Raw genomic sequence first — 67289 nt, 5'->3', positions numbered from 1 at the left:
AGAACAGTTAATGATGAATATACTACTGATGTGCTGAAGTTGATAAGAGAGGTTCAGTTGTTCAGACTTTACAGTGCCTCCTGGTCATCACTACCTAATGATCAAAATTACTGTGTCCAGGAAATACAAGATTTTTTGCATGCACAGGATTTTTTATTGAATGGGATGACAAATGTCGTGATAATAATGTTTCTACTATTCTGACGTCTGCGAGCTTGGTTAGAAATTCTGATGTCTGTGAGCTTGGTTAGAAATTCTGATCCTTTCGATGGTGAAAACAAGGTTATCGACAGCTTGAAGGTTGGTGCTCCTAATTATTTTGTGATCGTTGATTCTTACAAGGTGCTGATTGATTCTCACTGTATCATTTGCAGATTAAAGTGAAACCTTCAAAAGGGCCACTGCTAGAGGGGTCACTAATACATTATAATCTAGATTATAATGTTGCTCTAGTCAGTGTCAAGAATTATAGTGCCTGGCTGCCTGCCCTCTTGCAATTTGTAAACGCAATTTGATATATGAGTCTTCTAAGGTAGTGGCTGTAGGGTGTTGCTTTAAAACGGGCGAATTAATGGCTTCAAGTGGGAAACTGGTTGCCTGGTCGGGCTCGCTTGATTGCGAATTGCTTCTCTACTCCACATGTAAACTCACCAAGGTATCACTGCTGTTATTTTCCCCTACCTTTATATGACTGCATGGTTTTTGTGGCGTTGTGGCTTCCTTCTCCCCTCAGCTCCTGGGCAACGCATAGGCGTTGTGGCGTAACTAAAACCCTGTGGCGACCCACCCCCCTCACAACGCCTAGGCATACTGTAATTTTAATTCGAATCAGAGTATGAGGTTAACTTCTATTTGGCATTATGAATGATAACTCTCAATGTAACCTTCTTAGGCTGGGATTGGAGGGCCTCTTGTTGATCTTGATGTGGAATTTTATTGGCATTAACTTCTATGACCCGAAATTGGGCACCCCGGCTGTGTCTTGTGATAATATTGTTACTATTGTTGATATCCTGGTTTCAATTTGCACTGAAGCTGTCAGATTTGTATGTACTTCTAAGAATCTTGTGGAAGGCTCAGTCGAGCATAATTGTCTATTGAATCAGTTCTTTTGTGTGTTCAATTGATAGGAATGGTGGAGTTGACAGTTTGTCTAATCCAAACGGTGTGGGTGGAGTTGTTCAAGGAGATTGCAGTGTTTGTCTGAACTGGTATGCTGATTATCTTCACTGATAATTACATTTTTTTGCATAAACTTGCTGATAACAGTGTAATATGTGGAAACTAATGACAGGTGGCCAGTGCCTCGGCGATATTGGCGCCAGCCAGATGAACCCGAGAAGTCTTATTTGGATGAATATGAACGTAGGGTCCTAGACAGCGGCTGCCAGTTCGAGTACATCGGTGGATACATACACATTCTGAAGTAGTCGTTTTTTGAGCTGGCTTGTCTGAGATGCTTTTCATATAACATTTGAAGAGATATTGTAAATTACTTACGATATCTCGCTTTTGTATTGTTCCTGGTAAATTAGTCGTGTACCGAATTGGGCTTGAAGCAATCTAAACTTCTTTTCATGTGGATCTGTGACAATGCAGCAGTTTCATTAGCTAGCATCTACAGTATTATACAAAGATGCAAGTCCGTGGAACAAGTGATCATCGCAATTATTAGGATATTGTAGTCTCCGGTGGAACTTCCATGGCAGCATTACGAAATTTTGGTACAGCTTTGTTAAATTTTGATAAAGCTTCTCGCTCGATTCATAACTGACCTAAAATTAAAACTTTTATCGAAATCAGTCAATCAGGCTATCCAAGGGATGATAAGATCTCAAATATCCCAATACGAACTATGAACGCAACAAGATCACATGAAGTTATATTCCATGAAAAGGTGGGTGTGGTTACGACAAACCCAACTAGCTACCCAAATACTGTACTTCAAAAAGGCTAACGTGTCCATTAAAGTGGTCACTAGGTTGCAATGGAAACTTAGCTTTCCACTAATGTCATATTTGCACTGGCAGTACATTTCAATCTGTAGATACTTAACATTTTCTGCAACATCTTATTCATAAAGTATAGCATAACAAATTAGATGTCAGAAAGTGAACTGAAAATCCCTGCAAGTGATCTGTAGATACCCAAATACTGTACCTGAAAATGCTCGCTTCCTAGCATCGGACTTCCAGAGCGCAGAGACGTAAAGGATCATGGATGGAGTCAATGCATTCTAGGGCTGCTTCCTAGCTAAGTACTTGACCAAAAACAAGCACTACAAAAGCTAAAGATCTGAGAGGGACTCTGGCCTCTCTATTATATATTGGATTATTCGCGATCTCCTTATTGTTCAAGTCTTTCACAATTTCCAAAGTCTTGTTGAACGCCAATTTAACAGGAAGATCCTAACTATGCAAAGTGATTGGGGAGGAGAGTATGTGAAGCTAAACTCCTTCCAACAGATTGGTATTGCCCATCATGTATCCTGCCCACACGCTCACTAACAAAATGGCTCAGCTGAAAGGAAGCATCGTCACATCGTAGAAGTAGGCCTTGCTCTCTTAGCCAATGCCTCCATGCCCCCTAAAATTCTTTGACAAGGCTTTCCTAACTCCCACCTATCTCATAAATCGCCTACCAAGAAAGATCATTGACTACAATATGCCCCTAGAGCGTCTCTTCAAGGAACAACCCGATTACACCTCCTTGCGCATCTTTGGCTGCGCATCTGGTCAAACCTTAGACCCTTCAATCAAAGAAAACTTTCTTTTAGATCCATTTGATGTGCCTTCCTCGGTTACAATCCTATGCACAAAGGATTCAAGTGCTTGGATATCTCTAGTGGACGTGTGTACATCTCAAGGGACGTTGTATTTGACGAATCTATGTTTCCCTTTGCCAATCTTCATCCAAATGCTGGATCTCGGTTGAGATAGGAAATTCTTTTACTTCCTGACCATTTGCAAAATCATGGGGATGTAAATAGTGTTGTTCCAGATGTTATCGATAATTGCCCTAGGGCTAGTGGTGTTTGTGATGTGCAGGACACTAATCAACAAGTCCTAGTTGTGTTGGAGCCAAGCAGAAATTTCACCTCTGTGTTGCACAATGAAGAAATTCATCCAACGGATCAGAAGGCACAAAAGATCACAGCGCGGCAACCGATGTTGATTTCCTTGGAGGATCCGGCTCCGATCTCGAAGCAGATACATCGGCTGCTGGCTACCTTGACTCCGCCCCTGCCGGACCCAGTGGGCGCTGGCCGCGTGGGTTGTCGCATCCCGCGTCGATAGAAGCACCAGCATCTCCCGCCGCGTCCAGTCCAGACAGGCCACATGCCGGCGCTGCACCTACCACACCAATGCACCGCGTGGGAAATCTACTGATCGGCTCAGGCGGATCCTCTACGCTGGGTGGATCACCTGCTCCTCCAGTTGCTTCGCCGCCACCTCCAGTACCTGAAGCTGAAATTTTGCCTACTCCTTCATCCAGACCAAGAACTAGGTTGCAAAGTGGTATAGTAAAATCGAAAAAATTGTCCGTTTTGGGAACTTGTGTGTCACAGGTGAGCCACAAACATTGCAAGAAGCCTTGGTTGACTCAAAGTGGAAAGGAACTATGAAGGAGGAATTTGATGCATTGATCAAGAATTAGACATGGCATCTAGTTTCTGCTAAGAAAGGTATAAATTTAATTGATTGCAAATGGGTTTACAAAATCAAGAAAAAGGCAGATGGGTCGATAGATAGATATAAAGCTAGATTAGTTGCTAAAGGTTTTAAACAACTTTTTGGTATAGACTATGAGGACACCTTCAGTTGTCAGTGGCTGTGTCAAAGGGTTGGTGTTTAAGACAATTAAATGTGCAGAACGCGTTTTTGCATGATGTTCTGGAAGAAGAAGTCTTTATGACACAACCTCTGGGTTTTGAGGATAGTAAGTTGCCTTATCATGTGTGCAAATTAGACAAAGTCATTTATGGTCTAAAGCAAGCTCCACGAGCTTGGTACTCGAGATTGAGTTTGAAATTGATTGATCTTGGGTTTCTTGCCTTCAAGTGAGATATGTCTCTGTTCATCTGTAGGAAAGGCAAGGTTGAGACTTTTATACTTATTTACATTGATGATATAATTATCACTAGATCTTCTCAAGAAGCAATTACAACCCTGCTACAGGATCTAAAAGTGGACTTTGCACTAAAGGATCTTGAAGATTTGCATTACTTCTTAGGGATTCAGGTTGAGAAGGGAAGGGATGGTATTCTGCTGTCCCAATAAAAGTATGCGTTGGAAATTCTTGATAGAGTTGGAATGAAAAGTTGCAAGCCAACTATAACACCACTGTCGTCTAGGGAGAAGCTCTCAAGATATGAAGGAGTAACTTTGATTTCTGATTAAGTACACGGTACATGAGTGTGGTGGGAGCTCTCCAATATCTTACATTAACCCGACGTGATTTTGCTGTTCAGTTAACAAGGTATGTCAATTTTTACATACTCCTACAAGCCTTCACTGGATGGCTGTTAAGTGGATACTCAGATATGTTAAGTTTACTGTTGATGTTGGGTTGAAAATTAGAGCAACTAACTCAATTTTCTAAGTGCATTCTCTGATGCGGATTAGGTTGGAAGTGTTGACGATCGTAGATCCATTGGTGGTTTTGCTGTGTTTTTTGGACCAAACTTAATCTCTTGGAGCGCTAGGAAACAGGCAACAGTTTCATGGTCTAATACCGAAGCTGAATATAAGTCGATGGCAAATGCTACTGCAGAGTTAATATGGATGGAGTCACTGCTTGTAGAACTTGGTATTCGACGGCTTCAACAAGTTCCTTTATTATGGTGTGATAATTTAGGAGCTAACCCTATTTTTTCATGCTCGAGCTAAACACATTGAAATTGATTTCCATTTTATCTGAGAACGAGTGGCAGCAAAAAAACTACATGTCAGGCTCATTCCTTCACAAGATTAGGTAGCAGACGGTTTCACCGAAGCATTGCCCACTTTCAAGTTTGAAGAATTCAAGCACAATCTAAACCTATAGAAGAAGACGAGCTTAGATTGAGGGAGGGTATTAGAAATAGAATTTTACCTTGGTATATCTCGGTTTGTAACATATCTTACTGAGAATCTATAATCGGAAGAATCTATAATCAGTTGAGATAGAGTTTGAGATAGATAAGGTAGGTAGTTTACTTAATCTTCAAGATGTATTCAAACCAAACCTTTTAATCTATTTCTAGACTATTGGCCTGTATATTAACACGTAACCATGGTAAGTCAAGATAGGCAAGCACGTTCTCTCATTTTACATGTCTGACGTCGACACATCTAACAATGTCGCTTGAGTGAGACAAGGGTCTTAAAGATTCCGATGAGCACGCTGGTGACGGACGCTGGTGACGGACAGGAAGGCGGCGATCAACCTGTAGTTGTTGTAAACGAACCAGTACACCGTGATCCTCAGCGACCTGTGGCGCTTGTACGAGTCGATCTCCTCCAGGGCGGCAAAGTAGCGGCCGCCGAAGCGCAGGTTCTGGCCGAGGCCCTTGAAGAAGCCCAGCGCCTTCTTGTTGCTCAGGGCGCCGTGCAGGAGGCGGCGCCGCCGGAGCTCGTGCACGTCCTCCTTCCGGTCCATGAGCCTCGCCAGCACCGACAGGTACGAGCTCACCACGAAGCCGTTGGACTCCCTCCTCGCGCCGGCGGTGGACGCCTCCAGCGCCGCCATGTTGACGAGCCAGCACGCGGTCACCTCGCTCAGGAACACCGGCGACAGCAGCAGCTCGCTGGCGAGGCGGCACCGCCGGACGCGCATGTCCCCGAACCATGCACGGCTCCGTGCTCGGCGTCAGCACGACGCCGATCTCCACCAGCTCCACGGCGCTGCTCGACAGCGACAGCGGGAAGGCCGTGTAGTTTAAAATGTGTTCCGGCATGCCGCCCACCTGAGTGTTCCGCCGCGGCTTTAACCGCTGGGTGGCGCCGGCGCCGGGATGCATGCTGATCCCCATCGCATCCGCCACCGGCCGTTCTTGGGCTTCGCTTTCCCGGGGAGGAACTTGGCTCCCATGTCGTCGACGAACCGGCTCACGTCGACGGCCATGAACTCCGTGAGGGCGTCGAGCACCAGCCATGGGATCTGGTTCTCGAGCAGGAAGATGTCCTTCTGGATGCTGGACCCCGTGGACAGCGTCATCCGGTTCCGCAGCACCGGCGGCGCGGTGTCGGTGTCGTCCACCATGTACTGCAGCAGGAAGCAGCCGTCGAGGAACATCATGGCGGCGAACTCCCCGTCGCCGAGGCCCGCCACCGACGGGTCGGCGGCGTCGTATGTAGCAGGCGCGGGCGGCGCCCGCGACGGAGCGCACCCTCTCGTACACCTCCACCGTGGAGTGTCCGGAGCTCCTGCAGAGGTAGTAGGCCGCCGCGAGCTTGATCTCCTCCATCTTCTGCAGGTGCGGCAAGCCATGGTGGTAGGGGCTGATGTCCACCACGCTCGGCGCGATGTAGCGGCCGCGGGCGCCGTCGCCGCCGATCCCCCGGAGGACGCGCGGGAACCGGTGGATCCTGGTCTCCACATGGAGAAATCTGCCTCGAGCTTCTCCGTCGTCTTGGCCATCTTCTCGTCGATGGCCAGTACCTCTTGCATCGGCACGGCGTCGTCGTCGTCGTTGGGGTATACTGCTCGTCCTGGGACGCCATCGATGAGTATTGTTCTTGTGTGTCACTGTCAGCGTCCATGGCACTAACACAAATTCTCACAGAGAAACAGACCGAGTGGCAACAGTCGCTTCGACGTTGAACCTGTCATGTCTAAAAATCATGATGCCCAGTTGCACACACACCTTTACGGTAAGGCTCCAACGTACAGCTGTCAGATACTCAGAGTGAAGGCAGAAGCATGCGCTGTTCTTTTTTATCCGGATCCCTTGCCCAAACAGTTGCCAATGTCTGGCTCCAAGCTTCACTGTGAGCCCTTGCACGGAATCAGCATATGCCCGAATGGTCTTTTTCTAACAAACACCCATGCCATGGACACGCTGCTTCTTCCATCAACAACAAGACAGGCTTGGTCCCATTCAATAGACGATGCATCTCGAACAGAGGTGGCAAGCTGGCAATGCTTCCTAGTTAAACACATTTGAAGACTGAAGCTGTCCATACGTCAAGTTGCGGAATACGGTGACATACGGTCCAAAATGGCACTTACGAAATTTTTACCGCATCGTAGACTTTGGATGCTGTACGTTTGGATCCTCTCAAAATGCCATGGCATTCTACATAGTAGTATCAGCGCACAGATACTTTAGCGACAATATAATGAAAATGGAATTTATGCTACAGTTTTTGTTTTGTTTTGCCGGTGCACGTTACAATTTGAACTTGGATTTCGTGTTTTTGTCCCTCGCCTTCTTCTGGAAAGCGCTTAGATCCTTCTAAATGTCCTCGTCAATGTGCCTTGTCTGCGGAATAGGCACTGTTGCGTATAGTGGATTGTATATGCATGCAATAGACAATTTAGTATACGTTGGACCAAAGTGAAACAGTAGCCCTGTTTGGTACAGCGGTGGGAGAAAGTGGAGAAAGTGCTTTTCAAATAAGTTGCACAGAAATGAAAACATGCTTCCTTGCAAAGTAGGTTTGACCCAGCTCCTGCGTTTTAGTACAAATAGGAGCGGTGGGGAGAAGCGCGGCCACAAAAAGCTGCAAAAAAAAAGACGTGTCGTTTGGCTACTAGTTTCAAACTATTTTGGCCATAAGCAGGATCTATGCTGTTTGAAACCGTAGATTTACGACAAATCCGTGTACAGATAGAGCTGCAGATACAGTCGACTTGATTTTTTTATTGGTGCATGCCGTGATCCTCACGGTATATGAACAAAGATGAAGGAGACGGAGAGAGAGAGAGAGGGGACGCAGCTTTCTTTGAAGCTGTCTACTTTTACCAAGCATTGTCTGCTCCAGAGAAAAGTCTGTGCCAGATGAGCTAAAGTTCAGAGTGAAGTGGAAATAAACACCCCAGTTACACAAAACACCACCGCAGCTGGCACACAAGCTACGGCTTGTTTTTGCCGTGGCCTCAAGCTACTTTTTCCCAGATAACTAACAAATTAAACGTGCTTTAATCTGGCAGTAAGATGCTCGGGCTAACGGCGGAAGCATATTCTTTACCTGAACGTGGCGACAAAACTGATCTTTTATTCAGATTCCTTGCCTAGAACCCTTGCTGATGGTTGTTCCTTCAGCCTAATTGCCTCGAGTGTGAATAGATAATCAGTTAATCACATCTTTGCGTACATGGCCCTACACACAGCCTTATTCAACAACAAACAATTCGCAACAATTAAGGATTAGTTTGTAGAAGCCTAAATGTCACCTTAAAACTAGACACAACCATAACTAAGAAAATTACACGATGCATGGCTATCTCTAGCTATGGTTTCTTGAGCGCCTTAACTATGCCGACGAGCACACTGGCGATGGACAGGACGGCGACGATGGTCCTGTAGTTGTTGTAGATGAACCTGTGGACGGCGATCCTCACGGGTCTCCGGCGCATGTACTCGTCGATCTCTTCCATGGCGGCGTAGTAGTTGTAGCCCAGGCGAAGGTACTGGACGAGCTCCTTGAAGAAGGCCAGCGTCTGGTTGTTGCTGAAGTTGCTGCACAGCACGCCCCTCACCCGGAGCTGGTGCACGTCCTCCTCGCTGTCCATGAGCATCGCTAGCACCGACAGGTACGAGCTCACCACGAAGCCGTCCGACTCCGAGCTCGAGGCGCTCGTCGCCTCGGTCACCTCCAGCGCCGCCAGGTTGACGAGGCAGCAGGCGGCGACGTGGTTCAGGAACAGCGGGGACAGGGAGAGCTCGCCGAAGATGGGTTTCTTCTGGCAGTTGACGTCGGCGAACCATGGGGTCCTGCTGGCGGTCAGCTTGACGCCGATCTGCGCGAGATCCACGGCGCTGCAGGACAGCCGCGGGAAGCTGCGGTTGCTGAGCTCGCTCCTCCTCTTCTGTGAGGGCATCCCGCGTGTCATGCCGAACCTGAGGAGACCGAGGAGATGCTTCGGATTGGGGTGGTCTCCATGGCTGAAGCTCCTTCCCATTCCAACAGGATCCTTGGCGCATCGGCATTTCGTCAGGAGATTCTGGAAACACAGCCTAGCCTTGTCTTCCTTTCTTGATCTGTCAAGAAAAAAGTACCCTTTCATATGATCAACAATAAAGTTGAGCACCAAGTCCGCGATGACAAGGCCGTCGTCCATGGGCACATATTTGGCGAGGGCCTCGAGCACCAGCCATGGGATCTGGTTCTCGAGCAGGAAGATGTCCTTGAGGATGCTAGGCCCGGACGACAGGAAGCGTCCCACGATCGGCGGCTCGTTGCCTTTGAACATGAACTGCAGCAGGAAGCAGCCGTCCACGAACATCATTTCCGCGAACTCGGCATCTTCGAGTGCCGCGATCTGCAAGTCGCCGGTGGCGGCGTAGCATCTGCGAGCATCACCGGCTATGGAGAAGATCTTATCGCGCACTACCTGGACGCCCGAGTCCGCGCAGAAGCGGTGGGCCGCCATGAGCTTGACCTCCTCCATCTCGTGCAGGTGAGCACGGCCATGGTGGAACGGGCCGATGGCCACCACGCTCGGCACCACGTAGCGGCGGTTACCCTCGCCGCCGCCGATCCCTCTCAAGCTCTGGGGGAACCTTTGGATTCTTGTCTGCGTCATTGAGACGACGTGGCTCTCGGTTGCCCTGTTCATCCTCTCCTCCAAATTATTCACGGGGTCTGAGTGTGTTCAGTCGGCTCCCTGGAACGTTGCATGTGCATTTATATACTGGAAGAACCACGCACACGCCTCTTGTTCGCCCACTGGAAGTCTAGCTGGCACATGCTTGGATCAGTGGTCGAAGCATCTATTGATCTTTTGCCTCTTATTTGATCGTCAGATCAAGCAAAATCTTCATCATTGCATGATGATTGCACCGCCAAAACCTTTATCTGGCTTCAAGACCATATAGTCTACACCGCCATGGCTTCATCATTGGTCTTTTTAATTTCAGTTGCTTTGCTATAGGATATCATTGGGAAAGAATATCAAGTGTTTTTGTGGCGGAACGCCCAATTTAACCTGGCTAAAATGCACTTAAGTCGCCTGACACGCGATCATGCACTTTAAGCAAGTCAACTCGGTTGTCCGTCGGATTTCATCCGATAAACCACTTACACAGGATCGAGAAGCATTGCTCACACGAAGATGAGTGGCACAGAGATTACAACATTCCCATCACATTAATATAGTTCAACAATTTATTACATCAGAGTTTTTAAAATTCAAACAAGTTTGCAAGGTTCAACAAAGATGAAGTAAAACAAGTGGAAGCTAAACGTCGATACACGATATCACGACGAAGCCGATCATGACATCAATGATCCATGCCCTCGCCATCCGAGGAGGGATCTCACTCGACTGTCCAGCCCGGAGGGAGCTGGGTAGGCCAAGTGGTGCCAGCAACCATACTATCGACATTACCTGAAAAGTTAAGCCACAACAAGGCTGAGCAACTAATACTCAGCAAGACTGACCCGACAAGTGATAGGTACTGTCACCAACTTCTAGACATGCAAGGCTTTTTGGCTTTGGGTTTGCTTTGCTAAAAGCGTCTATAGTTGGTCCTTACTTTCAATATTTTAGCTCAAGTTCCACGTTCATTAACCAGTCTAGATTAGAAACTTACACTAAGCAAGCATAGTTTTCCAAGCAGTTAACGAACAAACATCAAGATTAATATCCTTATGTTCCATCTTTACTCAGTGCAGAATAGCGATCAAGTAGTCCCAAACTGTGAGAGGCAGACGAATCAATTCGAATTTATTAACCATGCATGGCGAACCTAATCTCACAACATCCGCGTACCACGAAGGGTCGCTTCATTTGTCAGCCATCCCCATCGATCCCCAGGCACGTGTTAGGGCCAAACTTCCCTTGGCATGCAATGCTTCACAGTCCCAGCCTCTTGCCGTACTGTGACCACACTTGCACCCACATGATGCACCATGGGAACTTCGTTCCAGGGACAGCAGGAGTATAAGCCATACCCTAGTTCAATCAGGTACTAGGCTTCCCCATCACATACTAAGTATGAGATTAGTACTTTCAAACACTTGATAATGAACGCCTACACGTTTCGACCTTAGTCCATTTCATATAGACAGACGGGGCAAACCACCAAGTATAGAACATAAGTCCGTGTTGGGATACGAGGTAGGCTACACTAGCGTAATTCAAAAAATTCTACCGCGTATAACCAGGAAGAACTGCCGTATAAGGATCACGGGATTACCACTCGACGCACTACTGGTGCGGAAGATGTAGATATGCGTCGATGCAGTGAAGATGATCACGTAGTCGTACGTAGTCGATCAACGTAGTCGTACGTAGTCGATCACGTCCAGCAGCTCCTCAGCAGCTCGTCCACGTGCAGCAAGGTCACCTCCGGTACCGCGGCTCGTCGTTGGCTCGTCGTGGCTCGTCGGCGGCTCGTCGGCGGCTCGTCCAAGTGCTGCAGGTGCAACACCTCCAAGGTATCCACACGTGCAGGGAGGAAGCGTCGCAAGCCGGACTGCTAGATCCGCGAGTTGCAACAGGCGAGGGCGTGGGAGGCGCGGCAGGTGTGTTTCGCCAAAAAGGTGTAAACCCTAGGGCGCCCCCACCCCTCTATTTATAGAGGTTCCTGACGGGCCTCTGGATCCGAGGCCCATTAGTACTTCTAAACCTAATCCAACTCGGATCTGATCCGAATTGGGCTTCCAGCCCCTTAAGTGTGTGACCCTATGGGTTCGGATACGTATAGACATGGCCCGAGTACTCCTACTCGGCCCAATAGTCGGTAGCGGCCTCTAGCAAGACGTGCCAACTCCTATACGCACACGAAGATCATATCAGACGAACCATCACAACATAATATACATACTATTCCCTTTGCCTCACGATATTTGGTCTAGCTTCAAGCCGACCGCTCTTTCTCGATCCTGTGATTCGGAATCCCTTTGTAGGTTAACTCTTAACCGTACGTAGCATGGCCATGCATTTTCGGATCCGATCACTCGAGGGGCCCAGAGATATCACTCTCAATCAGAGAGGGGCAAATCCCATCTTGATTGACCATGTCTCATAGCATGCTTCTTGACAAACCCGAAAGCTACCTTTATAACTACCCTGTTACGGCGTAGCGTTTGATAGCCCCTAAGTAGGTCGATCCACATCTAGAATACATGCGACAATCTCAGGTCTAAGGACAAAGCGTATATGTGGTTTAAAGAGAGAACTACTTCTCGTGTTGGGTCAGTCCTAGCACATGTCTCCACATGTGTCCACATTATTAGTTCAACATCTCCATGTCTATGACTTGTGAAACATAGTCATCAACTAATACATGTGCTAGTCTAATATTCATGTGTGTCCTCACATAAACTCCGACTAGGGACAACTTTAGAATAACCATACAAGTAAAGAGTTTCACATACAATTCACATAATTGCAAATCAATTCAAGTAGCCTTCAATGGATATTCAATGAACACAACATACAAATCATGGATACAAATGGAATATCATCATCTCTATGATTGCCTCTAGGGCATACCTCCAACAGTCCGACCCCGTCCATCGTCCTTATAGCTGCAACCTAAGTAAAGCACTCAACTCCTATAACTCGCGAGTGACAGGAAATCACTCGACTTTTACCGAGACCTATTAAGCATTGTAGCTACTCGACCTTAGCAACTAGTATTCAGATCAAGGTACTAAGTTCATGCATCTACAGTTTCAATCAACTCCTACAAACGTAAATGCACAATCATAAGCATCAATAACTTGCATAAATTTTAAACAGGGAATTCATGCACCAGGGCTTGCCTTCAGGAAAAGTTAGCGGTTCCTTGGGGACTTGATCTAGCTCGGGCTCGACTTCCAAGTGATGAAGCTCCGCAGCAGGTTCTTCCTCCGGCGTAGGGTGGAGCTCGTAGGTCCCGTTAGCGAGATTAGCTTCTACACGACATGCACATGCAGGACTTTAGTTTTATCCAAGCGCGTACACCAACGATGCAAGGCATGGTTTACTGGTAGAAAGAAAGTTGCATATAGGCCACATTCACCTAAATAGGGTTTTAACTTTCTTTAACTTCATAAAGTAAGGTGGTCAGTTTAAACTTGAGGTTGACTTTGATGGCGATTGTGTACATATATAGATTCTCACAACTTAGAGTTGCATAAAGAAGGTGCGGGGGGTCATGTTTGGGGTGGTTCAAGTGCATTTGGAGAGTTATTCACTTTTGAATGTTTTTTTTGTATCTCTTCCAAAATTACTTATTTAGCTTATTAGGATTTATATTACTTTTTGTTCCTTTAAGTCAATTATTTAGCCAAAAAAAATGGTTCCACAAGCAAATAGCAACATAAGGCACTGAGAAAATTACAGCACCTTACTTAAGTCATTGATAAGTTACTGTAAAATTTTGGGAGCCATTGGATTACCACAAAAAGAATTAAACGCATATTATCACCAAGGGTAGCATGTGCTTAACTATTTTTATCTCAAAACTTACAGTGATTCTGAGAGTGAAATTTTATCAGTATGTTGAAGGTGTGTTACAGAAGCTTTGGTGAATTGTTCATGATTTTTGGAGAAGGATAACTATTTCCCCTATTTATCTCCTATTGAAACATGCTTTACAAGGAAGGTGGGTTTCTTTCTGATTCTAACCACAACCCATATTTTTCCTGTAAACTACCTCTCAAAACTGAGCTACTCCAAGTGGTTTCATATTTTTCTCAGCTCTGGATTAAAACTTATGCAAAAAGGGAGATTTAACCCTAGATTTCAAATATAAGGTTAAAACAGTAACTTTAAGTTCTACTCCAGGGCACTAAGTATTTTTCTGAACTTCTACTCATTGAAACATACACCACAGAGTTGGATTTACCTTTTTCTCATTTTTCTTCTATTTACTATGATTTAAAAGGCCTAAGCAAGGAATAAAACTATAGGATATTATTTACAATAGTAACATGGGCAAACTTATTTTTGTAAGAAACTAGATAGAACAAGGATTCCAACAAAAGTGATTTGGCATTTTTCTGATTTTTCTACGATTTACTGGGCATTTACAAAGTTCAAACCTTTTTCTGCTGATTTAAAACAAATAACCGAGGCAAACTTGCACTCTACCCCTCACGTCTACGGTTTCTTCATGCAGAGGTCCCTAGGTTTTGCGCCTAGGCCCCTGGAAAGATCAGGGAAGATGCAATGTCATCCCCGGGGGTGCGCATGGTGGCGGTGGTGAAATCCCCGGCGATTCACCGGCGGGGGTCGGGCAACATGTGGCCGGGGACGCGCAGGGGCTCACCTGAGCTCGACTTGGCGGAGTTGGGGTGACGGAGATGGCCAGCAAGGGTCGGAACGCGGCGGCGGCGACTTGGCTTGGCGGGTGGCGGTGCGGGCGGCGTTCCGGCACACCGGTGGCGTCGGGAGGGCAACAAGCAGCTCGGGGACGTGCGCGGAGGGGTGGCGAAGCGGGCGAAGAGGTCGTCAGAGCGCAGGGCGGCACGGAGGTGGGAGCTCCACAGGAGCCTTAGCGGCATCGCAGAGGAAAAACAGGGGCGCGATGTGCGGGAGGTGGCGAAGGGTGGCGTTGATGGCGGGCTTGGCCCTTTTATGGGGCAGAGGTGGAGTAGAGGGTCGAGGCGGGGCTCCGGGTGCGGGAAGATAAGGCCGGGGAGAGCGGGTGCGCGGGCGAGGTGGGCATTGGCCGGAGGCGCCATTGGCCCTGGGAAGCGGAGCTCCGGGCGAAATCTCACCGTGGTTGGCCACGGGCGATATGTAGCGTGGGCATCCAGTTTGTCGGGCGGGCGAGGCAGAGCGCCAAGGCTCTGGTTGGGTGAGCGGGCGGAGGCGGGGGACGACGGCGGCATGTGGCGGCTTTTCCGGCAAGCGGGCAAAGCTCCAGTTGGCGAGCGTGGATGCGCGGTAGGGGCAAGGGATGTGCTCAGCCGATGATAGGGCAGCGGGGAGCTTCGTCGGGTCTTGTTGCAGTGCTGGTTGGGCGTTGGGGCTCCCATCCTGTCGCTTCCCTGCCGGGGATAGGGCGCCGGCGAGCGGCCGGTGGACGGCGGCCACGCGGCGGGTGGCGCGCGGGCGTCGAGACGAAGCCGGGCAACAAACAAGACCGACTTTGGGGGCCCTCCACTCAAGATTTTCAAACTAAATATTCGAATATCCCTTAAGCAAACTTATAGTCCTATACTCGGAGTTCAAACTTTACTAAAGGTGTTTGCTCAGATTTTGAACGGATTTGGAGATAACTCGAGCCAAAGTTTGCCAAACACTAGAGATTTCGGACTTACAACATTTCAGCCGATTTGGAGGAATTTTAGGAGTTTGGCTATCTTTGACTTAAATTTTGGACAGTTTCTGAGTTGAATTAGACCAGGGTGCTATTGAAGGAGTTGCTCTTCGGTCTTAGCAATTCAACTCTTATTAAGGGTTTTTCTTGAGTTTAGTTCAAAAATTTGGAGAAACACACTCGCCAAGAGGCGCACTCTGGATGGTTTCCAAACTTAGAGCTGGAATGCTCGGCTGGCTGAGTTGACTGTTTTACCCGACTTTGACCAAGATTTTGAGTAGGTTCGGTTACGATTTGAACCTGGTTCAGTGAAACAAAGTTGGAACACACTCAAGGGACTACAACTTTTATTAAAGGTATGACTTGAGGTTAGATATGAAATTGTGAAATAACAGGTTGCAAAGTTGAAGAAAAACTTGAATTCTAGGACTTCGGTTGTTTGTCCTGGTTTGATTCTTAACCTTCTCCCACTCCGAAATAGCCAAAGTGTTTTTAACAAAAGTTGTTTAAAATTAAAAGTTTTACAACTTTTATTTGGGCAAAATTTCAAGTTTGTATATAAAAACTCAAGTTTTATATTTAACTCCAAAAAGAGTTTTTTAGGGTCAAAAAGGACATTTCACCTCTTTTGCTTAGTGACTAATGACTTGTTTAGGTTTAAATACACCTAATTAAGGCAGCTAATTAAGGCAGAGTTGTTACAGTTTTTAAGCGCTAACATATGATTTGTGAGCATTTCTCTTTATTATGTTTTACGGAGTTGCTTTAGCTTTTTTTTTTTCTATAATGACGTGTGGCCGTGTGGGTAATTTAGATATTCATAATGGCAGCATAAAAAAGATCCAAAGGTTATAACTATAATGATTATTCTATCGAAATTGATCATTCAATGCTTCTGATTTTTATAAGAATTTCAATATTTTATCTATTTTATTAGCATGTCTTGAAGGCTCTAAATGAGCCCCCAATTAATAATAGTAGTGAGATGGAGGTTAGCTTTAAAGCTTCCACGGGCCTACCACGAGTCCACGAAACTCTGCTCACTAGAACCTAGCCTTTCATCATCGATTACAAAACTTGGATCATGTGTTGATGGCGTCGCCCCAAGTGGAAGAAACCTTGGACAGTGCCCGGTTCCAGTTCCAGGCTTCCATCAGGTGTATATACTGTCCGTGCTTCCTGCAACACAGACACACAGGAGAGTGTGTAAGTTACAAACCAAAAAAAAAAAGACTAGTGGGGGCATGTAGATGCCACGGGTTAACATGAAGCTTGAAACCAGATGTTGGGAACGATTTGGGCAAGGGATCTTCTGGATAAAGGCTAGGTCCATCAATTTTGCCGATCGATGTCATGGAGAAAAGAAAGTGCTTCTCGGCCATCACTCCAAGTATCTGACGCTTGGTGTTTTTTCAAAGTTGATCTAGCCAAGCAGTGAACCATAGCCCAAGTATATACACAAGAACTACATGCATGTAGGGGTGGTAAAGTACCCTCTAATTTAGCCTAGCAAATTTAAGGATCGGGTTCACTAAGGACCGGGCTATAATATTATATGATTTTATCTAAAAATAGATAGGGTTGAGTTAGATTGCAAAGGAGGTACGAGGACCATAATCCATTACCACCCTACGTGCACGGCATTTGAAACTTGAAAACGACCATTGCGAGACGCTCGTCTCTCTGAATAGTGTTCCCGCCATGAACGCTGGTAGGAACGTAGGCACAAGCAGGGCCGGCCCTGGGGGGGGGGCAGGGGGGCGGCTGCCCTGGGCCCCCAAATCCCAGGGGCCCCACCCCTAGGCAGTCAGCACCCCTAGGCAGTCAGCACCCCTAGGCAGGCGCAGTCCCAACGGAGGCCCAGGCAGGAAAAGATAAGTCACGATACAACTCTGGTTCTAGAATTCTAATTAAAGGCAGGCGCACAGGTGGTTCCTAGAATCCTAATTAAAGGCAGGCGCACAGGTGGTTCCTAGAATCCTAATTAAAGGCAGGCGCACAGCGGCACAGGTGACAGGCCCAATCGGCCATCGCAAATTCGCACACGCAGGCCTGCGCGCACGCCCCGTCGTCCCTAGGCCCTAGCGCCGCCCGCCGCCGAAAGTTCTGCAACCTGCTGCCGTGCTAGCTTGCTGCGCGCCTACTGCCGTGCATCGCGCATGCGTGGCGGTCGCACTCCCGCGCGTGGCCGTGATCCCCTCCAGAGCTGTCAGCTGTGTCTCGTGAGGGTTTTGTTCCGGTTCTGTACTTCTGTTTAACCTCGCTCGACGAGAAACGAGATCAGGCGACAGCAACTAGGTAGGCTGCTTGATTATCAATTTTTCAATTCTCCATACCATTAATTATTAATTCACTATCACAAGTTATTTAATATTAACCAATTTATAACTATTGTGTATTTATAATAATTTCAGCACTGTGGGATATCATGTCGTCTAGAAAATATGAATCAGGCTGCGAGAAAAGGAAAAGGAAAAGACGTGTGGATGAGTTGATAGAATCACAGAGAGGAGCTATAGATAAATTTTGCAAGAGTTATCATGACCCTAAGAGTAATACGGGCGCCTCGACGAACCCAGATGAGTTGGCAATAGTTGTTGCGGATGAACCAACTAATGGGAATCAAGAAGAAAATGTTAACATCAACGTCGATGATAACAATGTAAGTGACTCTCAGACCACAATAAATGCATCAGGTGCACATGCACAGTCTGCTAGTGTTGATGAGGAACCAATTTACACTTCAGATATTTATGATCCAAGAAATTGGGATAATCTTGATAATAACGCAAGAGACATATTAGTCGAGAAAGGGCCTATAAGAGAAGAAAATATCAAATTTCCTCTAGATGCTGCCTCAAGACATTTTTCATATGCTCATTATTCTAGAAAATTAAGCAATGGAGAGGTACATGATAGAAAATGGTTAGTTTATTCAAAGCATGTTGACAAAGTTTTTTGTTTCTGCTGTAAAATCTTCAAGTCTAGCACTAGCAAGAGTCCTAGTTCCTTAGCAGGTGATGGGTTAAGAAATTGGAAGCATATCAGTGAGAAGCTTAAAGAACATGAAAATAGTGTTGAGCATATTAGTAACATGAATAGTTGGAATGAATTAAGAGCTAGACTGCGGAAAAAGGAAACAATTGACAAAGAATTGCAGCAGCAAATCACAAAGGAGAAAGAACGGTTGAGGCAAGTTTTGTTAAGAATAATAGCCATTGTGAAATTTCTTGGTAAACGCAATTTGGCTTTCAGAGGAAGCAGTGAGCAGCTTTATAATGATAGTAATGGTAATTTCTTAGCTTGTGTTGAGATGATTGTAGAATTTGACTTGGTAATGCAAGACCACCTTAGACGTATTCAGAACAAAGAAATTCATTATCATTATCTTAGTCACAAAATTCAGAATGAGTTGATCTCTCTTTTGGCTTCTGATATCACAAGTTATATCATAAAGGTTGTTAAAGAGGCCAAGTATTTCTCTGTTATCCTAGATTGTACCCCTGATGTCAGTCATCAAGAACAAATGACTTTATTAGTTCGATGTGTTAATTTGTCTGATGGCAAGATAAAAATTGAGGAGTACTTTTTGGGGTTCTTGAAGGTGGATGACACATCTGGTATGGGGCTTTTTAATGTATTGCTTGAATCTATGGAGTCATTTGGCCTAAATATTAGTGACATAAGGGGTCAAGGATATGACAATGGTTCTAATATGAAAGGAAAATACAAAGGGGTAAAAACACGGTTACTTGATATCAATCCAAGAGCATTGTATATGCAAGGTGCGTGCCATAGTCTAAATCTTACTCTTTGTGATATGGCAAAATCTAGTAGGAAAGCTGTTTCATTTTTTGGAATTGTTCAACGCATATATGTGTTATTTGCTGGTTCTACGAAAAGATGGAATGTTTTGCTTAAACATGTTCCTAGTCTAACTGTGAAATCATTATCCAATACTCGTTGGGAGAGTCGAATCAAAAGTGTTACAGCAATAAGATATCAAGCTACTGAGTTAAGATCTGCTTTGTCTGAGTTACATCATGATTCTGACGTTGAACCTAAGGATAGAAGTGATGCAAAAAATTTATTTGATGCACTTGGCAGCTTTGAGTTTCTAATTGGTATGGTTATCTGGCATGATATTTTATTTGCTGTAAATAAAGTGAGCAAGAAGTTGCAATCACCAGCCATGTGCATTGACTCTACTTTGAAGCAAATACAAGGTATAATGCAATACTTTGAGAATTATAGAAATGAGGGGTTTTCTTCTAGTCTGATCATCGCCAAAGGTATTGCAACAGATATGGGTGTGGAGGCATCATTTTTAGAAAAACGTCGTGCTACGAGGAAGAAACAATTTGATGAAAGTAACTGCCAAGAAGAAATTTTTGAAGCTGAGAAGGCTTTTGAAGTTGAATATTTTTTTGTTTTGGTTGATATGGCAATCGCTTCTTTGAAGAACAGATTTGAAGAACTCATGGTGTTTAAAGATATATTTGGATTTTTGATGAGCTCAAGCACTTTGAAGTCATTAAATGATAATGAACTTGAAGAATGTTGCATTAAATTTGCAGAAACCTTTTCTTTTGATGGTTCATCTGATGTTGAGGTATATGATCTTATTTCTGAATTGAAGATTATGAAATTCACTTTGCCAGATGACGTAATGTCTGCTATGGAGATTTTTGAGCATGTCAGAGATGTGGATTGTTATCCTAATGTCTCCATTGCTTACCGACTCTTATTTACTGTGCCTGTGACTGTCGCATCGGCTGAAAGAAGCTTTTCAAAGTTGAAGTTATTGAGGAACTATTTGAGGTCAACAATGACTCAGGAGAGGTTAAATGATTTGGCAACATTATGCATCGAGAAGAAATTGTTGGATGAGATTGACATAAACTCTATCATAAGTGACTTTGCATCGAGGAATGTTAGAAGAAACTTTTAAGGTAATATGTATAAATAATTTGATATGAATATTGCTTTTAGATACATTTAATTATGTATTGGTACTATTATATATATATATTTGTATAATGTTTATATTAAAAGGCCCCAAATTTTACTTTCGCCCCGGGCCTCCCAAATCTTAGGACCGGCCCTGGGCACAAGAAGTATAATTTTGCATCCATGATAGTACTAGACATCGACGAGAGGACGCCGAGTTCGCCGCCATGATGTTCCTCGACGGCTGCTTCCTGCTGCAGTACGTTATCGACGGCAGCGACACCGCGCCGCCGGTGCTGAGGAACCGGATGACGCTGTCCACGGGGACCAGCATCCAAAAGGACATCTTCCTGCTCGAGAACCAGATCCCATAGCTGGTCCTCGACGCCCTCACGGAGTTCATGTCCGTCGACGTGCGCTGGTTCGTTAACGACATGGGAGCCAAGTTCCTCCCCTTGAAAGCGAAGCCCAAGAACGGCCGGCGGTGGATGCGGTGGGGATCAGGATGCATCCCGGCGACGGCGCCGGCGCCGCCGAGCGGTAAAAGCCGCGGCGGCGGCGGCATTTAGCACTACAAGCCGCCGCATCTCCTTGGCCTCCTCCGGTTCACCCAGGTGGGCGGTATGCCGGAACACATGGCGAACTACACGGCCTACCCGATGTCGCCGAGCAGCGCCGTGGAGCTCGCGGAGATCGGCGTCGTGCTGACGCCGAGCACGGAGCCGTGGTTCGGCGACATGCGCGTCCGGCGGTGCCGCCTGGCCGGCGAGCTCCTGCTGTCGCCGGTGTTCCTGAGAGAGGTTACCGCGTGCTGGCTCGTCAACATGGCGGCGCTGGAGGCGTCCACCGCCGCCCGCCGGCGCGAGCAGGGAGTCCGACGGCTTCGTGGTGAGCTCGTACCTATCGGTGCTGGCGATGCTCATGGACCGGAAGGAGACGTGCACGAGCTCCGGCGGCGCCGCCTCCTGCACGGCGCCCCGAACAATAAGCAGGCGCTGGGATTCTTCAAGGGCCTCGGCCAGAACCTCCGCTTCGGTGACCGCTACTTTGTCGCCCTGGAGGAGATTGACTCCTACAAGCGCCACAGGTCGGTCAGGATCACCGCGTACAAGTTCGTCTACAACAACTACAGGTTCATCGCTGCGTTCCTGTCAGTCACTGGCGTGCTCATCGGCATCTTCAAGACCCTTGTCTCACTGAAACAACATTGCTAGATTATTTGTCATGATTTCCTTCTTTTTTCATCAAGATCGCACTGTACACGCGATGCATATGTTTATATGTTTACAGTATTCATGTAGCGGAAGTTCCATTCTAATCTTGTGAACATCACCATTTTTATATCATATAGGAGTTACATTGAGGATGGGCCTGTGCCTCTGCCTAAAGCATGATTGGATTGAAATTTAAGCAAAATTTGTAATGTTCGTGCAATTCAAGCTTGTGTGGGGTTAAAGTATTCAACAAATTCATTGATGCCGACCACGGATGGCGGTGACAGAAGGGAGGAAATCGGGGTGCGGTTATACGTCGTTGGAGACGAATCGCAGTAGCACGTGGTAATGGACCGCTTTTCATTCCAGCAAGCACCATAACCAGTGTATGCATGTAACAGATGATGCAATTCCATGAGCAAAGAAAGTTTCAATCTAAAAGAATCTATAGATCTTAGCATCTAAATTAAATTCTGATTCCACCAATAGGTTTCTTTTAACAAGATCTTCAAAATAAAACCCCCACTTGACTATATTTGGATAATCTTTTTATTAACCTTTTTTAATTAATGTTTAAGATTATCTGGGATATATATTTTGAGCAAATTCTACGAACATTAATTTGTAAGATTATCTGTAGATAAAATATAGAGGGATGGTAGTGCCGTTGAAGTTTGAACACTATCCTGCTGCACATTTCAGATCCATTGTGGTGGGCTTGGCTTCATGGGCTAAAAAACTACGAAAGCACGTACTTTCCTTTTCCTCTTGTTTGCTTGTCCCGTATTTGAGATCCATGAAGATCTTCAGATCCTCCCTCAGGCCCATCAGGCCCACCAACCGGGGGCTTCTACAAACTCTGTCTAGGGGAAGTTGATTCGTCTTCGCCGGCGGGCACCATAACCACCATGGCCGCCGCCGCCGCCACCTCCGCGGCCGCAGCCGTCTCCTCGTCGCGCTCGTCTGCCCTCCTCCAACCTAACCCGACACCAACCTCCGTTTCCTTCCCGCGGCGGCCGCTTCCCCCCGCCGCCACCCTCGCCCTCTCCGCCCCATCCCAGTCCCAGCCGTCCGCGCGGGGCTCGGCGCTGGTGCCGGCGGCCAACCCCAAGTACCACAACGCGAAGGCGGACGCGGGCGACGAGGACGTGGGCGGGGAGGAGCTCCTGCGTCGGTTCACGTGGCAGGTGTCCCGCGCGGGCGTCATGGAGGAGATCAGGCGGCGGCGGAGGCATGAGGACGCGCGGGACAAGCGCAAGCGCAAGGCACGGTCAGCGGCATGGAGGTTCCGCCGGAGGTGCGTCCGCTCGCTTGATCTCGTGATCTCGCGATGAGTGAGCTTGATCGATATATCTTGTCGCTTTGTGCTTATGTTTGCTAGGATAGTTGGATGATGTGATCTCTGATCCTATTGCTCTGTCTTCTACAATTTTGGTTACCATAATCAAATGATTACTGATTTTTGACTCTTTTTGTTCAATTATAGGCTAGTTCTGAAATTTTAAGTTTGCTGTGCGTTAGTTAGCAATGAGAGTTCTAGGTTGCTATGTGATCAGATATATCTGATAACAACAATGTATCTGCCAAATTCGTTAGACAATAGCATTCAAACCGGCCTACTGCCAACAGTCAAGATCCTGAAGGTGTGGCAACTATGTCAGGACAGATAAGATCTCAATGCAAATAATTGCGCATTTGAAATGATCATTTCAAAGTTCCTAATTTTTGTTCTTGCTATTTAAGCTGTCTCCTAGACCATCGTTTTCATATTTGAGGAGATTGTATTATCACCATTCATGATCATTGTTTCTGGAGAATAGGTCCTGAATGCATGAGTGTCCATCCCCGGTATGTGCAAGTTTAAGGAAATGCATGATCAAAAACCCATTATCGAATCTTGCAGCAAACTTTATAACTTCTACTGAATTTTGCCATGTGTAAGATGAGGGGCATCTAGCATCTCTACTTTTTCTGAAGTCTGAACACATGATTGCACTTTGCCATTTTCTGAATACGTCGATTTCATTTCAATTGTAGCAACTCCTGACTCGTAGCTGGTCCCGATCATCCCATTGCAGGCGCTTCAAGGGTCCATATCCATTCGGTGCTGAGCAAGGGACGAAGGAGCAGGGCACCGATGATGAGGAGAATGACAACTGGGAGCTCCCTGGAGGAGAGTTGCCATCTTACAGATAGAGTCTCGACACTTGAACTTGAGTCCTTTTTGGTTAGCTAGAGGAAATGGAGTAGGTGTTAGTGTGTTACCGAATCATTTCTACCTGATTAGTGACCACGGCCCGGTTGGCGACTGATGTAAAGCCTTGTTCTGAATGTTATGTCTCAAGTGCAGAGCCTCTTGACTGTGCTGCAAATACTTGAACCCTCTTGTGCTCTTTGTGTATGGATGTACTGGCTAGGGAAAGAGACCAATGACTGGTGTGTTCCCAGAAGAATTATTACGTTGCTACTGTTTTCTTGTTGGGTATAAAAGAAAGGAGGAATTCTGATGCAATAGAGACTTGACTAGGTGATCTGTTACTCAGAGCACAGAGGACATTCTGACACAGCTGCTTTAAAAAAAACAAAAACAAAAACAAAATCTCTGATGCAGAAGCTGTAAGTCTGTAACTCATGCAAAATCGCCATGGTTGTCCTCAGAGTCAAATCATGTTGCAAATCCTGTTTCGGATACGTTACGTTGAAGAAATACTCCTGCTGTAACACCTGCCAGAAGTGTCCAAAAACGACGTGAGAAGAAAACGAAGAGGCGACGAAGACCCCAGCGAGGAGAGGAGAGCTCGTGGCGCCCACCTGTTCGCGTGCCCATTTGCCAATTGCCACGCCACGTCATATTCCTTCCGGTGTTGTTCGGCGCATGATTGGGGCTCGTCGTTCCGTCCTCGTCATCGTCTTGAATCTTTGATTGAGTTGGCAATTATCATAGTCTTGGTTGGACACAAGTCGAGGTGCAGAAAAGCTCCAAAGCTCCACACGCCACAGCAACGGAAACTGGGTGCCTACCTCTGGACCCACATGGGTCCACCGGGTTTTCTTCTCTTTTGTATTTGCTTTCTGCCACTCAGTCACTGTGCCACCCTATTTCAGTCTAATATAGTAGCACCTATATTTTTTTTAAACGATTTTTTTCTCTTTTCTTAGGTAACATCTAGTTTCTTTAAAAAAACAACGTGAATATCACCCTTTTTTTTATTAAGTACAAGATCTATGGTTACACTGAATTTGGTTGGTGGTCAGCAGAGCAGGTCAGAAGTCTGAAGTCTCTTGGGTCCAACACGAAGCCTACAAGCCGGCTGCCCCCAATGGAGATACGATTTCAACGTGTGCCTCGGGCCTCGTCACGAGGTTGCAAGCCATGCCATCGGCGTGCCTGGTCAGCTGGTCGTCGACGGCGACCCAACAACCCACACCGACACCCGCAGGCGAAGAACGCAATTTGCGGTTTCGACTTTCGATGCTCAATAGTAATTTCCAAGCTTTTATTTGGTCAAAGCATTCGTGCAGCCAGTAAAGTTTTTTTTTTAAAAAAAAAACTATCAGTTTCATATGATTCAGGCCATGAAGCTGCCAGGCAGCGACGCGCAGGCGGCAATGGATGGTACTGAAATGAGTATCAAATGTACAGGGATTCCATTGGACAGTTTTAACAACCAGAGAATTGAACAATCCATGCTGCAGCAGATCTGGCTGCAGATTCCCGAATCCACAGAGCTCCAACACACTATGCAAGCGGAGTTGAAATCGATTCAGCCACAGCCAGTGGAAATCCCACACGGATCTGCAGCATTTCTGCCCTGTATCATGAACACAAGCCTGCCCAGTTGTACACTGGAGGACTCTGGATCCCAGCACGGTCTCATAATCCTCCAATATGCAGTTGGGCTGGCACAATGCAAAGGAATTTTCTTCACAGTAGCTAACCTAAGCACAGTTGTAAGATTAAGGAGCACTTTTCAGAAAACGTCATTATGCAGAGGGACAGGCAAAGGTGTGCCAGCCCACCTGCCAGAAATCCAGGCGCTGCTGTCCAATGCAACTATGCAAGAACCTTCCAAGCTTCCAACAAGGCAAAAGCATCCAGGTATCACGGCAGCTAATCTGTCTACATAAATGCATTGTTGTATACTTTATTATTATGTGCATGAGGTCATTATTTCTAGCCCTATATAAACTATCCTGACGTGGTACCAAACTGCAGCTCAAATTTGTAGTTTACTCAACGGGCCTCCTTCGGATGGCAACATCCCCAGAAGGCACCAAGCCAAATCCACACACTTGCCATCTTTTGTATTGTTGCCCATAGCTTTCCTTGATTACTACAGCAAAACTAACATCAGGAACAAGGGTTAGTCTGCGGGTAAGGGAATAGGATACCTGCAAATGCAAAGGTTGTGTCTGTTTGCATCCCCTTGGATTTGACAAACCTGTCCTGATAAACCTAGGGATAGTGGTAAAGTAATGAACCGGGGCCTTGATCCAGGTAATGCCATCCTGTCAATGAACTTTAGACAATAAAGTAAGATCAATGAGGCAATAAAGTAAAAGAGGAAAGGAACCTAGGTTTTATCTAGACTCTGCTTATGTGTGTGTGTCAGTTTTAGTTGACTAGCCAACCTCTGAAAGTTCAGTCACCAAAGATGGAGTAGAACACAATGGTTATGAGAGTGATCTGGATTCTGATCTGGTTCCTTCCTTATCCTAAGAAACTTGCTGATTTGATGAAAGATGATGCTTTCCCAAAGATACAAGTTACAGATAAAGATGCTAAGCATAAAGTTGCCATTATGTAAATGTAAAGCAAATGTTCTGGGTGTGATTTTTCTCTAAGAAGTGAGAAGCTAAATATTCTTCCAGGACCACTACTAACAGCATGGAGCCAGGGGTGGTGCACCATCCTTGTCTACACCACAAACTGCCAGTTAACCACAGCTCGTGGTTCCTGAACTGAGTGTAGTCTTATCCAGAAAAAAAAAAGTTTGCATTTGCAGAGTTGGTGGCCATCAAATCAGGTGCTGAAATTTTAGTGTATTCTTACCCATCAGTACAAGGCTACGAGCACACAGCAATGTAAAACCACTGAAGAAAGAAAGTCAAGTAGTCATCCTATTCATTTCCTCTTTCATCAAGAAAACTTACAGTGAACCTGCTACCTATCTGTATCTACAAAGAATTCATGTGTAAAAAAATAGATGATTCTAATAGAAAAGAAGAACATGAAAAACCTTAAGACTAACATTTACCAAAGAGCAAATCACTCTTCTACCTAACTCTTTTTTGTGTTTCTTTCCCTGTCTGTGCATCTCCATGCGGGCAATTGTGAGCCGTGCCAGATCAAATACAGTGATTACCCATTATCTACCATGGAAGACTTCCAGTATCTGGATCTGTGAAAGCTTTATGAACAAAATCTTTAAGACCGGTATCATATACTTCACAGAACCGATGCGGCCAATCCTCTGGTTCCACCGGCTTGGTCCCTAATCCTGGTGCCCTGTCCCTGGATCCAACATTCTCCTCATCCTGCCAATCTGCAACATAGGTTGCGACACGCCCAGAAAACTTGTCCTTGAACACCTCCCAAACTTGGTACTTGTAGTGGTTGATCAGCATCACTCCCTGACCAATATTCACATACATCACCCCTTCTTTCAGGTGGAAATGGTGCACCACATTGATAAGTGATGGGTTTAATGCGTCTGGCCTGACAATTGACTTGTGGCGCTCCGGCGCAGCCAGCCGGCAGGTGTAGCCTGTTGTGACGCCTTTCTTGGGAATTTTAGTCCGACCTGATGGACCAAAGCTGTGGCATGCAGTCCTGAGCTCACCGATCCTTGGCCTGTTTGAGTAGTTCTGGAGAATATCTGGTAGAGTCTGGTTGCCAGGGAAGTGCAAAAACTCGTCGACATCGATGAACCCCACCCACTCACAGCTCTCTCGGGCCCTGAGAGCACAATGTGCAAAACCAGCCTCCTGAGACTTCATCCATGGCCACAGATGGCGCGTCACATTGTACCTTGATGGATCCATGGTATTGAGGACCTGCTCAATGTCATCATCACTGTTGTTGTCATAGATGAACCACCGCTCCACACCGATATGTGAGTGGTAGATGATCCATTCTTGGAGGAACCTTGCTTGGTTTCGCAGCATGGTGCATACACACATTGAGTGTGCCTTTTGCCGTCGATGCCTCTTATACCGAGGAAGTGGCTCTGGTTCAGCAATTGAGGGAAGTGTAGAGTCCCTCAGGCCCTTAGTCCTGATGGAGACCAACATAGGTTTGTCATCACTGTCTCCATTGCCATTGGCATCCATTGACATCCTCAGGTACCGGCGAATGCGAACTGGTGTCACACACCTGAAAATCTCCTGTGCTGCAGAAATCACAGGGGAGGTGAGCACATGCTTCGGCTTCAATAGGTCCCGGCCAAAGACGCACTGATACCGTGACGCCACACCCAAACGGCCTGGACGGAGGTTCATCCCCTTAGCGAACACAACGGTGGAGTTGTCCCTGCTGTCAACAAGTGCGGTGTACACAAGCCTGTCCCATTGTAGCGGCGCCACTGGAGGTGACAGGGACAGGGACAGAGAGACGTCCACACCAGATGGCTCAGCAGGGCAATGGACGACGCTGGATCCATCTGGCAAGGACACAGCCAAGAGGGCTTGGTGGCGCAGCTCCGAGGAATTGGCAGGGGAGTACAGACACTCAAACTGCTCCGGAGCTGGCAGCGACGACCCGTTCTTGAGGATCAGGAGAACACGGTCCGGAAAGGCAACCGCGTGCCGGATTTGGACTGACGGCAACACGGTGTCCGCACCAACCCCAGCTTGCCGCGCTCCGGCATCAGAAGAAATGGCGCTCAGCGTCCCCGACGGCCACGCCGTCCTGAGCACCGGCCGGAACGATGCTGCATCAGAGACAAGAGAATCAGCACCTCGCGCAGAAAAGAAACGAACCAAGCGGATTTAGCATGCTTGAATTCAGAAGCACCAACACACACATTCTTCATGTGACGACGTGATCTTTTTCCTGTTCTAGTACCAATCAGTCAAACGCAAAACCACCACGAGTATAAAATACAGACGTTCCAAACCCAGGAAGGCCAAACTGCTCCTGCTTCCATGAACTCATTAACAAACGCAAGAATCCAAGGAGAAAAATTGCAATTTTGCGCGAGTGGTAAGACCCCATCAGATCTATGCAACCCCCACAAAAAGGAGCCGACTTTTTTCTCGACTCCCCAACAACGAACACCAACCACATACCAAATTCGTAACTAAAATTAATTTTTTTTCATAACCGAAATCATTGTTAATCCCACCAGGCTCCAAGCACAAAGATTACGGTGACAACACAATTCCGGCGACCCACCTAAACCCCACCAAGATCCAATTCACGGCAGAGGAAGGCAGAAAGCCGAGGGAAGATGGGGAATGGGAAGGAAGCCTCACCTCCAATGACGTGCACGCCGCCGAGGACGACCACGCCGGCGCACAGGAACGCGAAGAGCGCCGCGTACAGACGCCGCTGCGGCCCCGCCGCCGGCGACCGGTGACCCCTCGCGGCGGGGGAACCTCCACTGCCTCCCGCCGCCGGACTACCCTTGCAACTCCCGAGCCTGCTCAGCTTCCTCTCCTTCGCCGACATCGCCATCGCCGGCGCCTGTCGCCGCCGTTCACCACCACCGCGGCCGGAGCAGCAGCCCAGATCCCCAAGTGGCGGCAGAGAGCCTCACAGGCCACAGCATCCGCAACGCGCTACCGGGCGGCGGGAAGCATCACGCCTCGACGCCTCTCTCCGCGGTCGGTTGCCGTGAGCGGCGAGGAGGCGGAGCGGCGGCGGCCGGCGAATCCGAAGCGGTGGTTGCGTTCGCAAGGAAGCTGGTTAGACTCCCCTGCTGCTGCAGAGTGGCCTGTTGGGCAGTTTATACCCGGCGACCACGAGTCTGACGGGTGGGCCATGGAGGCTTGCCTATCCCCACATGTCGGTGGGGGGAGGCCGCCCGTGCAAGGCGGTGGGGCGGCGCGTGGCTGGGAATGACGTGTGGGCCCGTTGGACAGTGCATCGGTGACAGGTGGGGTCGGGTCTAACGGCACGGGCACGTCCGCCCAATGGGGGCGGCGGGTTCGTTGGGTGGTTAGTTTCGGAGGGACGCGGTGTATGACAGTGGGGTCAGTGTTTGTGGGTCCACCGTGTCAGTTGCTGAGGTGGGGATTGGGTGTTGGTGCTGGGTGATTGGAAGGGACAACAATAATTGGTGGCACATGGGGAAGGTCTCTAATTCTGTAATTCTGCTTCTGCCTGTCTAATGGGAAAATTATTTATTTCAAGAGAATATACGAGTAATGTTTTTCATGTAAGAGCCAGGTGTTCCTTCCATTTCCACTCTCTTTTTTTTTTGCTTTGTTTTAAAGCAATTATAGACTGGAGACAAAAGTACAGTGAATAAAAAAGGTCAGATTTGGCAGAGCATAGAAAGAGAGTGCCATACTGCCATGAGCCCCTGATTTAGCATAGCTGGATGTAAAACTCTGATTCATGCTTCTAGAAATTTTAATACTAGAACATAAGCTCCTGGTTTTCAGCATGTTTTGAACTATAGATACCCACAAATTACTGGTGCATATTAGTTCCAATTAGTTTTAGAATGTCAGGTTCAATTTCTAGTGTCCCACTTTTACATCAGTTGATGATTAATTACCTGCCGTCTAATACTTTTTAATTTGAGTATATATGCTTGTTGTCTGATTGGTTAAATGGTTGTTGCATCTGGACAATGAAAGTTTCTACGTGTTCATTTTTGTGGTCACAAGAACTTTCATTTGGACCATTATTTGCCCTACTTGATTGCAATGTTTTGGCATTTTTCATATGCACGTGAAACCTCGGTCCCTTTCCTCTAATGCCAAAAGTCATCTGAATTATCAATTCCATTGCATTTGAATTACTCAAAATACTGTATCAGATCAATTCACATTTCACAGCTAATTGCACTTTTGCAGAAATGTTTTGACCTAAACATAAGATACTAGCAACATGGTGTAGTTAGTTTTTTTATGATGTTAGATATAAATTTGCACCTGCAAATGCAATTAATAAGCTGTCCTCTGCTCATTTTTCGAAAAAGAGTAATACTATAATTTTGCCCTTGGTCCTGATCTAGGAAGCTGGAGGCTGTAGACAAGTATGCCCTACCTCAAAGGGCAAAAAAAAGGTCAAATGTGGTCCACTAAAGGTTCATCTATACATATTAATCTCTGCCTTGATCCCTGTTAATGACTCTGTACTTTGTGTTTGTTTGTTTGTTTGTTTGTTTGTGTTTGTGTGTGTGTGTGTGTGTGTGTGTGTGTGTGTGTGTGAGAGAGAGAGAGAGAGAGAGAGAGAGAGTTGTTCCTGAAAACTTGCATCCAACTCCAACCAATGTGGAGGCCATACCGGAAAAGACATTTGTCCTAGATAGTAAATACTTTATTGACTGTCCTATTGTTCCTGCAATTGTTTTGCCTTTCTGTACAATGCAAGACACATGGCCTGTGGGAGTCCATATCTTCTTCAGCTACTCTGAAGAGTGAAGACTCTGAACTCTGAAGCAGCACGTAAATTAAAAGATTTCAGAGAATCCGATCACTTGTGAGCTATTGATGCTAACTGCTAAGGCTACTGGTTCTGTAAAAGTAGCTGCCCGTATTGAATTTATTGGCATTAAAATCTCACGAAGAAATAAAAAGGTGTCAGATCATATAGCAGTAATTGAAGATTTAGTTATGCTTTATTTATCTCCATTATTGACAGTTTGACACCATTTAAATGGAGCAAGCCATGCTGATGAAGAATTTTTTTAGGAAGCAGAAGTACCTGAACTGAAATGCAAAAGCATGGCAAGGATATTTCTGGTCAGAGTTTGTTAAAGCGCCAAACTGTTTTCAGAACTTTTTTTGGACATGCACTACTCATGACAGGGAATATCAGAATGGAGCAGCACATGATCTTCAGGTTGAACTGTGTGTATAAAAGGGCAGCAACATAAGCTTGAAGCAGTGCAAGCCAAACATCTTGTTAGGTAGCTCTGAAGGTAAGAGTTGTAGGAAACTGAACTCTTCCTTGTCAGTGACAGACAGTTTCAGGAGTTCAGTTTTCTCCAACATCTTATCTTCAGCGCTTCTATCAGTAGGCATCGACCATTGCAGCGTCAAGTAGATGTGGTGAGTTGGCTACCATCGGAATTCAGAGTCAAAACTTGGGCAGTTGAATCTGAGTATTGGATGGAACCAAATCTTGTTGTGAAAGCAATGCTAAAGACTTGATTTCCTCCAATATCTCATGTTCAGCTGATCAAATGATGCGTAGTGCAGATAGACCAAACTTCTCTGAAGAATTTGGAAGCTGAAGGTGAGTATTGGATGGAACCAAATCTGCAGCTATGCACAAGATTTGGTTTCCTCCAATGTCTCATGTTCAGTTGTTCAGATCGATCATGCGTAGTGCAAGTAATGCAGATACACTAAACTTCTCTGAAGAATTTGGAAGCTGAAGGTGAGTGTTGGATGGAACCAAATCTGCAGCTGCGCACAAGATTTGGTTTTCTCCAATGTCTCATTTTCAACTGTCCCAAATATAACTTTGGAGGTGTTGTCAGAGTCATAATCATTCATGAGTGACCGCATACAGCATTCCCAGTAAAGGAATGAAAGAAGGAGCGAGCTCTTTGCATCCATTTGGGAAAGGGATTCTCATCTGAACATTTCCAAATTCATAATTGACATGTCATATGTGCAGATTCGGATTGGACTGAACCTCCTCTGAAATCCAGTTCAGTTATTTTCCCTAGCCTGGTTAAATATTGCAAAAGAAAGTGTGTCCTCCAGTAAAACCACTGTCTTTTTAAGGTCTTTGGACAAATATCTAAAAGTTTGGATGTACAAGGGACCTTCATTTAGATGGAAGTGAATGTGCAACAAATTTCCTGTAAAAAAAATACATATATCTAGAAGGGTACTGGAATCCAACATTTGGATTCCCTATCATTTATCATGTGATTGCAGGGATCATTTCAAGACCATTTTTGTATATAATATAGTATCAATGAAAGCACTACTACACATGTATCTCAAATGCTTATATGCAAAGAAAGCATTTCGCACATAGACTAATTTCCAGCAGCAAATGATTTTTGTTTCCTCCAGTGTCTCATCCCAGATGCAACATTTGTGCTGTTCTCGATATTATGGGTTACCATTCATGAGTTATGAGTAATCACACACAACATTTCAGTAGAGTAAGGAGTGGACTCTTTGCATCTACTTGGGAGTAGAATAACGCCGGCTCCATCTACTCTCATCTTCTTGAGCTGTGAGAAATAGACTGGTGATTTGCTAGTCACTAGCTGCTTTGACTTCGATGGCGGACGTGTGCATACTGCATAGGCGCGAATCCAAGGAAGACTTAGTGGGGCACATGCCCCCATTTAGATCGCAGATTCCAATAAATTTGAGATATTTCCAAAAATATATAATGGTTCCTGCACCAATAGTCCATCTCTCAATTTTGGTCTAAATCCACTCATGACGACGCGGCCGCAGTGAAGGTCATCTGCTATGCTTCGTCTACAAGCTGTACCAGGACAAAATGTATACGTTTGTGCTGGATAAATACGGCGCAATCGTAAACAACCTGCAACGTTGGATTCGATGTTGAAGAGCTCGACACATTCTATACATTAGTGTAGAGCGCCTGGACCCTCCTCCGCATATGTAGGTATGACCTAACGAACAATCCGTACAATGTATTTTTTTAAGTTATTTTATAGTAATTCTATTTCATTAATTTGTGCATAGAAAAAATATTATGAGTTGCGTGGCAACCATAATTCATGGAGTAGTTATCTCATAGTTCTAAAATTTAGCTTACGATGTGGTTATTTCATGAAAGAACAATATTTTCCTTCCCCCTCACCTTCTTTTCTCTACATCTACATGGCGCATAGGGTACTCACTGGTGCAACAATGTACTTGCGCGCTTACCAGCTCAAGTAGTACCAGCCCCGTGTTGTCTAGGAGAGGCCGAGAAGCAAACTAGCGTCCAACCTAACCTCAGAAATTCCAACCTAAAGTGGACCCAGTGAGTCCTTTCGAAAAAGAAATCCGAGTCTCCTCCGATGTGTTCAGAAAAACACAGTGACCCCGTTTATTCTGACATTAAGAAACTGTATATTCATTTGCTGCATGTTTGCAATAAAAATATACAACTTTTGGGGCAATCGATTTGGTTTCCTCCAATGTCTCTCGTCTTTAGTCCCAGATGCAATTTTCGGAGTGTTCTAAGGATTATGGGCTACCATCATGAGTTATAAATGACCACACGGAACACTTTCAGTAGAGCAACGAGTGAAATCTTGGCACCATTCGAGAGTAGAATAATTGGCATACGGTGCGTTCAAATTCAGTTAAGCAACATTCAGATCGGACTGAACCTCTTTTGATCTCCAATTCGGTGGTCGTCTGTCGCCCTTATTTCCATAGCTTGGTAAATTACTGCAAAGAAAGCATGTCCTCTGACAAAACCAGCGTTTTTCAGTGTCTTTCAACAAATATCTAAAAGTTTCAATTTGTCCTGCATCTGATCTAATTGATGAAAAAGGTGTAATAAATTTCCTACAACAAATACCACTAGCTAGAAGGATATTGTATAAAACCCAATATTTAGATATCTTCATCACATGATTGGGATCATTTCAAGAGTCGATCAGAGATCCCTCTCTTTTTAATACTAACGGGAGCTCCGCAGCAACCTGCGTGGACCCACCCTGACCCATGACTCATCCACGTAGTCTCCCTTTTCCCTCTAACTTCCTCATCTTTCTCCTCCCCACATCCTCCTCCAACTTCCTCCAGTCCGCCTGGCCACCGACCTTCACCTCATCGGCATCGCCTCTGACAATGGCAAGGACCACCCTCCTCTCTCCCCTCACCCTCCCCCCTCCCCTTCCCCTCCCCAACCTAACCCTAACCCTAACCCTCTCCTGCTCGGCCACTAGCCTCGACCTCTGCCTGCGGCCGGTGGCAACCTTACCGCCGCACCACTCCACCCACCTCCTACCACCTCCAACCCCGAACCCCAAATCCCGAAGCTCTGCTGAATCCATCAATCAATTTGTTACTTTCTTTGATTTTTCCTTCTTTCCTTTTTTTAATCATCGCTTCTAACCTTTCCCGGTCAAGAGGACTCTCACGATAAGCTAAAACGAGAGCCCTCTCGTTTTAGATTTTACCATCAATACTAGGTATATGCCCGTGCGTTGCTACGGGGCCAAACAAATTCCCTCTATGAGCATCAGCATATCCGTAATGACATACAACAATGAAGACATACACTTTGTCCAAAATGGAGTTTTATAACACATATACGTGCTCGTGCGGTTTCAGTAGGAGGAACACCTTCAATCAATCTAAGCCACTATTGGACCCTGCATATGAACCCTCATAATATACCACATCAAATTGTGTTTAACTGCAATACTGTAAGGCGAGAAATTAGCTGAATGCACATGTGGTTGACATAGATAAATCATTGAAAAATTCTAAAAGGTCCAAAATATTATTTACAAGAAAAAACTCAAGCTTCCATGGTATTTCCGATTATACACAAACGATTGTATTAGCAATACAAGGGTAGTTCTTTTTATCTTCTATTTGGTACGAATCTATTTAACTTGACTACCATAGAGCTAAACAAAATCTCATGCAAGAAGATTCATGTGATACACTGGAAGATGTATGGAAGATATATATGATCCACTATTCTCTATCTAATATTCTTTTGCTTATATGCAAGAAGAAAAAGAACTAAACACCCTCTCCTTATTATCGAGGGAAACATCATCCATCACATGTATATCCATTGTGCTCGGCTCTTCAGCATCACACCAAGTTCAGAACTTGCAAAATCTTGCCTCAACGCCTCGTGTTTATGCCACAAGGCCAACCAAAGCTGTGACCAATGCCTGCACAACTTTGCTGAACTTGTATCAATTTGAAGATGTAAAACAGAGAACTCCAGGGAAAGGAATGTTCAACTATGTATGATAGTTGTGACTAACTATATGGGAAAAGCAAGTGGCTGAACTCAGATATGAATTCATGCAGGAAAAGCGTATATGAGACAATGATATAGATTGTAAAGTTTCTGAAGAAACAAAATCATATAGTCATCATGCAACAAAAGACATTGTCTTGTAAATACAAGTACTCGACTATATCTGTCCTAAAGCATCATTTTATCTATTTATCTAAGCAATCTAGAAGTTAAAACACACGATCTAGATAAGTTCATATAAGCTAGTGTTGCAATGTCATTTATATATGTCGTAGTGGATTTTCTTAGCACATCATCACCTAATCAGCTCAACTAACAGCCGCAATATCACCCTTCTAACAAAGTTACTTCCCCCTGCCACATTGTCTGCATGCATTTGATAAGCTACTTAGCTCCTTCTGGAGTCCTGGTAGGCCATTGAGTTCATTGGTTAATCTGACTGACATCCTCATAGCTTTTGTGAACATTTGTTTTCAAAAAAATAAGTATATATCCATACGACAAAAGAAAATATCTCATCCCGCCCACAAACTTGGTGCAAGTGAGCCTAACACATATCATAACTATAATTTTCCAAAAGAAAACCCACTCTAAAACAATGAAAACATGGTGCTGTAGATCTGTATATCAGAAAACCTGACAAATAATGGATAATCATATCATACATTCTATGTATTAGCCATAGTGATGGGAGAACTCTTAAAGGAAACATTCATCATAGCAAAGGACCGCCTATGTTCCTCTATCGAGAAAATGCTAGTTACACAGGGCATCATTATGAGAACACCTTGTTCTGATACTTTTATATAAAACACAAAGTGAAAAACTTGAAGATCACTAACCAGTTGTGACCAAAAAAAAAAAAGAAACCAACTAAGCTCACTGCACCAGCACTTCCTTTCTGATCTTTTGCCCTTGTTCCCAGATATTACTACTATCAGAATTGCATGTTTGGCCTATAGGCACTCATCTTGTTTTCAACAGTAAAACAACCATATTCTCAGGGACTATTAGGGGGAGGACTTTCTAAGATGAGTATCTATGCTCACTAAAGACACATAAAGTAAAGGGGCAAAAAGCAAAGTACCTCTTTGGTGGTCACATCACCTGAGTCCTAAGTCTTCATCTTTGTTCGATGCCAAAACTGAGTCTCCTGCAGCAAGCGCTTTGTTGCCATTTCTCACTCTTCTTTTAGGTGCTGGTTCGGATGTCGCAAGAACAGAGAGACCACTCCATCTACACACAACTGTGATCAGAATTCAGATGCACGGCATAACCATGCCTAATTGTGTGGGGACATGCCTCTGACAACCCGATGTACCTAACCTATCCCTCCTCCACCTGTGGGGTTCTGACCATCACATTTTCTTGAAACTCGTGGTTCTCCTTAATGTGTTAGGAAAAATCCTAAACATGAACTGATAAGCTGCAAGTTTAAAGCATGACCTATTATGTGCCTAGACAGGTTGCATTATCAAACATGCCCTCCATATTGAGTGATTGCCATTTCCACCTTTTCCAAAACTGAAAATACAAACAAAGAAAGGGTAGTATGGTAATATGTACTGGATAGATTTCTGTATTCATCTGTGGTACTTCGTTCACTGGTAACATCAGTGTGAAATGCATCCTATGTGCATAAGCCAAATCATTTGCATGTCTGGCATATGTAGATCAAGTTGAAAGTTCAGAACTCTGAAACAGAAAGCAACCAAAAGAAGCTTCCAGAAAGAATAAAAGCAACCTTACAGTAGCATATGGCAAACATGAATGATTCCCCTTTCTTATAAAGAGAACTGGGTATAACCTTGTCAATAAGAACAAGAAAAGAAACATTTGACAGATGTATGCCTACCTTGCTAACCAATGTGACAGGTGAATACCAAAGAATCTTGGCATCAAAATTCAGAAATATGGATTGAAGGACTTTTACAAGTAAAATTGATGTGACAGGAAAATGTTGTGTAATCTAAATGGTACATTGATAATCGAGCTGATGGAAAAATGTTGTGTAAACTGAATGCTACATTGATGCACATTCAGATAGAACCCTTCAAGAAGTGCATCAGTTCAGAGAAACTGAACTTGAACTATTTACGAAAGTTATGCAAACTCTGAACAATGACATAATGTTTCAGCACTATGCTTTAGGGGAGATATGCATACTAATATTTTTAGTAGCAAGCTTTTAGAGAATTTAACTCTGAACTATTTTTGAAACAAACATGAGTGCCGGTTGCAAAAGGACAGAAATCTATTCCTTGCCTGTGTTCATTCTTCATCAGTATAAAAAGGAAGTGATTTTTGAATCAATCAAAACATTCCTGAGAAAAAAAGCGTGAGTCAGATAAGAATATCATATTGAGATATATACTTGATGCTACCAAAACTAATAAGTAAACTCACCCATACCTGGACGGCTGGACCATATTCCTGAAGTACTTGGTCCAAGACTGTCTGTCAGGCCACTTTTGACTGCAGTAGGAAGAAACCAAAATCATGCACAAGCACAACCAATGCGCCCACTGAGCATTCAATATTTGAAACGCACCATAGAACAGGTTTGGCACAAGATCGAACAGGCTAAGCTGACATGTTTTAGCATACATGATATAATTTGGAAAGCAACCAAGAATGATTCAGATTATGCCTGCAAACATTAAGAGGTTAAAATGCTACTGAAGTACTGAATTCTGACATGGAGCAGAACTGACTATCTGTAGCATTTGTCTTGATAGCTGGTAGCCTTTCTTCAACAGGAAGTAAATAACTTGTAACCATTCATGAATACAGGAAGTAAATCTTTGTTATTTGAAGTGGAAGCTGGGGCTATTTTATCTTTTGGATTGATTTGTTTGATCAGAAATTCAGAATAAGACCCAAAAGCATAAAAAGCTACTGCTATACAACATGATGGATGAAATTCTCGAGGGCATGGTTTACCAATGGCATCGCCGTGGGTAAAAACTCCTCGATTCTACCTGTGCAGCACCTCGCCGGAACAACGCCTGCCCAGCCATCAGATCGCGACTCGCAACCGCTGGTGGCAGCGGCGGTGCTTCTCGAAGCAGGTCACGGCATCCTCCAGACCCTCCTAATCTACAAATAAAAGGAATAAAATTTACTCATAAAACAATACAATCTCTGAAGAACATGCTAGTACTTGTGATATGTTCTTAAAAATGTGCTACAAATGCTCCTTGCCTCTTCTTGTCCAGCAAGCTAGCTCCCCTCAAGCAAAGACACAGTACCAGCCCTACTCCTTGTAGCCTCTCTTCTCCCTCTGCCTCCACCGAGCAAGCAATCACCAATAACTAGTTTCTTTCTTTTTCTTCCTCCAAATGGGCAAGCAACAGTTCAAATCATGAACACACCTCCTCCTCTCTGTTGTTCTCTCCACCAAGACCGCAGCAGCAATCAATAGTTCTCCCTTCTTCCTGCCGACAAGCACCAGGAGCAGATCAGACATCCAACTAGCCCTATACCACCAGCAGCAGCACGCTAACTCTATCTCCAAAATACTCAAGCGCCAACGGGACCATTCACCACCATGACATCACCTCTCTCTCCATCGACTTTAGCTGCAGCTCCAAGCCTCCAACCAAAGCACGCCATCTCCTCCGCTGATCCTCCTATCCGAGCGACAACAGCACCAGCTCCTCCCAATCCATCTCCCCCATGGGCAATCCAAGCCACGGCTAGCACCTCTGCTCTCAATCATGCAGCTGCAGGGTCTGCCGCTCATTATCTCTCGGTGTGGGCTAGAGAAGGGACGACGGAGACGGGGGCTGTGGTGGCAGCGGTTGTGGGGCGAGCTGCCCAAGAGACGGCCCTAACTTCAATGGGGGCGGCACGGCGAGGCCACAATTGAATCGCCGATTCGGAATCGAGATTGGGACGCCGCCCCTCCCGTTGTACAGTATCCGCCGCCGGGATGGATCGGGGGGCACCGCCTCCCGCTGTCGAAGCGCCGCCGACAAGATGAAACGGGTGGGGCACCTCCTCCCGCTTTCCAAGCGTCGCCGCCGGAATGGATCGGGGGCGCGCTGGCTTGGGGCCGTAGAGGGGACGCGCCGGCGTGGGGCGGCTGGAGGCGGCCCGGCGTGACGGATGACGGAGGATATCCAGCAGGGGGCGTGCCACCCGGGGGATGCTCGGCGCAGTGGAGGAAGGAGGAAAGCCCGTGTCCCTCTCTCTTAGTTTACATCATCATCGCCAGCGGCGACTGCCCCGGTGCCCACGGGATGCATACAGCATGCCGCGAGGCGTGCGGCGCGGCGACGGCGATGGAGCCCATATACCAGCTCTGAGGTAAATTGCTATACACATCAACCATCAAGTAGTGACTGCGTGTGTTTTGAGGTGAGCGTATTAGTGGGTAAATGTTATGGTAATAAAAATTATAAAACGTAAACTTTTTACTTGGAGTTTTAGGCAGATCATAATGCAAGCTCAGCGCTCAGTTTCAGTAGTTGACGGTACCGACAGCCAGCAAAGCGCTTCATTCCAAATTTCTGTCTACATCGAAGGAAGCAAAACACATGTACAACATGATTACATACTGGATAATGCTCCTTTATGCAGGTCTATTTATCCTACCAAATGTTGTTATTGGAAATATCGGTCAAAAATTTACATTCTGCCAATGATGATTTGGTCGCGTTTGATATTCTAAAGCCATTTAGAAATGGAGCATATACCATGTTGATGAAAATCTTAGGCCAGTTTTGATGACAGATATGGAAAAGTCTGCCAAGAATATTTCTGGTCATAGTTTGTTAGAAAGCAGAACTTCTTTTCTCGACATGCACAACTCATGCCAGAGTATCAGAATGTAGCAGCAGTACAGGAGCTTCAGGTTGCACTGGTATATAAAAGGGCAGCTCATAAGCTTGAAGCATTTCAGACCAACATCTGTATCTCTGATGGTAAGAGTTGTAGTACACTAAACTCTTCCTTGCCTTCTGTGACAGTATCAGGAGTTCAGTTTTCTCCAACATCTTATCTTCAGCACCTTCATTAGTAGCCATTGCAAGATCAAGTAGACGTGGTGACCATCAGAATTCAGAATTTAACTTTGGCAACTGAATTTGAGAATTGGATGGAACCAAATCTTGTTGCGAGAGCGAAGCAAGACTTGGTTTCCTCCAATATCTCATGTTCAGTTGATCAGATGATATGTAGCGCAAGTAATGCAGCTAGACTAAACTTCTCTGAAGAATTTGGTTTCTGAAAGTGAATGTTGGAGGGAACCAAATCTCCAGCTATGAACAAAGATTTGGTGCCCTCCAATCTCTCATTTTCAACTGTCCCAGAGGGCACTTTGGGGGCGTTCTCAGGGTTATGGGTTATCATTCATGAGTAACCACACACACCATTTTCAGTATAGCACTGTAGCAAGGAGTGAACTCTCCCATTTGGCAGTAGAATAATTTGCATATCTTGTGTTATCAAATTCAGTTATGCAACATTCAGATTGGACTGAACCTCATCTGATATCCAATTCAGTTGTAGTCCTTATTTCCCCTGGCCTGGTAAAATACTTCAGAAAATGTGTTCTCTGAAGAATTGGAAGCTGAAAGTGAGTGTTGCAGGGAACCAAATCTCCAGCTATGCACAGGATTTGGTGTCCTCCAATCTCTCATCTTCAACTGTCCCAGATGCAACCTTGGAGGCGTTCTCAGGGTTATGGATTATCATCCATGAGTAATCACACACCTTTTTTCAATATAGAAAGGAGTGGACTCTTTGCATCCATTTGGCAGTACAATAATTTGCATATCTTGTGTTATCAAATTCAGTTAAGCAACATTCAGATTGGACTGAACCTCATCTGATATCCAATTCAGTTGTCGCCCTTAATTCCCCTGGCCTGGCAAAATACTTCAAAGAAAGTGTGCCCTCTAGCAAAACTGCCTTTTTAGTGTCTTTTGGATATGTCCTAGGTCTGGTACAAGATCTTCATTTAATCATAATGAAATAAATTTGCAATAAAATTTATATAAAAGATAAACAACTAGCTATAGAAAGATACTAGAAGTCTAGAACCCAACATTTGGATATCCATCATACATGACTGGGATAATTTCAGGACCATTTATGCATGGAGCATCAATAAAAGAATCCACTACTAGTCTACCATACGTATATGTATATATGTATGTATCTCAAATGGTTGTATGCAAAAGCATTTTAAAGAAAGCCTAATGCCAGCAATGTCTCTCCTCGTCCGGATTGTCGTGGCGCTCTCTATCACTATCAGCTTCACCGTCGTCGCCGGCAATTGCCCCGGCGCCCGCAGGAACATGACCATAGAGGCAGCCTGCCACGAGGTGTGCGGCGCCGCGACGGCGCCGGCAAGGGGAATGTACCAGCTCTGCGTGGACACGCTGCGCGAGGAGGACACCCTGGCCTGGTCGGTCGTCGACGAGGCCGGCGAGTACGCTCAACGCGCCGCGTGGCGGGCTATATGGGCGTACCTTGACACTATGGGCCGGGCGTGGCACTTCATCACCGGGAACACGACGGCGCTCGCCGGCGGCGAGGAAGAGAGGGCGGCGTACGCGTCCTGCGTCGGCGGCAGGTACCAGGAGGCCGAGGCGGCCATGGACAAGGTCCGGAGCAGGCTGCCGGATCACTGCGGCCCCGACGTCGCCGGCGAGTACAAGAGGGCGCTGCGTGACGTCGAGGCGTGCAGGGACCGCGTGGCCAAGCTGAAGCCGCCGCCGCCGCCGCTGCTCGCCATGGTTGAGGCCGACTACAACAGGACCCTGCTGGCTTACCTGCTCGGTAAACTGATAGGTGTAAAGTAGCGACTGCGCATGTCAAGAGGTGACTATATAAAGAGACTGTTTCAGTCTCTTAAGGATTGTACAACATCAAAAAAAATCTCTATGAGATCCCATTGAGATCCAAACATGCATATTCTAGTGTGGATTTTGGTAAAAACACACTAGACGGCAAAAGTTATGGTAATAAAGCGTATGAACTGCAACTATATTGCATCTTCGTTCACACAAACACTATAGATAATGATGGAAGCCAACATTCAGCTCAGGACACCAAACTCTGATAAAACAGGTGGCAATCAGCATTGCTCATTCCAAATTTCTGTATACATTGATGGAAGCAAAACACATGTACACCGGGTCACATATTATCACAAAGGCATGGCCTTCAAGTTACCATTCATACATAAAGCATATTACATTTTCAGCAAAATTACCATCAGCAAGAAAGAGCTGATCTTTCATCTGCTCCTAACCATCCCCAGATCAGGAAACTAAGCTGCAGGCTGTGTCACCTGCATCTTAGGAAAGCCAGAACAGCTCCTTTCCTTTGTCCTCTGATGATGAAACCGATATCATCGCCAGTGGATCACACAACTGACAGAACCTGAGGCTCTGTTGAAGCTTTGCAGCCCATCATCTACCTCGTATTTACATGTCAGCCTGTAAAACGTTTGGTAACAAGCAACACGAGGCAACCAACCATCCATGAGCACTCACATCAGCCATCTAATTTGATCCAGTGAGAAGGATCTGCTCATATGCTGTCAGCAAGACTAGATAGAGGAACTCTGCTGATGAACTATGCCTCAGGAAGATGTGCTGCTTCATTGAGCAGATTTTGACAAGGCAATTTCTTCTAGGCGCTTCCATATAGCCTCACGTTTTGACCTCACGCTAGCTTCTTGAGCTTCCTCTTCCTCGAACTTCTTTCGACACTCCTCAAACAGTGTGGGGTCATGGTCCATGAATATTTTACGAACATTTAGACTCAAGCTTTGAACTGCCTGGTTCCAATGGCCTTTTGTATTTCGTTCTAACGCAGGAAAGATTATGGGCAGTATCACCTTACTGTTCTGTTTGATCAAACCTTCGATATGATCATTGTTCCATAGAAAGAGAGCTCTCTCAGCCACCTGCAAAACAAAAGAAGTTATATAAGGTTAGCTTCTAGAGCAAACAGTTTGATGGAATTACTAGAGGACACAGCTTGTTTTGTCACTGACTCTCAGAAAACACTCATTATGAATTGATCAAGTAAAAGATTGAGAAACAGATGGTAATTCTCAACATTTAGATATTAATGTTCCATGAGTTCAAGCAGATGCAGAAAAGAAAATGGCTTAACAAAGATAATAAGGAAACTCAAAATTGTGTGGTCTCGACAGTTTCTGAGGGAACTCTCTGGTGTGCAGCTGGAGCTAAGGAGCTCAAAGGTCTGTTAAAAGGGGTTGCCTAGGCTGTTTTCGTCCTAGTTCTTGTTTTATTCGCACTTTGTTCTTTCAGTGGCATGTTCTTAATGTCTTAGGTGTCTGTGTTTTGCATGCGTGTGTGGGCCCTTTGTACCCTATTATTCTTTTCTTGATGCAATGGTACACAACTCTCCTGCATATTTGAGAAAAAGAAGGAAGCTCAAAATCGTGGTCAAAGAAACATCAGTTGGTGCTTTCTGGAAACTCTTGAAACAGGGAAAAGCCGTATGACTAATACTTTCAACTGCCTCACTCAGGTAAAAAAAAAAATCATATAATAGGAATAAATGAACTAGCATGCTCCATAACAGCCACAGGGTTTTCAACAGTCCTCCTTCGGTAAGAATAAGTAGTGTAATAGGTCAAACAAATGGAAAACCAAGTGGGTGCACGGAGATGATATAAGATGAAACTAAGGATGTCTATAATTCAGCGTTCCAACACCATATTTGGAAATGATGCAATGCTAGTTGAGAGTATACATGAGGAGCACCTTGGTAAACGATCATTTGATATTTGGTAGAGCAAACTATTTGACACAAATAGCATTACATACATATATGCAACACAATGGGATAAATGTGAATTATGATTTATGAGTTTATGACTTCAGAAGGATGTTAGCTTCCGTATAGCAAACTGGACTCGTTACAGCAAGCCCAAATTTCTACAGTATTTCTCATGACAAATCTTTTCCTAAGCTTCTTTAAACCAGTATAGTTTCTTGGGATAATTTCAGTGAGACTATTCATGAGAATATGGTACAGAATTTGTAGTACAAAGGAAAATTCAAAGGCCAGTTAGAATTAACAGCTTAACTCCATAAGGAACAATTAGAAGAATAAATAGGTCCAATTACAGTATGATCCAAAGAAAAAATGTTTGGCTTCTGGAAAGGAGTTAATGAGAAATAAATGAAATGGACACTAGACAGAGTTTCTGTACTGCTAACATTCCATCATGTGGAAGTGGCAGGTAGAAAGAGGCTCAGAGTCAATATGACTGTTTATGTATCAACATGTGCAGAACTAGTATGCACTTTACACGCATGACTTATCGCTTGCTACAGCCTATTTGACTTTCACTTATAAATGATAGTCATGTCCCAAGCAATGAGCCAGATTTTGAATATGAGAAGTTCCATGAGCAAAACAAGTAAATATTCTATGTTTGTGGTATAATTGGCACTCTGGTACCCTTCTTACCTGAAAGTGAGAACTGCATAAACAGCGGGCAATCTGACGAAAAAGTGGCACCATACACCTCTGGAATTCTGCTGGCTGGGTAGCTTCCAGTACCTCCTCTAGCTCACCCAAAAACATAACCTCCTTTGAGCTATTCGTGATGGGCCAATACTTCAATAAACCCCTTATGACAGTATCAGCAAGCTTGCAATCTTTCTCAACAAACTGAGTGACACAGTATGACAGTTGCTGATGGTACATGGCAACACATTTTGGTTTGTGGAGTGGAATCAATGCTCGGACTAAAAACAATTTGTGCTCTTCCTTGAGCGGCAAAGCAAAACCATTGATTATACTCCCCAAAATCTCTAACAGCTCCGCTATTCCATTATGCTTCTCTGTCTCAAATATGAACCTGTAGAATATATTATTGATTGCCTTCCTGATGAATGGGCGGTGCACCATGAACTTGCCATAGATCCTGTGAAGTATTGTTTTCAAGTACTCCCTCTCCCTAGGATCCTCTGAGTCAAAGAGATCAAGAAGCCTGATAATGAAACCGTGATCTATGTATCTCTTGGCCAGCTTCGCATCTGTCTCAGGAGACTGAATAAATCTCAAGAACAGTTCATATACAATCTGCAAGTGAGGCCATGCTGGATCCATGACAGGCTCTTCCTCCTCCAAATCAAAAGACTCGAGTGCCTTGTTCTCTCTCGGAGCAGGGGTTGGCCCCCTGAACAAATTTGCAGACACCATCTTGATGACCTCCTGCACGACGGGCTCCGGGAACTTCCCAGTGGCTGAGGTGATATAATCCACCAGCTCAAGCAACGTCTGCCTCTTGATCTCCTTCTCCTTCACATCCTTGGTCGGGTCTGTGAAGTCAAACTGCACGCAGCACATGGCCAGCTTCCTGAGGAACAGGGTGGGCTTCTCGGAAGCCGGCACGTCCCGGAAGCTCGGGAGCGCCTCGTACCCGGCCGAGGCCGTGAATCCGTTGCTGACGCCGGCGTTCCTGGCCGCGTAATTCTGGCCGGGATTTGTGACCGTGGAGGCATAGCTGTTGGGATTGACGAGCCTGCTAGACATGGTCAAATCCGTTGTGGTTCTCGCATCGGCCGTCGGGCTGGGCAGTGATGTGCCCGCTCCGGCCAACTCCTTCTCGCCGGACTTGGCCGGCTTCTTGGGAAGCCGGCCGAGGATTTGCTTAATCATGACGGATTGATCCCCCGACCAAGTCCCGATCAAAACCGCGCTAGACAAGTCTCCCCAAATCCATAATCCCTTTATTACCTGATCAAATTACCAGGCAGACAGGCACCGTCAGAAGCTGAAATGAAAATTCTTTCCACACATACCACGAAACGAAATTGGGGGAAAACCGCACCTCGGGATCAAATCGACGCCTCCGGAGCCGAATCCGCGATCGACGCCCTCCCAAGACCGCGCCTTTCTTCGAGAAAACACAATCAGGAACAGCAATAAAGGGCCAGACCGGCCGGCGGAGTCAAAAAGGAAAAGGGGGCCGGGGGCGGGGGGAGCGAAAGAAAGCAAAAGGCGGAGAAAAACCGGGGCTTTATCACGAATTCCCGCAGGGATTGGCCCGGGGGAGACGCGAAAGGCTGCGAATTGGACGGATTGGTGCGGGAGCCTGATGGGGATTTGGGTGGAATTCGCGGAGGAGGAGCCGAGGTGTTCGTCCGTGCGTGCGTTCGGGTCTCTTCCTGGGGGCCGGCGCAGAGGGAGACAGTAGGTGGGCGACGAGCCAAATCGGGCGAGGAAATTAAAGACGACGGCGAGGCCTTTTTGGACCAAATCCAAATTCGTGAGAAATGGATAGCCTCCGAAAGACGGCCGTAAATTTTGTGGCGCACCCAGCGCTGAACAATTCCGATCCACAGTGATGCTGCCACGAGACATATTCCCCCTGCATAATTGTTCGTATCTCCTCCTTTTTATACTTTTGTATGTACAATCTTCTAGGTTATCCGAGTACCAATTCAGCAAGATTTATGGTCAAATAAAAGATGGTATCTTGTCCTATAACATTAGAAAAACGTGTCCAATGGTTTTTGCTATTCGTTAATAGGTTACAGAAACATATTCTCCTGGATAATGATTTGTATTTCATCATTACGTTTGGAATCTTCTTAAAATACTGAAATGTGAGTGTATGTTTTTTTTTAAAAAGTTTTGCTTCTGTCCACGTAGAGGTAAAATAAAAATTGGTTACCTAAGAACCATGTACATGTAATAAAAACTAAGAGTCAAGGTGATTTCTATGTCATGGTTAGCCACAAAATGAAATATTGCATGACCTTATCTATTTGGATTTGAATCTTTAATATGTTTATTTTCCAGTGGCAGACAAAAAGCACATGTGACATCGAGGATTGTGGCAAATCTGCTAATCTCAGAATTTATCGGATTCAATCTCCCAAATGCATTCATAGGGTTGATCAAGCATGCTGGATAAAAAAAAGGAAATATTACCATAAGACCAACGCATGTATGCCTCTCTTTCTTTTAATTTTGAAGTACAAACATAGATGGTTTGATAGAGGCGGTCAAAAACCTTCTAAAACCATTGAACCTGAGCTAGACTAAATTATAAAATAAAAATGGGTTGCACAAAGAAAACCTTGGTCCTTTATCCGTGGTACCCTCAGTGGGTACCCAAAGGAAAAGGAGGCAATGAAAACAAATGTTAATGGAACTCATGTAGAGAATCATACACGGATTAAAAAGAAACAAAAGAAAGAAGCCAATGGTGCCCCACTGACCGGCTGGTAGACTTGTAGCAGGTCCAACAAAGCACTAGCAGAGAATTGACCAGAGGCAGTCATACACGCGCACTCTTGCACTCGGTCACCATTTCAAGATTTGTCAAATCCCAAATAAAATTCCTCGTTCTTCAGCACGAGCACGAGACCAATGATAAAAACACGCTTTGAAAATCAAATTCTCGGTCAAAAGAACGCCCCAGCTGTTTCTGAAGATTTGTCAGGCAGACATTGTTTGACACAATTTCATCAGAAAAAAAATGCAGTGGATAATGGACGGATGGTGATTAGTGATTAGCACAGGGAGGCAGTGAGTGGGAATGAAAAAGTGGAAGTGGTTAGCTTAGCTGCCCCTGCTGTCACTGTTGAGACCAGAAGCGAGTAACAAATGCGAGGGAGAAAGAGTTGTCGCATTCAGCTTCAGGTTCAGGGCAATGTGATAAAAGCAAAGGCCTGGGCTGCTCCCCTGCTGTGTCCGCATGGCTGGCTGCCTCTTTGTCCGGTGTCCACCTGCTTGTGCAAGCAACATTTACCTAATCCGTTTCACTTTAATCTAGCAAATTTCGTTCGGACTAGCTCAGTCACTGGAATTGAAGCAAAGGTGTTGTGGAAAATGAAACGGCACAAAAAGTTAGTGGTCAAGCTCCACAGTCCAAGAAAAGTGTTTTTTTTCATCTGTAAATTGTAGGTGTAAATATTTGTTCAAGAGTTTTTTTAGTGTAATAATGTCCAAAATGACACATTTCCATGAAGGGTATGTATGCAAAGTTTGCAAGCAGAAAAAGAAGATCTTTGCAAAATGCTCTGCCCAGTGGACCACCGCGGATCATGGGCTTGATAGAGTTGGGTCGAGATATACTAGGGTCTCGTTTGAATACTAGGGCTAAACTTTAACCCTATCATATCGGATGTTCGGATGCTAATTAGGAGGACTAAACATGAGCTAACTAATAGCAGAACCCCTAGGTTAAATCGTGAGATGAATCTATTAAGTCTAATTAATCCATCATTAGCGAATAGTTACTGTAGCACCACATTGTCAAATCATGGACTAATTAGGCTTAATAGATTCGTCTCGCGATTTAGCCTACGGATTGTACAATTAGTTTTATAATTAACTTATATTTAATACTCATAATTCGCAAGAAACCATCCAAAGAATTATCCGACATGACATGAGGTAAAGTTAGCCCTGTCTCCGAGAAACCCCCGCGCCTGTTTGCAAGAAACCATGGACCCTGACTTTTTGCCGTCACCGTCGTTCTCCGTCGCGAGAAACCATGGGCCCATGGCGTTCTTGTGCCGCTCCGCCGCCGACGTGAGGTGAGGTCAGCGGCTCTCCGGTCGAGATCCCCGACGGTGAGGCCGTTCCAGGCGGCGAGGTGTCCTTTCGCGCCGCCGCGCATCCGCAGGTCGCGCCCAACCCCCTCAATCCTTTTGTGTATTCTCAACATTAACTAGTTCTTCGTTTCTGAATAACTGAAAATGTGCCTCTTTCTCGGGAGCCACTCCCAGGCCCGTTGTAGCGGCGGCGCTGGCGAGCGTGGAGTGTCTGATGCCGTTGCACAGCGCGGTTGTGCATCGCCGCCGACTCGGCGTGCTGGAGCTGCCCTCCAAAGGTGACGCCTTTGCATCCTTCTTTTTGTAATTTTGCGTTTCTACGATTGTGCCATTGTGTGTGGAAATCTTGGTCGATTCGTCACATTGCTGTTGCTGATTCTGTGCTGCCTGATGCTGAAATTTCCCTGCTTAGTTTGTGTGGCAAATGGCAATTGAGACGTGTTGTATTCGTTGTGAAATATTTTCCTCAGAAGTACAGGATGTCGCATTTATGTGTTCAGAACACAATTCATATTGCACTTACGAAGGGATACAGGAGTCTAGGTGTACCATCGGTGTAAGGTGATACATGAACACTGCCATTAGGAGTTTCTGATGAACTTTCTTTAGCTTTCTAGAGCATTTTATTTCTTATTGGCAGTAGCTTAGAAATTTGGAACTCTCAGTACGATTGTATGATTTTGTACTTACAAAACCAAGATTCAGAGACGATGCATAGTGTCATGGGCAGTTCGGCTGGGCTGATTGGGCCAGGCCCATTAGGGTTAAGTTAAGGATAAGATTAGATCTCTTACTTAGGCAGGCATTAAGTAATCCTCTCTATATAAGTATTAGGAGAGGAGTTGTACCAATGGAAGGCAAGCAATGAGAATATCAATCTCTTAGGGTTAGCCGCCATCGGTGAGGTCGGGCTGCTAGGGTTCAGGGTTATCCGGATCTCTGTATGTGACACATAGTCTCGGATGTTTGTATTTATCACTATCAAGTAGGAAATTCAAGAATGAAAAATTGTTGTGATGTTTCTGTCTGAATATATTCAGTCTCTTTATAAGCGTGCTTTTCTCCTATGGGTCTGTTCTTGTTCAATACTCTTAAGGATTCTTAGGGCTTGAACTGCACTTTGGCTAGCACATTCATGCATGGTTCTATGCTAGTTGAGTTGGACATCTAAATAATCAGATTGTTGTAGAAGGCAATAATTGTTTAGATTTGTGTAGATTTGAGTTGGCAATGCATCGCTCGTCGAGTACTTTGTTCTCTTGTACTGTCACTCTGTCAGTATCCTTTCTCATTACTGTTTTGGTATTAATCCTTGTAGGTTTGATAAAGCGCATCTGATCAAGTGATCATGGCTGGGACGCAGTGTGAAAGACTTGTTCATGCCCGCTATGTCATGGTTAAATGTTTTCTAGCAGCATGTCTTATTAAATTTTTTAAGGAGATCGCAGCAGCAAAACCACCTGAACCCCCCCCCCCCCTTCCTTTTCCCTATGGGAATTATTGATGATATGGATTAAATCATGGGAATTAGGAAACATGGAATCACGTGAGCAGACTGATTCCTATAAAAGAGTAAAACAGGTCATTTGTCTATCACCACCTGATCAATGGAACAATTGTGGCATGTCTTTTTATGAGTGCAGCATTTTGGCATACAACAGCATAAATGGTAATGAGTAAGTGACCTCACCAATAAGGTTGAAAGACTACGAAACTGGGGAACTTTGCAAACACACTCGCCCTTACTTGAGGTGCTGCTTCATTGTGTTAGACCTACCTGATGCTTATACGCCTCCTTGGAGTAGCCACGAAGGATGCTCCTGACATGGGCTACCTTCTCAGAAGAAAGCTGGCTGCATGTGGGCATGGCCAAAGCGTCCCTCGCCATCCAAGCCACTGTTGGGTACTCCAAGCTGTGAGCCTTCCACCAGTTCAGAATGTCAAAACCTTCTGTTCGAGGGGCTAGGCGATCTTTCAGGTAACGATCAAGTTCCCTCTCGGCTTCTGGATAAATGCTGGCTACTGGAGGCAGCATACCACCCTCACCATGTGCCCGGCAGTGCTCATCCCATGCTTGTTCTAGCAGACCAGCGCTACCAATGGCCGTCGCTGTAGCACCATCTGGATCTGCACCATAGATTGCACCATCATGTTCAGTGTATTCAGTATACAGTTTCCTGATCTTTGGGTTACCTCGGAGATGTAGTATGCAGCTTCCTTGGAACCGAATGCTCTTCTGAAGCTGAACTCTATGTATGTGAGTTTGTACCGGGGATCCAGTACAAGTGGTATAGACCATACCAGGTATGAATCACGCATCCTCCTGTCCAAAGTGTTGATAGCATCTTGAAGAACACGTGCATTGTCTCCACCTGCTCGTGCCTTTTCAAACTGTAACACTTGCCTCACATTGAACAGCTCTCCAAGACAAAGATTTGAGGTGGGGTGCTGGTTGTATGCCCGAAGGTCAGCTAGATAGGCCAAGGTGCGAAAGAAGATGCTGGCGCCTTTTTCTAGTCAGACGTAAATCCTGCACGCCTGACTCTATTTGATGTGCAGCGATGGTATCAATTATCAAATCCGGGTGTGCGACATGGCGTCGACCAATCAGGAGGAGCACAATGTCCATGTAGGTGTCACAGACAACCAGTTCTCTCCTCCTTGGGTGGGTGGTAGGATACTCTTGCTCAATGTGATCTTTGGGTTCGGTGTGATTACGTATGTCCCATTTACGCCGTGCCACCATGAACATCCTGTCCAGAACATCACGCTCTGACCCTGATGCGGTACCGTCATCCATGACACGGTCAATGGCCAGAGTAGAGAGATCATGAGCCACCTCCAGTGAAACACAAGGAACTCCAGAAACCTCAGGGACTCCGGACAGTGGGCCATGCGTGGTAGAGAGGCCAAGGCACATTATCGTAAGCATCCATGACCATCCTGTGAAGGTTCCAGTCGTCGTCGATGAAGTGGCACGCTGTGTACAAGACCACCCCCTCGACAGCTTCAGCTTTGCCTACAGCTAGGCTGACCCGCCCAGAGGTCCGCTGTAGCCTGGAGAAGAGATCCTTCCTTGTGTCGTCGAAAATGCCATCGCACATCTCTCCTCGACGGCGAGGCGCGAGGGCAGCTTCAACTCAGGGCTGAGGCGGCGCGCGAAGCTCCTGAAGTAGCCGTCCCCCATGACCGATGGGTCGTATCCATTCAGCGCGATCATCCGAGCCGGATCTTCGCTGGGGTTCGGAGATTCAGCAGGGCTCAACGGAGCACAGGGCGGCGGCGGCGGCGGCGGCGGCGGCGGTGTTGGGTGCGGTTCGCGGTGTACTCCGTCGCGGTTGCTGCATAACTTGACGTGCCCCCACAGGGTGCTCGTGCCGCTTTTGGTGGCTGCGCCGAGCACCTGGTGGCAGCGCTTGCACCGTGCTTTGTCCCTGCCGTTGTCGTCCGTGAAGCGGGTGAAATGCTCCCACACGGCGGACGGGGGCGCCATGTCGCGCCGCGGTCGCTTTCGCCCTTGGGCGCTCTCGCCCTCTGCCATGGTCGATTGAAACAGACGCTGAGGAGTTTGGGGAACTCACGGTCGCAGGGTGCAGGTTGGTGGTGTTGCAGCTGACAGCGATCGAGGAGATCAGTGACAACTCCGGTGATCTCCAGCCACGCCGGAAGCCTTTAGCCCAGAACGCGCGGCAGCCAAACACCTGCTACCTTGTATATATCTCCATCTTTTGCAGTCAAACACCTGCAAATATTTATAAGTATTCATATTCCCTTTCGCAAAGTTGATCATCCTTTGTCGCTTTTATTAGCTTTTTTTTTTAAGTATGGCTCCACATGCTCCAGATGAACCACAAAAGTGTCCCAGATCATCATATCTTCTCCGTCTCACATGTGGCATTATCATTGCATCATGGTTTAAATTTTCCTCCTAAATTAAAACTGTAATGAACCACGCTGTATTAATAGATACCTGATCAATTGGGGGTGAATCCAGCGTCATGCCGGAGGCCAGACAGAGCCATATTGGGCACTTAACATTTTTTTAGATAATGATTGGGCACTTAACATAGGTAGCTAAAAGGTAGGCATGCAGTATGCTTGCAGGATTAGACCCTCCAATTTTTTTTCTGAGAATACGCAGGAGAGCTACGTATCTCTATATTTTAGAAGAAAATTAGGAGTTGTCTTATAACACAGGCCATCCGGGCACACACGCCAAGAAAGAAAACAACCAAATAGGAAGTAAACATAACTAGGAAGCTAAATGGGACCTAGGACTCCTACTGCAGCCGGCCATCCTAAAGCGGTCAGGCGCTTGGTGCTGGCGCTGATCCAAAGCTGAGCCTCTTCTAGAATGTCATTGAACAACCTTGCAGCTGTGTTGGCAGGATGTCTGCTGAACACTGTCATTTCTCTCTTTCCAGATTTTTCAAGAGATTAACATGAATACAGAGTCCATTCTTTTTTCTTCAGCTTATTCAGCCCCAGTCTCTTTTGAAGCCACCAATCGATTGTCGTCATGTCAGGACTCCGCGCTTGGTTTTGCATGTGCAGCATACTGCTAGCTGCTTGCCAGGCCTCCTGTGTGCAAGAACACTTTACAAAGATGTGGTCAGCTGTCTCTAATTCTTGATCACAAAGTGCACAGGTCGTGTGGTCTCGCAACCCATGCCTATGTCTCCTTTTCGCTGTCATAGTCTATCCTTGACGGCAAGCCACATGAAGAACTTGACCTTCAGAGGCGCCCAAATCTTCTAGATAGAACTTGCTGCAGCAAAGCCCCTCAATTTCTCCAACTACTATTTATTTGTCCTGTTATTATACTATATGCCCACAGTGATTCTTTCGTGCCACCGAGAGGACTCGTGCAAGGTTGAAGAAGGTTGCAATTTGCAAAGCACAAGAAGGAAAAAAAGAACTGTTTTTCAATTTGGGCATGGGCTTGATGGTTACGGAGCTTTCCCTCATGGGGGGCTCGATTGGACCAATATCTGAGAAATTGGGCTTTAGCCCAGCCCAGTCTACCCAGGCTTTTGTGTAAGGTTTGCCCAGCCTCGCGTCCCCGTCCTCCATCGCGAGAAACCATGGCGTCCTTGTGCCGCTCCGCCGCCGCCGTGAGGTCCGCGGCGCTCCGGTCGAGATCCCCGGTGGAGAGGTTGTTCCAGGCGGCGAGGTCCCCTCTCGCGCCACCGCGCATCCGCAGGTGATGCCCAAACCCCCCGAATCCTTCTGCGTGCTCTTGCCATTAGCTAGGTCTTTGCTTTGAGCGATACTGGAAGCCTGAAAATGGGGTGCCTTTTCTTGATCCCTGCCTGTTGCAGGCCCGTTGTGGCGGCGGCGCTGGCGAGCCTGGACACGCTCATGCCGCTGCACAGCGCGGTGGCGGCCGCGCGGCTGCGGTCCTGCATCGCCGCCGACTCGGCATGCTGGAGCTGCCTCTCCCAAGGTGAAACCCATTGCATACTTTCTTTTTGTATTTCTGCAATTGGATGTGGGAATTCATGTTGGTTGTCCATATTTCCCTTGCTGATTTTGTGTTTCCATATGCTGAAGTTGTGCGTGATAATTAAAATGTGTTGCATCTGTTGTCTGACATGTTGATGAGATGGGGGTGTTGCATTTTAGAACACATTTCATAATTTATACACCATACATGGGATGCAAATGTCGAAGCATCACAACGGTCTGGACTTGGGGTGTTGTATGGTGAAATCAGTGGATTTAGTGTGTCAGTCTAATTTATATTGTTTGCTTTGGAGAGCATTATGTTGCATGTTGTCTGTAAATTAAAAGTTTAGAATGATCATGCTTAGCTCTGTTTTATCTTATGATTTCTACTCATAGAAACAACGGCAGCTAGTGTTGTTTATCTGCTAGTAAGGTAGTGAATAATGGATGTATATTGTCTGAATATATTCATTCTTTTTCTCTCTGTAAGAATGATTTTTCTCATATATCTGGGGTTCATTCTAAAGTTCCCTAGTGTCCTTTTAAAGCTCCATAATTTCAACTGTATCGATAGACTAGTTAAGTGACATTTAAATGTTGGGACTGTTGTAGCAAATAATATTGTTTAAATTATGTTAGTTTAAAATTTGGAGTGCCATCAGTTATTGAGTAGTAGTTCTTTGTATTGCCATCATCATTCTCATTACTGTTTTGGTAATCATCCTGGTAGGTTTGACCAAGCGCATCTGATGATGGCTAGGGACATAATACAAAGAGAATGGTTCAGGCACTACTGCATCTTGATTTAATGTTTCAGGATGTTCCCTTTATTCTGTATGGATTAGGACCTGACAGAGTGCCTTAGCAAATTTTGGTCAGGAAATCTGAGCACTCATCAGCAAAATCACTGATGGTCCCTATTGGAAACTGTCGATTATTGTCAAAATTTGATAAAGTAACAGAGCTATCTTCCAGATCCTTAAAAGTACTGGTGATTATGTATCGGTTATCTTTGTTGGAACCTGGGGCAGTATGTCATTTATTTTTACACCGGTTGTTCTTAACTGTAGGTTAAAGATCATCTCCTGCTGCTGTTGAGTTGTTTCCTGCTCACTATACCAATGTGCTTATTATGGTCTGCACTGCTGTACGCTTAGGCTTACCCATTTAACCATGAGCAGCTGCCTGTTTTGTTGGTTGGTTTCCCTTTCTTATCTTTATCGTAGAGATTTCGACATGACATGTCCTTTGCCACATTCTAATTTTGACCAAGACCCCTCATCTTACATTTTTCTGATTAAGCCTTGTTCTTTTGCTTGCAAACACTACAATAGATTTTGCTCTACCTCGGTAATGAAGCCTGAAGGTGACCAGTTGGAACTTGGAACGGCACTGCCAAGTTCCTCCCATTCATCTACGTGTGTTAGCCCCAAATTCCGAAAGTACTTTGCTCTCAGTTGTGCGAAATCATATTAGTGCTTTTGGTGATGATGGTTCTGTTCTACAGATGGTTCTTGTAGATTGAAATATTTTGTTCTCGATGCTTATTGGGCATAGTGCTGGGTATACATCTCCTGCTCAAGTTCACCGTTTTAACGAACAACGATCACATAGCTAGTATTGATGGTTGGGGAACAGGGACGAACAGGACGAACTGGCTGGGGTGCTATAGTTAGAGGAACATGGTTTAGACGAATCACTGAATGAATTAACGAATAATGATACTGCTATTCCTGCATACATAAGAAAGATGGGTAGTATGTAGAGCTCTTCCTATGCATTCTGCACTACACCACCATGACTTTTGAGTTAAAATCGTTGGCTGGGGTTGGGGAAGCAAACATGAGTGGAATATATTTGCAACAAACGAGTTCCCATACAACAGGAGTAGCAGAGATTATTACAAAATTCCGAACATAGTACATAATCTTCCTCTTGCTCGTTTCCTAAGGTAGGTCTCCAAATGCTTCCTTGGAGTAACCACGTAGGATGCTCGTGACGTGGGCCATTTGCTCAGAAGAAAGCTTCTGCATCTGGGCATGGCCAAAGCGTCCCTTGCCATCCGAGCCATCGTCGGGTAATTCCGGCTGTTATCCTTCCACCACTTCAGGAGTTGCTTTTCTGAGAACGCCTGCAACATCTGTGTGCCTTTTTTGCACCGTAGAAAATAATTAGGTAGAATGTTGGCAATCTTTGCCGATTCTAGTTGAGATTGCAAAACTTCTCTCAGTTTAAACAACTCTATAAGACAAAGATTTGAAGTGGGACGGCTGGAGTCAGAAACTCTTTTAATGGCATGGTATATCTCCCGCCAAAGAGTACGCAGTAGTTCTGTGCAGTCATCTCTCATCTGAATCCGATGAATATGTCTGGCCAAGTATTTCCAAAGAACAACAGCATGAATACCAGCGCTCATCGTACTCCCATGGGTTATCTAGTAGGCCAAATTGTGTAAGAAGATCCTCGTGTTCCCGTAAAAGTTCTTCTTGTCGCCCCTCGATAGTTTCGAAGGTCCTTACTGCGAATTCTGAATCTGGAAGAAGGCATCGAGCAATGGAGTGAAGCACATGGTCCATGTAGGTGGCACTATAAATCTTCTTTTCCAATTCTTGCTCCATTCGATCCTTCAGTTTAAGGTGATTAATGTGGCCCATATGTTCCCCTGCTATCACGAACATCTCATTTCGACCGACGCGCACATATTCATATCCAATATCGGACATGATGCGACCAACCGCGTCCTCATCAAGAGAAACCAGTACTGGTCACTACTGAAAAATTGAGCATTCGTGCGTTAGTACCGATCGTCATGCATAGTGTCACTGGAGCCCCTGTAGTACCAGTTTGGAGTCTCAGCTGGTACTAAATGACAGTATGTGGACCGCGTGGCCACCGACGGGAAGCCATTTAGTACCGGCTGGTAGGTGGAGCCGGTACTAAATGGTGTTTATGCATTTTAGTACCGACTGGTATCTGTACTAACATGCAACCATTTACTACTGGCTCTACCCACCAGCCGGTACTAAAGGTAACACTATAAAATGAGCTACTTCTTCCTCCCTGAGCCCAAGCTCAACCATTTGACTGAGAGCTCGGGCTTCTTCACTTGACCTTAGGGGAGGAGGTAAAGGTTAGCAACTCTCTCCTCTCATGGTTAGTATTCTATGTTTTATGTTTTGTAGCTAGAATGGAGAGTATGTTAGCTAGAATGAGGAGAATGGAGAATTTTTTAGAATGAATTTTATGTTACAAATGGAGTACTTAGCTTGTTGATTTTGTAGGAGGAGAGCGGAGGAGATTTGAGAGTTTTTGAAATTAGTTTTCTGTTACTGATGGAGTATTTGTTAATTTTTTAGAATGAGGAAAATATTTTAGAATGAGGAGAATGAAGCATTTTTTAGAACGAGGAGAGTATTTTAGATTGAGGAGAATGAAGCGTTTTTTAGAATGAGTTTTATGTTACAAATGGAGTACTTGTTGATGTTTTAGAATGATGAGAGTATTTTAGATTGAGGAGAATGAAGCGTTTTTAAGAATGAGTTTTATGTTACAAATGGAGTACTTGTTGATTTTTTTAGAATGAGGAGGATGGAGGGTATTTTAGAATGAGGAGAATGGAGAGTTTTATTGCAGCATTTCCAGTGTGCTAACGGTATGAAATGGAAAGCAAAAAATGTTGATTTCAGAATGCCACTCTAATTTAACAATAATTCTATTTTTTACCAATAATTTTTGTATCTCATGTGAATGATATGTATTTGATAAAAATTTGTAGGAAAAAATGCCAATACATCGTAGCGTTGAATGATATCCCGTCATTTCCCCTCGATCCCCTAGCGCATCCTGCTAGTGCTTCCTTCCTCATCGGTCATGGACCCCGTGCCCATTACACAACCGCACTTACACCGAAGCGTGGTACTTACATCCTTTGTACTCTAATACTGATTTTTATTACTCATTACATTGTACTAATGTTTTTTTATAATTTTTATTGAAGCTTGTTTCACTAATCGAGTGGTTACGACTAATGTGACTGAACAAGCTCCTATGGTGCTACATGAACAAATGAGTCCAACAGAAGGAAAATATGTGGTTTCTCTATCCTTTAATTCTGCGGGCATGCGGGAGCAAAGACTTGTCTAATGATTATTATCCATGTCAATTCTATTGCTGCACAACAGCCACATGTTGCCTTATGTAGTGCTGTGAGGCAGGCACTAATCCAAATAGAACGTCAGACAAACCACGTATTTCCAAACTACAGTTAATTTAAGATTAAAGCGTTCGAATACGATAAGCCGGACGTCACACAAATGCCTAAACGGATATCACCAGTGCATCAATCGCCCAATGTATGTAAATTACAGTTAGTCATTATTTTTTTAATAATTTGCAATATGTTTACTAACACTTTTATTGATTGCCATTTGACTCAAGGATGCACTGTATAATGGCTTCATGCACGTCGATGAAGGTCTAAATGAAGTCCTACGCCTGGGGAACATTGACTGGACATTCACAAGAGCTGACCCAAGTCAAGTACGTGGTGGTTGGCAAGCTGACATTACCTTATCATCATCCATGATTTCAGTGAGAATTGGAGAGACATTCCACATGCCCTACAAGGCTAGGGATAGTGGATACATATATGCGCTATATTATGTCGATGGGTTCTTAGGAATCGATATTAATCATAGTTTGTATGTTGCGATGATTAACGATCATGATGTGGACGATCCTAAGTATCTCATTTATATAAGATTTAATATGTACGATGGATTTAATATGTAATGTACTCTAGTTAATATTTGTGATGAATTTTTATCTCTACTATTTCATATATATACATATATACATGTGACAACCTTGTCGTAATTATTGAAACATTTTATTAGAATTAAGACAGTGTGCGCGGGAAAGAAAACTGCTAGAGGTGGGCAGTTTCAGTTCCCACCAATTTGACAACTTTAGTACCGGTTGGAAGCATGCCCGGTACTAAATGGAGGAATTTAGTACCGGGCAAAGGCTAGCACCAGTACTAAAGTGTCCCACCTACAAATACTGCGTCTTCTCCAAACACTTAGCAGTTTCCAAAAATTAGCAGTCGCCGTAGCCCCATCCCATCCCCGTCTCTGTCTCCATCACTGTTGTCGTTGTCCCATCCTCGACCGCCACCACCCCATCCCCAACTACGTCGCTATCGTCTTCGCCCTGTCCCCGGCTCCGTCGCCCATCGCCCTCGTCATCATCACCATCACCGCGCCTCTCCCTCCCCCGCCTCCCCCACGCGTACTCCCTGGTTAGGTTTTCTTTATTTTGATAATTTTTATTTTAATGCGTTAAAATAATTTTGCTACCCGTATTGGATTAAAATAGCTATGATTTTGCTTGAATTGGATACCAATTTGTATTGGATGCTAAGTAATTATTTTTTGTGATACAATTATGGCATAAGGCTATATCTCTTAGAGGATATGTAGATATTCACGGGTAGCATTGTGATAGAATTGTGGATGGCTATGAAATGATGGTCTAGATTTATTTTAATGTACATGATGTGCATATATGATAATGTATTATTGGTGACAAAGTTGACTAGTTAAGAAAAATGGTGGCAAATTATCTTATAACAATTTTATTTGGACAGTTTGGGCTAACTATGGCAAGTGGAAGTTCTTCTCGCTGTGGTGGTGGTGGCCGCGGAGGTGGCCGCGGCCGTGGACACTACATTTTTGAGGAGCCACCGCTGGCTCGTCCTCTAGGAATTCACTTCCCTAATCACGTCATTGACTTTCCAAAAGGCGATCGAAGCAGAGGAACAATTCCCAACATAGTAATATTCTTTTCTTCTTGTAATTGGTTTTTTTACTACACATGAATAATTCCTAAGTTCACTTACATACAATGTAGCTTATCGATAATATTAGATGGCTAAAAAATATTATCGAAGTTCTAGGTGGTACTTCTCCTTTAGTGCAATTTGAGATAGTTGGTTCACGGAATTTTAAAAGAGTAAAAATCTCTTTTCAAGTACCTATTCGGGAATTTTAAAAGAGTAAAAATCTCTTTTCAAGTACCTATTCGAGAAACACAGGCCAACCGAATGAGAGTATCAGGACAACCCATACCGATGGTTTCAATTACCGCATGGGGTCAATTAGCACCAAGTAGGGTAAATTTGGAAAGGACTGCCGTGGAGGCCTGCTTACAACAGCTTAAGGATCATGGTCTTTGTGCCAGACATCTCATATTTTCGAATAAATGAGCTCGAAGGGAGAAAGCAATGTGACTAGGACTACTGAGAGGCTTTGTCAGCTGAATTAACATGACATGGTATGGGACATATCTAATCATCCTTTTATCTTTAATTGTGTTACATCTTTTAAATTTCATCACATTATTATCTTTTTTTTAAGATGTCTTTGGTTAAACCTTGGTGGCAATGAGATTTCATACGATTGTGGCTCAAGTCTTGGATGTGTTGAATTATAGTTACACCGATGGAAACTCGATACACACGAGAGATTTCAAGCTCCAAGCTCATCTCACTTTCTACAAGCCATTTCAGTTAACGTCGTCTCCATTGTTCAAGATTTATGGTAATGCATGTGACCATTCTTGTGAAGCGCTAGAGAGTGCACTAATTCATGCTTTAGCTTATATTGATGAAATTCTAGACTTTACGATTGGAGACTTAAACTATGTGGCATATCTACAAAAGTGAAGTGAATTATTAAGTATGTAGCATGCATGGATGTACTCCTACCGTACCCTACTACGCTAGAAACGATTTGTGCTGCCACCTTGATTTTTGAGTGCTAGCGGGCATGAATGCCACCCGCCAACACCGAAGGTGCAGTGGCCAGCCTGTATGCCACTCGTTAGCACAAATGCATTTGTGCCGGTGGGTGGTTATGTCACCCGCCAGCACAAATGCATTCCAATTTTTATTGATGGGGAGGGCTAAAAGTTTTTAACTAGCCAAAAACTTAATCGTGCATATCCCAATATATTTTTAACATGTATTAGAATATATATATATATATATATATATATGCAATTGTGTAGGGGTTTCAAAACTTTTAGAAGTGATTTGCAATTTTCTACGATTATAACCACGTTTGTTGAAATTAATTGATATTTGAACTAATTTTTCACATATAAGATTCAAAAATTGCATAAAAATGACAACAAGGAAATATGTTCCATTTTAGCTCAAATCATGAAAGTACATGCGAAATTTTCACAAGTTTGTTAATGTATTTATCACTTTTATTTATAACTTTAGGTGCAAAAAATTCTAATAATATGAAAATATGGTTCGAAAATTATATAAATTGGTAGGGAGTCATTTTGTGAGTCAACAACCTTGATATAAAAGTTGCGATATGTTTACAAAAATTAGACTCTACATTATTCACAAATGTATACTTCACTAACAATGTTTCATATAACTCAAGTCACACTTTAAGCTTGTCAACTAACTTAGAAAACCAAATATCATATGTATACTAATATAATTTTTACTTGTATAATACTATATATATATGTATATATATTTTGTTGTAGAAGATTCAATAACTTTTAAACTAATTTAATTGTCTAATTTTTTTTTAAAAATGTACATAGATTTGTGCTGGCAGGCGATAATGTCACTCGTCAGCACAGACACATCACCCGCCAGCACTGAGCGTGGAGCCAAAAATTCTCTAGCACTGAGCGCGGGGCCAAAAATTAGCGCACTCGAGCAGCCACCTCTCCCTTCTTATCTTCTATCCCTCTCTCTTCTATCTTCCGTCCTCACATTTGTCTTCTGTCTCTCTCTGTCTTCCGTCCTCACATTTGTCTCTCTCTTATCTCCAGGAGCGGCGGGCGGCGATGGGCGCGGGAGCGGCAGGCGGTGGGGATGGGAGCGGCGAGTGGCGACGGGCGCGGGAGCCATGGGCACGAGTGAGGCAGCAGCGGCCGCTGGGTGCGGGGGCATGGTGGCGACGGGCGATGTTCCTTTTTTTTCCTAAAAATATCTGTGCTGGCGGGCCACCTAAGCACCCGCTAGCGCAAATTGGAACTGTACTGGCGGGCGGACACCCGCCAGTATAGTCACCATTTGTGCTGATAGTGAGTTGCTGGCAGAAATCGATTTTGACCGGCAGTGAAAATTATTTGTGGCGTAGTGCTCTTTTCTTATAGATTTGAACTTGTTCTCTCTCAAACTTTAAGTATTGATGTACAAACTATTGAGTGTTAATAATTTAAATAGGTTGATATTATACTTGAATTTGAATGGGTTGATATATTAACATAATATTATTAAGTAAAAGCTTGTTGGACGCGATGACTCCCCGTCCCGTGCCTTTCGTACCCTGACGTGCGACCTCAGGTTGCTCGTGCTGTTCTTGGTGTTTGCGACGAGCTCAAGACGGAAATACCTGCACCGCGCCTTGTCCTTCCCCTGAGCATTTGCGAAACAGGTGAAGTGCTCATAGCCTCATACGCGGAGGACCGCCGCCGGGCCTTCTTGCGTGCCGTTTGCCTTGGCTGCTGCCCCGGCCCTTGGCCTTGTGTGTTCTCATCAGCCATGTCCTTTGACCGTCTTGTGTCTGCAAGATGGTTTCCCTCGATCTCCCAGTGGTTCCTCTGCAGTACTGCTATCAGTTGAATCACTGATATATGAGACCGGATCCATACGTCAGTGACCAGGGGCAGCTCCAACCAATGCAGAGGAGACTCACCCCATTTTCCCCCACCCTCGTCCCTCCAAACGCTACGCTAATAGCAGAGAAGATACACATATATGGGTGGAGGAAATCAAGTTACCAAGATAGTCAATGAAGATGGAGAAGGGAGATCACTGCTAGCTAGGTCAGGTTTGGAAACTCATAAGTTGATCGAATCGATCGAGCAACTACAACAGCTAGCGCTGCGCCCGGAGGCCGGAGAAAAGGACGGACCAGGTCGGCGGCGTACGTCTGGTGGCGCTGCTAGTCGGGATCCGGTCGCTGATGGCCGCGCCCGAGCGCACAAGGCCAAGTAGAGTAGATCGGAAGGCATCGTAGTTGCGTCCACGATGCCTCTGTGACGCCTCCGACATCGGAAGCCATCGTAGAGGATAAATGCCGCCGATGACGGGTGAGCGAAGTCGTTGCCTTTGCAGGTTGTGGGCTGGTTTGGGCTTCACTCCGTCGATGTCAAGCAGCAGGCCTTCACACAACGCACTTCTTCCGTCCACCGTCGCTGGCACCGGACATCCAACCCCAATCTACGAGTAGCTTAGAGCATCACTTTACAAATATTTATCCATGCATCTTCAATTGCAAATTTCATTAATCCAGCAAAACTTATGAATCATCACCTTCTCTGGTACAGTCATTACTCTTTTGACCAATTAGTTTGGTTTGGACTATTTGATGCATTTGGACTGTATATCAAATTTTAAATTTATTTGATTTGAAATTTATGGATTTGAAATGTTGATGACTTTGTGTGAGGTTTTGACATAATGCTTTGAATTATTTGGATATCAAAATGGAATATTCATAGTTTTTATGTACACGTATATATAGAAACAAAACAATGATTTATTGGGAGATTGTAAAAGTAACTCTCCCAATAATGTTAAAATTGGTATTGGGAGATATCCCAATACTACTTATTGGGAAAGGATTATTAGGAGATTATTGGAGATGAGCATCTCCAGCAGTTCCCTAATTCCCAATCCAACCATCATATTAGGAGACATACTCCCTTTATTTTCCCTTTTTCCAATAATTATTGGGACAACCCAATAATTCATACCAACTCTCCCTAAATAAATGAGAAGTTGTGACCCTCCCAATATGATAGTTGGATTGGGATGGGATTATTGGAAGACTACAAAAGTAGCTCTTCCAATAACAATGAAATGGATATTGGGATATCTTCATTAACTAGTTATTGAGAAATATTTATTAGGAGACTGCTGGAGATACTTAGGTAATAGCCTGCATCCGTTGCTATAAGCGAAGATCAGATTTTATGCTAGTGTAAAATTTTTTGATAGTACATAAATAATTCCACTCTAGTAAGGTAGCAATCTAAACTTCCACTTCACAATTGATACATCAACAATTCAACATCAAAAGTTCATTATATTAGTATAATTTAATACTTTAACAAAGGCTAAGGTTAAAGCCTTAAGGGATTTTGGGCACCCACTAGGCACCCATGGGTGAAATTCTACACCGGTCCGACCCAGGTCGGGTCAACAGGTCGAGCCTGGACCTGTGGGTGAAACTCTACACCTACACATGCACACATTAGGTGCCAAACCCGTGGGCTCCCGTACCTATGGGTGTGACTGCCATCCCTAACTTTGGAAACGAGAGTTATGGTGATCTTCATGGGTGGATTGTCTACTAGAAAAAAGAAACTTTTACATGCTTTTATTGCATTGGCTGCAACTTGTAATAACAGATTGTTGAGTTCATAATTGACCATGATTAATTTCCTTCACTTAAAAATGAAGAATATTTTTAGTTTCTTGGCTTCTTGCTTTATCTGCAACTTGTAGGAAGTCTTCGCCTTCGGATTCAATGAATGAAATGAGGGGTAGTTTGTTAGGCCAGTCTCAATGCACAGTTTTATTGTACACTTACCAAGATTGTGAACTTGTCTTGGTAATTGTGCATGATGAGTGTCATGGGGATGAAACTTCTCTCAGGTACGATGAAACTCTCCATTCTCTCTCCTCATAATGGACTTGCCATATCAGCAAAATTGCTGATGTGACATACAATTTAATGCTCATGAAACTCCTATAAAACTTTCTATTGAGACTAACCTTAGTGCCTCGAGTTGACAAACGAATTAGTCGCCATCTTGCCCTTCTCGTTCTCTAGCCTAGCTTGCTCTCCCAAAGTCTCTTCCTATCAAATTGTGCTCCGAGTTCAATTTTTTACATTACTAGGATCGTGCCCGTGCGTTGCTACGGACAACAAATGATTTACAGTGCACAACACATTCAGCAAAACAACTATTGTATTGATCCGTTTGCTCACACCAATGTCATAATCCTTTGGAATTAATTAAAATGATCTTCAAGAGTGCTCCAGATCTGACAAAGAAATAATATCAGATGTAATGTAACAAGACATGGTTCCACTAAACAGAATCACATGGATGACAAAGCGTAGAGCTGTAGAAGAATCACAAGAATCACACGCGACCAGCTCCATGTCCAAGCATCCGCTGCCTGGCACAAAGTGACCAGCATAGCTTGAGTTAGTAAAAAATCTCCTGATAACTTCAACCATAAACATGACACACAAACAGCAATTCTTTAGTCAGACATCGCTAAATATGAAGACCAGGTGTCTTTCTACCATTTTCAGTTGCAAAATTAGAAAACACATGACACCTACCAATGTGCAACCATCATGGTTGTACTTATCACACGGGCATGCTCATAAAACTACAAGTTTCAGAAATCTTTACGAAATGCACAAGTAAATTGTAACTGTCGTAAGAAATCTGGCATTGAAGCTACTTGACATGTGCTACCGCAAGTGACTGAACCTTGATGGAGACGACGATGCCGTAATGGTTGCCCCCAACCACATATGGGCTGTTCACTGCTAGTATAACCCTGCAAAAAGAATCTGTTTAAGTTCTGAACCATCAACCTCAAACATGAATATTAGGAAAATGGCAAATTACCAACAGAATTTAGAAGATCACATTTATTCTAACTGCTAACCAAAGCTGCAGCTTCAAAACCAACACGATTCACTTGCATGTTGCATCTATAAACCAACACACTGTCTCATACATAGCCTCACATAATGGCATATGAAGAAATCTATCAGGAACCCTTGGATAGAAAAAAAATACTTGAAAACATGGGTAGTACTTGACCTACCATAGACCTCACATGATAAATGTGCAAGAAACTTGAACTTTATAAATCACATAGGCCTACCTTGTTTGTACCCTTCAAGTTGCAAATTAAATTTTACAGCCCTGCCGCAAAACCAGCCAGAAAGTTGTATCGTATTTCCTTGACAGCCTACATCCAGTTGAAATGAAGAATCAAACATTATCGTGTGAAATAATTACTTCAAAATACCCGCAATGTGAAACAAAAAATGACTTTGCGGTGAGTAATAACATAAGCATAAGTATGCTTGTATGCTCTTTATCTAAACTTGCAAAAGAATAACCATGTAACTAATTCCCAAATATAGATGAGGACTCGAAGGAATTCATCAGCTCCAGGAGGATTATCATTCGATATAATAGCTAGAAGCATTCAGCAGTAAGTTATTGTTGACTTTACAGCAGTTTAGGATGCAAGAAAGCTTATCCCTTGGAGCCTTAAACATGTTTATCTTCTGCAGCTCCTTCTGCACGAGCTGTACCACAAAAACAAGAAAATAAATAAACAAAAAGGAAAGGAAAGTAAGGAATATTAATGAATTACACTGATATGAAGAATGAACAGCTGTCATAAGGTCTATTTAAACAAATGGCTTAGCCAGTAGGCAGCAGAATACATTTGTTGGCTCTAATTTAAAGATTGGTAGACTTGCTGACAATGAATCACACAA

The 67289-nt window shown here is 44.8% G+C and overlaps 6 protein-coding genes and 1 long non-coding RNA gene across 20 annotated transcripts; 3 read left to right on the top strand and 4 right to left on the bottom strand.

Moving 5' to 3' along the window:
* Positions 1-8436: 8436 nt before the first annotated feature.
* Positions 8437-9732, bottom strand: LOC117861711 (UPF0481 protein At3g47200). Its single transcript, XM_034745264.1, has one exon. It carries the CDS (start codon positions 9730-9732, stop codon positions 8437-8439), a length of 1296 nt encoding a protein of 431 aa, XP_034601155.1.
* A 12674-nt stretch (positions 9733-22406) lies between these two features.
* Positions 22407-24037, top strand: LOC117860248 (uncharacterized). Its single transcript, XM_034743507.2, has 2 exons — positions 22407-22867; positions 23649-24037. The coding sequence occupies exons 1-2, from the start codon at positions 22479-22481 to the stop codon at positions 23764-23766; spliced, it is 507 nt and encodes a 168-aa protein (XP_034599398.1). The 5' UTR covers positions 22407-22478; the 3' UTR covers positions 23767-24037.
* Positions 24038-26673: 2636 nt separating this feature from the next.
* Positions 26674-29502, bottom strand: LOC117861406 (glycosyltransferase family 92 protein Os08g0121900). Its single transcript, XM_034744955.2, has 2 exons — positions 29047-29502; positions 26674-28502 (listed from the first exon to the last, which is right to left on the bottom strand). Exons 1-2 carry the CDS (start codon positions 29246-29248, stop codon positions 26944-26946), a joined length of 1761 nt encoding a protein of 586 aa, XP_034600846.1. The 5' UTR covers positions 29249-29502; the 3' UTR covers positions 26674-26943.
* A 5642-nt stretch (positions 29503-35144) lies between these two features.
* Positions 35145-39944, bottom strand: LOC117861386 (uncharacterized). Of its 10 annotated transcripts, none has more exons than XR_011898532.1 (6): positions 38891-39944; positions 38630-38785; positions 38099-38161; positions 37133-38010; positions 36774-36932; positions 35145-35594 (listed from the first exon to the last, which is right to left on the bottom strand). It is a non-coding gene; the product is annotated as an uncharacterized lncRNA (long non-coding RNA). The 10 variants fall into 10 exon arrangements; XR_011898529.1 differs by having other exon boundaries at positions 36774-37210; positions 37952-38010; positions 38093-38161; positions 38891-39937; XR_011898530.1 differs by having other exon boundaries at positions 36774-38010; positions 38891-39123; positions 39247-39937.
* A 144-nt stretch (positions 39945-40088) lies between these two features.
* Positions 40089-53038, top strand: LOC117860193 (uncharacterized). 2 transcript variants are annotated; one of them, XM_072294522.1, is made up of 6 exons: positions 40089-49328; positions 49432-49535; positions 50576-51235; positions 51344-51561; positions 51676-51742; positions 51817-53038. In XM_072294522.1, the coding sequence occupies exon 1, from the start codon at positions 41866-41868 to the stop codon at positions 42496-42498; it is 633 nt and encodes a 210-aa protein (XP_072150623.1). In that variant the 5' UTR covers positions 40089-41865; the 3' UTR covers positions 42499-49328; positions 49432-49535; positions 50576-51235; positions 51344-51561; positions 51676-51742; positions 51817-53038. The 2 variants fall into 2 exon arrangements, with proteins under 2 accessions (XP_072150623.1, XP_072150622.1); XM_072294521.1 differs by having other exon boundaries at positions 50576-51561.
* On the bottom strand, positions 42756-46348 carry LOC117861383 (serine/threonine protein phosphatase 2A 57 kDa regulatory subunit B' theta isoform). The gene is made up of 2 exons (XM_034744925.2): positions 45152-46348; positions 42756-43610 (listed from the first exon to the last, which is right to left on the bottom strand). Exons 1-2 carry the CDS (start codon positions 46346-46348, stop codon positions 43302-43304), a joined length of 1506 nt encoding a protein of 501 aa, XP_034600816.1. The 3' UTR covers positions 42756-43301.
* Positions 53039-54175: 1137 nt separating the features above from the next.
* On the top strand, positions 54176-56273 carry LOC117859908 (uncharacterized). 4 transcript variants are annotated; one of them, XR_011898576.1, is made up of 4 exons: positions 54176-54460; positions 54579-54703; positions 55776-55901; positions 56040-56273. XR_011898576.1 is itself a non-coding variant. In XM_034743106.2 (3 exons), exons 1-3 carry the CDS (start codon positions 54342-54344, stop codon positions 55778-55780), a joined length of 249 nt encoding a protein of 82 aa, XP_034598997.1. In that variant the 5' UTR covers positions 54176-54341; the 3' UTR covers positions 55781-56006. The 4 variants fall into 4 exon arrangements, 3 of the variants coding, with proteins under 3 accessions (XP_034598997.1, XP_034598995.1, XP_072150742.1); XM_034743106.2 differs by lacking the exon at positions 56040-56273 and having other exon boundaries at positions 55776-56006; XM_034743104.2 differs by lacking the exon at positions 55776-55901 and having other exon boundaries at positions 54180-54460.
* Positions 56274-67289: the final 11016 nt, after the last annotated feature.

Source organism: Setaria viridis, chromosome 6 (genome assembly GCF_005286985.2).
Source record: "Setaria viridis chromosome 6, Setaria_viridis_v4.0, whole genome shotgun sequence".
In the NCBI taxonomy this organism is placed as follows: Eukaryota; Viridiplantae; Streptophyta; class Magnoliopsida; order Poales; family Poaceae; genus Setaria; species Setaria viridis.
This window is presented reverse-complemented; position numbering and strand designations above follow the sequence as displayed.

Excerpts from the sequence above, each read along its gene's own strand:
- LOC117861711 (XM_034745264.1), bottom strand. The coding sequence starts at position 9,732 with ATGACGCAGACAAGAATCCAAAGGTTCCCCCAGAGCTTGAGAGGGATC.
- LOC117860248 (XM_034743507.2), top strand. The coding sequence starts at position 22,479 with ATGGCCGCCGCCGCCGCCACCTCCGCGGCCGCAGCCGTCTCCTCGTCG. Across the intron at positions 22,868-23,648 it reads GCATGGAGGTTCCGCCGGAG|GCGCTTCAAGGGTCCATATC; the intron begins GTGCGTCCGCTC and ends ATCCCATTGCAG.
- LOC117861406 (XM_034744955.2), bottom strand. The coding sequence starts at position 29,248 with ATGGCGATGTCGGCGAAGGAGAGGAAGCTGAGCAGGCTCGGGAGTTGC. Across the intron at positions 28,503-29,046 it reads CGGCGTGCACGTCATTGGAG|CATCGTTCCGGCCGGTGCTC; the intron begins GTGAGGCTTCCT and ends TCTCTGATGCAG.
- LOC117860193 (XM_072294522.1), top strand. The coding sequence starts at position 41,866 with ATGCAAAAGCATTTTAAAGAAAGCCTAATGCCAGCAATGTCTCTCCTC.
- LOC117861383 (XM_034744925.2), bottom strand. The coding sequence starts at position 46,348 with ATGATTAAGCAAATCCTCGGCCGGCTTCCCAAGAAGCCGGCCAAGTCC. Across the intron at positions 43,611-45,151 it reads TATGCAGTTCTCACTTTCAG|GTGGCTGAGAGAGCTCTCTT; the intron begins GTAAGAAGGGTA and ends TTTGTTTTGCAG.
- LOC117859908 (XM_034743104.2), top strand. The coding sequence starts at position 54,342 with ATGGCGTCCTTGTGCCGCTCCGCCGCCGCCGTGAGGTCCGCGGCGCTC. Across the intron at positions 54,461-54,578 it reads GCGCCACCGCGCATCCGCAG|GCCCGTTGTGGCGGCGGCGC; the intron begins GTGATGCCCAAA and ends TGCCTGTTGCAG. Across the intron at positions 54,704-56,039 it reads CTGGAGCTGCCTCTCCCAAG|ATTTTGCTCTACCTCGGTAA; the intron begins GTGAAACCCATT and ends ACACTACAATAG.